The sequence below is a fragment of the Acanthochromis polyacanthus genome, chromosome 2, assembly GCF_021347895.1.
Source record: "Acanthochromis polyacanthus isolate Apoly-LR-REF ecotype Palm Island chromosome 2, KAUST_Apoly_ChrSc, whole genome shotgun sequence".
Taxonomy (NCBI): Eukaryota; Metazoa; Chordata; class Actinopteri; family Pomacentridae; genus Acanthochromis; species Acanthochromis polyacanthus.
The window spans coordinates 41,079,492-41,134,410 of NC_067114.1; the positions used below are offsets into that span (position 1 = coordinate 41,079,492).

The following is a 54,919-nucleotide window of genomic DNA, read 5'->3' on the forward strand; positions in this document are numbered from 1 at the left end:
AAATCAATATTAGTAATTAAATATATATATATATACACATATATTAACACATCTAGAAAAGAATATATAAACAGTAGTGCAAAAAGGAGATAATACTGTTCTTAGTCTAAAAATACTATGCATAAGCATTGCATATTATATATTGTACAGGTGTGGAGGACTGGCTCAGCCGTTTATAAAGAAGTAAAAAAAAAAAACGTTCATTTTTGACAACCTCACTTCGACATGTTTTACACTAAAGTGTTGTTGATAAAGTGACCGGAGCTGTGTGTTTGTTCCGGTGAACCGGGCTCTTACTGTGAGCTCACCGGGACTCTGACGGTTTCATCCGGTCCAGCTTGACGGTGCAGTGAAGATGGCGGCGTACAGTCGCTCTCCGCTGCTGCTGCTGCTCTTCTCCTCCGTGTTTTTCTGTGGCTTCGACTCTGTCCTCGGCCTGAAGGCTGCCAGCGGCCCGGCCGAGCCACCCAACCCGCCCGTCCTCCGGCCCGCCGATCCCCCGGCCAAGGATGCACCTGCCGCCGCTGCCGCCGGGGCCTCGCAGCCTCGAAGGGCGACCGGCTGGAAGCTGTCGGAGGAGGAGGCCTGCCGGGAAGACCTGACCCGCCTCTGTCCCAAGCACACCTGGACCAACAACCTGGCCGTGCTGGAGTGCCTGCAGGACCGCAGAGAGGTGAGCGACCGGGAAGGTTCACACGGGTTCCGGGAGGTGAGGGGATGGGGGTCCGCTGGGTGTGTCGCCCCCGAGGTTCGGAGCCTGACCGGCTGAGAGGCTGGTGCTGATGCGGAGGTGAACCTCCATCAGCCGGTGACACGCTGTTAATGTCGAGCCGCAGAAACCACAGTTTACCGCTGATTTAATCTCTGCCACACTTCTGACAGCAGAAATTATTATCAAATGTCAGAAGAGGACCAAGTTCTGCTCCAAACACAGACGGAAGGTTTATCTGCTGAAGCTTTTAAAGCTTTTAAGAGCAGAATCCCTCCAAACATGAGCTTATAAAGGTCTTCGGCATGGGGCTGCAATATACTGGAAGTGTGACTTAAATGACTCTATTTGGAAAGATTTACTCATTCTGTATTTTTGGGAGTAGTGTCAATAAAATAGTTTTTGGATATGCTGAACAAAAAATAACTTTCTCTATAGTTTGACCCGTCTACAGGTCTTCACAAAGCATTTAATGGCATTGTTTCCTAAAAAAAATTAGCTTAGAAAATGTTTAAATTGACTTTGTAAAGTCTTCTGTATTTGACTGCACAATATTTTTTCCCTGCAATATATAAACCGAAACAAATGCAGGAATTTTAACCAAATGACTTGATTAATGTTATTTGGATGTAAGTAATCATTCTGTAAAGTTTTGAGAGATTTTGATGCAAAGAAAACATAAAATAGTTCTAAAAAATGATGAAAAAACAAACATTTCATATAGTTGAACCAATTTGCAGGTCTTTAAAAACACAGTTTGCTCAAAAAAAAATGAGCATAGAAAGTGTTTAAACAGACTTTTTGAAGTCTTTTGTATGGAACTGCACAATATTGGATAAAACTAACATCACAATAATTTTGTTTTTCTGCAGTATAAACTCAAACAAATTAGAACATTTTACCAAATGACTTGAATAACGCTGTTTTGAAATGAGTCATTTTTCCATAACACTTGAAGTTATTTTTGTTGCATGAAAAATACACAAAAGTAAAAATAGTTTTGAAAAAATAGAACCTTTCATATCGTACAAACTGTCTGCAGGTCTTTGAATGCATTTTAAAGCATAAGTCTCTCATAAAGTGAGTTTAGAAGGTGACGCTATTTGGACGTAATTAATCATTCTGTAATGTTTTGGGAAATTTTGATGCACAGAGAACATAAAATAGTTAACCTTTAACATAGTGTAGCCAATCTGCAGGCCTTTTAAAACATTTAAAAACATAATTGTGTTCTGTTTAAACAGATTTTAATTGTATTTATTTAGGATGTGTGAATAATTCAAAACCAAAAGCCACAAACTTTAGCACTTCACATAAAAGCTGTTGTACAGGAGTGATTTATTATCAGAAATGCAACATAAATGTCAATAAAATGAAGCATCTTGCAAAGAATTGTAATCCTTGAATAAACAGGCCGCATTGTTTGTGCTACAAATACTGAGTTACATTAAAATGCTTCCAATATTTCTACAATATACGGCATTATTAGACAGTAATACTGAATAAAACGGCTCTGGAGCTTTTGAATGTCACTGATCAAAGAAGAACTTGCACCTTCAAGAGCATTTAAATTCCTTCAGTTTAGCTGCGCTCTGAGTTCGGTGACGCGCTCCGACTCGCTAAATCATTTCTCCTTTTCATATTTTATTTATTCAGTTAAGTGTTTAATTAGGTTTTCTGTGAGTTGTATGAACGCTTCTCTCTCCACACTGCCAGGAGTAAACACTCTGCTGAATAATTCAGAGCTGACATTGACTTGAGATGATTTGCCGGTGGAGAGAAAATGAATCTGCAACAGTTTGTTGTCTTTGTTTTCTGCAGCTTAGTGTGAGATTGAAGCTGTTGGTTGAACAACATAAGCTTGAAGTGCAGCTTCTAGCAGGTTAAAAAAGCTAAATGATCGATTGATTAGCCTTTAAATGTTAGATTGAAGAAGTAATGGCTTTAAATTGTTTCGTTTCTTATTCGTTTGTGAGCTAATTCATAATTTTTTGTGTAAAAGTGCGTTTTTGTTTCATCTTTGCACCTTCCAGTGAGCGGATCATTAACCTGGTCAGGTGTGAAGCAGGTGATGTGGTGTCATCCAGCTGTCAGGTGACTCTCAGGCTGAAGTTAAACCAGTTTAGCTTTGTGTCGCAGTGATCAACAACACAAAGAAATAGCTCTCACTCAGGTTCCAGGTTGGCCGCCTACGTGCACAGATTCACACTGGGCTGTCTCACTTTTATTCTTGTCTTTGTGTAAATCACGTTTATTTGTGTGAACCTCCGCTGTAATTCAGCTGCAGCTCAAAGCGTTAGCTGTCAGTAAATCAAAGGTTAGAGTTGTGCCGTTAAAACGTCGGGACCAGAAACAGCTCGGTTTATCAACGCTGTCGCTCCATGTTCTTTATCTGATTGTCCATTTTAAAGGGTTAGGAGGAGGTTCTCTTCTTCTGTTGCTCCTGCAGCAATTTTTTTCCTCTTATGAATCCAGAATCTGAGGTTTTTGCTGCAAAGTTGTCATTCAGAGTCATTTTTCAAGCACAAATGCCATCATTTTTTCTGGTTCCAGTGTCTTAAAGTGGAGTGTTTGTTGCCCCTCTTATGACTGCAAATGGAATGTAATTGTTTAAAGCAAGCAGTTTAAAGGCAACTCTTGCGCTTTTAGAGGCATGTAATGACCATTTTTCACTGTTTTCAAACCATTTGACTGAGAAAATATGTGATGGATGAAATAATAATGAGGGTGTCTATCTGTTGCAGCTGTATTTAGTTGAATTATTCAGGTGTTTTCTCCCCTTTTGTTGTCGCTTTAGACTTTCAGACGCTCATATACAGAAAAAACACATCAGGTTTCTGCCATCCTGAGGTTTTTCCTCGTATAAATCAAAGATCTAGAGTTATATGCTCCACAGTTGTCATTTTTTAAATAGAATTGCCATCATTTTTCTGTTTCCAGTGTCTCAAATGTGAGGTTTTGCTGCTTTCTTTGCCTCTTATTATTGCAAAAGCAGATAACTGTGTAAAACAATCAATTTAAAGATGAATGTTGGGCTTTTAGCTACGTGCAATGACCATTTTTCACTGTTTCCAAACAATTTAACTGAGAAGATATGTGATAGATGAATCAGTAATGCAGATATCTATTAGTTGCGGTTGTGTTTTCTCCTTTTTGTCGTCGTTTTGGAGTTTCAGACTCCTGATTACAGGAAGAACTCATCAGGTTTCTTCCATCATGAGGTTTTTCCTCTTATGAATCAAGGATCTAAAGTTTTATACTCCTCAGATGTCATTCAGTGTCTTTCTTCAAGCACAAATGCCAACATTTTTCTTGTTCCAGTGTCTCAAATGTGAGATTTTTGCTGCTCTTCTTTGCCTTATATGGTTGTAAATGCAGGTAATTTTGTAAAACAAGCAGATGAAAGATTAATGTTGGGCTTTTAGGAACATGTGGTGGCAATTTTTCACTGTTTCCAAACATTTTCACGAAGAAAAAATGAGGTAGATTAATTAATAATGAGAGTATTTATTAGTTGCATCTATATTTTGTTGAATTTGGGAGGTTTTTTTTCCTCTTTTGAATTTTAGACTTGATTACAGAAATCAGATGTGTCAATAGAAACTCTGCTGATCCACTTTAAACTCCAGTTTTCACTCTGCTAACTTCATGAACAGAGTTGAATTACTCATCAATCTGCACCAAATAAGACATTTCCTCTGCAATTCTCAACACCTGAAAGAAAATAACAGCTTGAGTTAGGGAATAGGGAAATTTTATTAACTACTTTTAACATTTATTTGAATTTGCAGTCGGCAGTGGTTCAGTTTAAAAACGTGTTTTTCACGTATTTTGTTGCTTCTTTTCTTAGCCAAATGCCTAAAATAGAAGATAAGGATGTGTCGTTGGTAGCTCAGATTATGTTTGATTTTTAAATCAGACTTTGAGTACCTTAAATTCATTTTTTACTTTTCTACACCAAGGAGGAACAAAATGATCAAAATATCAAACTGTTATTTGATTTGCGATATCTTTTTTTTAAAATTCTATCTTCAATTCAGTATTTTGTAACGCATTTAAAACATGCCTGACTACATGAGATGCCATTAAAATAATTTATACCTTTGTGAAACTCCAGAACAGTGTCACCATTTGCACATTTTGTCTATTGACAAGTTAATTTTTCTACTAATGTTGTACAATATTTTGTTTGCAATCACAGTTTAGGGCTGCACAGTGGGTAGTGGTTAGCACTTTCGCCTTGCAGCAAAAAGATCCCCGGTTCAAATCCCGGGGTGGACCTGGGATCTTTCTGCATGGAGTTTGCATGTTCTCCCTGTGCATGCGTGGGTTTTCTCCGGGTACTCCGGCTTCCTCCCACAGTCCAAAAATATGCTGAGGTTAATTGGTCACTCTAAATTGTCCGTAGGTGTGAATGTGAGTGTGATTGTTTGTCTGTATATGTAGCCCTGTGACAGACTGGTGACCTGTCCAGGGTGTCCCCTGCCTTCACCCAAGTCAGCTGGGATAGACTCCAGCACCCCCGCGACCCTAGTGAGGACAAAGCGGTGTACAGAGAATGGATGAATGGATCACAGTTTATTTTTGTACTTATCATAAAAGCTCAAACTTGGAGTTTTCGCAGTAATATTATGCAATTAATACACATATTATGCAATTAATACACAATAATGTGGTTGTGAGCTGATATAAATGTAAATTAATGCATTTGTTAACAACTATGACTCCTCCTGTAAGTAGAGGCTGATCTATAAATGATAATACAGTTAAACACACTTCTCATAAAATGTCTCCATAACTGTATACTGACCATACAGCTGCATAGAACTACTACTTTAGATTGTGTTTCAGTCCTTCTATTGCATTAATGCTGTGTATTAGTGCTGAATTATTATTATTATTATTATTATTATTATGAAAGTCCTATTAATGTAAACGTTATGAAGGATGCTCACGCCTGTGTCTGAGAGTTTTCCCTGGTGCTTTTGTTCAGCCAACACACTGACTTCATCCTTCCATCTCCACCATGCTGACGTCAAACACACACACACACACACACACACACACACACACACACTTCCTTCCACCTCCGGTCCTGAGCGATGCCCTCTTAACTGAGATAATTACATCGCTTCGACTCTATAACAGCTGTGGCCCTCATGAAGAGGTAAATGGGTCTTATAAATCTGCCTACACACACACACACACACACACACACACACACACACACACACACACACACACACACACACACACACACACACACACACACACACATGTCCCAGTGACAGCTGAGCAGTGTGTGGTTTCAGTTTGGGAGTTTATTTGTGGTGTTCTGATTCCTGAAATCTGACAGCTGAGAGGCACAAACTGACTGTGAGTCTCTTTCCTTCGGCACAAACCTTCCTCAGACGTTTCCAGCTGTGGTTGCTGAGACTGACGGGATGCTGTGCAGCTCAGAGAGCGGTCGCTGCTGTTTCTAACTGAGTTGCTGACATTTCTGTTGTGCTGGTAGTTTGCAGCAGTGAGGGCTGCAGATTATTGACCTAAAACAGGACTTTAAACCCAACGCTGACGATGCTGCTGCTGCTGTAACTCCACCTGTAGGAGACTCTAACATTAAGATAAGCAGTCATAGAAATAGACTGTCCTGACCTTCAAGCAGTTTCTTTTTGAATCCTGTCACATTTTCACTCACTGCCAGCTCCTCTTTCATTTTAATAAGTAACAAGAAATGTACTCAGAGAACACAGTACTGCTCAGTCATTGTTTCATTTCTGATGGATGAAATCTTTTAAAAAAAGTCATGGATCCAGACTATAACTGCATCACACATAATTTTCAGTGTTATGCATGTATACGTTACGTACGGAGACCGAATCGTGTGATCGAAATATAAAGCGGGTCGCGTGAATTGATGCAGGCAGCTGACATGGTGTTCACTTGTCATAGTTACAGTGACGCCGTCCCGCTGTCTCACAATGATATGGAAATCTTTAACAAATCCGTGGATCCAGACTTTAAGCTGCATTACTGCCAAAATCTTATCACTTGGTCCTTGTATCATTTCTGACCTTCACTGAAAATTTCTTCAAAATCCGTTTGTCTGTTTTTGAGTAATGTTGCACACAGACAGACAGGCAGACAGACAAACCAACGCCGATCATCACAAATCTCCACCGTGTTTCTTGGCAGAGTAATATATAATTAAATTGACTCAGGAAGTGAAGAAGACATTAAAAAACAGTGAAATGTCATCGGCAGCTGCAGTGGTTTCTTTTGAGGCACATCAGTGGAGATGTTGAAGATGTTGTTGCACGTTAGCTTAGCTTAGCATAAAGAGCTGCTAGCCGAGGCTAACAGTCCAAAGGGAAAATAATCCTCAGGGCACCCCAACGAGGTTTGAGCAACTTTATTAGTAATTTCTTTTTTTTTTTTTTGACATTTTTTTATTAATGTTGGACACGTTTCACGCCATCCTGGATGAATTTCTCTAATTTTGAACGAAATCTGAGTCAGTGATTTTGACTCATTATGGACACATTTTCATTCATTCTGGGCAAGTTGTGAGTCATTTTTGACACGTTCTGTGATTGTGGACAGTTTAATGTCATTTTCTACAAATTCTGGGTCACTTTCAATAATTTTTGACTAATTTTGGTCACTCTCTCCAGAGCCAGTTATTGTCCCTCCTAACACAACCATGACTGGAAGAAAAGAAAACTCAAACCTGTCTTATGTGCAGTATAAAAAAAAAAAAAATCATAATTAAAGAAACAATCCAAAGTTCTGTTTCTTTGATTACATAGCTTACAGTAATTGGATAAACCTGAAATCAACATGTACGACATTTTTCCAAGAGTCCACAAGTGTTACTAATACTGCAAAAAATATGGTGACTCTGTTTTTCCTTTGATATTTTACTATGCACGTTTTTAATCTGTTTCCATGCTTTGTCTCCCATCTGCTCGGTGGAAACACTACCTGCAGTTCAGCCAGAAAATCTCTGAATTTCTGTCACTTGTCTGTTTATCACAGTTGACTCACTGATGGCTTCATAGTTGAACCAAAGAGTGCAGAATTTTTTTTTTTAACAGAATCTAACTAGTGGAAATAGTTTATTTTTGTTGATTTTTTTCAATGAATTGACGAAATGTCACGATTTTAAGCTTTGATTTGTTGTGGTTGTTTGGTGGAGCTGCAGGCCACGCAGACTCTCACACAAAGAAAAACACATCAGGTTTCTTCCATCATGACGCTTTTCTTCTCATGAATGGAGGATCTAAAGTTTTACAAATGACAACGTTTTTGTAGTTACAGTGTCTCAAATGTGAGGATTTGCTCCTCGTCTTTGCCTCTTATGATTGCAAATGGAATGTAATTGCAAAAAACAAGCTGTTTAAAAGATGAATTTTGGACTTTTAGGAGCTGTAGTGAACATTTTTCACTGTTTCCACAATTAAACTGAGAAAATATGTGATAAATAAATAAATAATAATGAAGCTGTCTGTTGGTTGCAGCTGTACTTGGCAGGTGTTTTCTTCCTTTGTGTCCTTGGTTAAGAGTTTCAGAGTCTCGATTACTTAATATTATAAAGTTTTCTTCCACCCCAAGGTTTTTCTTCTGATGAATCGAGGATCTAAAGTTATATGCTCCACAGTTGTCATTTTTTAAGCACAAATGCCGACATTTTTCTAGTTCCAGTGTCTCAAATGTGGAGAATTGCTGCTCTTCTGCACCTCTTATAATTGTACATAGAGTGTAATTGTGTAAAACAAGCAGTTTAAAGATGAATGTTGGGCTTTTTGAGACATGCAGTGACCTTTTTTCACTGTTTCCGCACAATTTAACAAAAAAATATGTAGTAGAGGAATCAATAATGAAGAAATCCATCAGTTGCAGCTGTATCTGGCAGATGTTTTCTTCCCTTTTGTCCTCATTTTAGAGTTTCACTCTCGATTACAGAGAAATACATCAGATGTGTCAATAGAAAGTCTGCTGATCTACTTTAAACTCCAGCTTTCACTCTAACTTCATTAACAGAGTTGGATTACTCATCAATCTGCACCAAATAAGACGTTTCATCTGGAACATCTGGAAGTAAATAACAGCTTGAGTTACCTAGTAGTGAAACTTTATGAACTGCTTTTTAAAACAAACATCTATTTGAATTTGCGGTGGGTAATGTGCAGTGATTCAGTTTAAAAACTTGTTTTTTACTTATTTTGTTGCTTCTTTTCTCAGTTAAATGTCTAAAGTAAAAGATGAGCACAATGCTAACTTACGCTTTCAATAAATTTTACTAACAGTATGATCTTTAATGCAAACTATCTGGAAATTTGTTGTTAAGCATAGCAAGAAAACTGATGTGTAGGTGACAGTCGGCCACTAAGACACATAAAAGCAATGTTAGTGTTTAAAGTTTAGTTTTAGCTCTGGTTTGGTCTCCTCTAACTCCTGAGGACAACGTTGGACTCTTCCTGCTGCAAACTGAAGTCAGTGGGAGTGAACCAAAAACAGTACATGTGCTGTAAAAACCTAAATTATGCACTAAAAGATGCTTGGAGGCGCTGCAGAGTCAGTGATGGTTCTCTGTGGGATCCCTTTCACATTACACACTGCTATTTTAATGACTTTTACTCATAGATGAAAGGAAAAAATCGCTTCAATGTGCTTTAAATGTGCAGATTACGTCTAAGTCCGTCCCTGACATTTGGTTCTGAGTGTGACATGAGCCTCAGACACAATGAATCCTCTTTCAGCTCTCCGGTTTGATCAGTCTTGTTGATTAATGAGGTTTTGTTCCAGAGGCCTTTGATGTGAACAGAACGGCTCTTCATTAATTAATAAGTCATCGTCGTGCTAATTGGTCATTTTTATCTGGGCGGCCGCTGAGGGTCTGTATCCTCATTACACTCACTCCTCTGTCTGCGAAACGTTTAGTGGAAACGAGGGTTTGAAACCAGAAGAAGGCTTTTTGTCTCGGCTCCCGTGGGCAGAGCCGAGTTATCACGAAGTGCTTTCATGTCTTTTCTCTTTTTATTATTTTTTTTGTGCTGCACAGCGATGTGAAGCTGCGAGAGGAGCTTCTGCTGCTGTTTCCTCTGATAGGCGAGGATGTTGTGGGCGAATCTGTGAAGAGCTTCTGCTGCTTTGTTCCTATTAAACTGCTGCTTTTTGGAGGGAAAGTGCTGCTTTGCTCAGTGCTTTGGTGTCATGTTGGTGTTGTTGTCATAAAAGACCGCTGGGTGTCCGACTGCTTGGTCATTTTGATGCAAACTCGAGGGACGATCCAAGAAGTGCACACAGCTGCACTAAAAGACGGATTTCCATTTACTTGTTTGGTTTTAATATTGTGAGGAATGTTTTTTTTGTGTCTGCTTGTTTTTGTCTTTTATTTTCTGCTAAAGCTGTGGCTCCATGCAGAATACATGTTTCTACACTGTATTCTTTCAATTATTTCCATTCACATCTTACATGTGATACATACTACCAGCAGACAGTTTGGACACACCTTCTGATTCAGTGCTTTTTATTTCTTTGTATTATTTTCTACATTGTAGATTTTACTGAAGATTAACACTGTTTTTGTTTGCAACATAATTTCATATGTATTCTTTTGTAGTTTTGATGTCTTCAGTATTAATCTGCAATGTAGAAAATGATTAATTAAAAGCCATTAAATGAGAAGGTGTGTCCAGACTTTTGACCGATTGTGTAGTCCAGATCAGATCTCTGAGGGAAAATGTCAAGTTTTCCATAATGTTACTCTCATCTACATCAGTCCATTCCTCTGTGGTGTCTGGTTCTACTTTTAACCATCTACTCTTGGTGTTTTTTTTAGTTGCTGCTAATAATATAGTCATTTATTGTCAGTAGTATTTCAATTTTCAAACAATATATCATCTAAATACATGATTTTACATTTGAAAGAAATCTTTACACCAATTATGTTATTCACACTACTGTTCAAAAGTTTGGGGTCACTCAGACAATTTCATGTTTTCCATTAAAACTCACACTTTTATTCATGTGCTAACATAACTGCACAAGGGTTTTCTGATCATCAATGAGCCTTTCAACACCATTAGCTAACACAATGTAGCATTAGAACACAGGAGTGATGGTTGCTGGAAATGTTCCTCTGTACCCCTATGGAGATATTCCATTAAAAATCAGCTAGAAGAGTCATTTACCACATTAACAATGTCTAGACTGTATTTCTGATTCATTTAATGTCATCTTCATTGTAAAAAAAAATGCTTTTCTTTCAAAAACAAGCACATTTCTAAGTGACCCCAAACTTTTAAACAGCAGTATAGATGTTCATGGCCTCGTTCCCAATACGTTCTAATAACCTGAAAACAGCAGCAGATATGAAATTGTTTGGCTTTCATCACTTTTTACTTAAAATACACCAACCTGGCAGCTCTGCACAGACTTTACCATTGAGTTAATTTACTGGTTTGAACTGCCCTGATGACGGCAACACAACCGACTGCTTTGCTGAGTATTTATCAGAAATAAAACATGTTTTCAAAGGTTTGGCTTTACTTAGTCCCCTCTGGGTTTGAATCGGTGCACAGTTCAGCCTACAGGCACCTCTTAAACTCACCGATTAACCGTTTTTATCTTGTTTGTTTATTCAGCAAGCAAAGAAATATAAAAATGAATCGTTTAAAGATGAGCCTGGAACTCCTGCTGTGTTGCTGTCTGTTGTTTGCAGAGACGTAGTTACACCAAAATAAAACACAAACTGGTGTTTTTACTTCTCTGTTGGAAGGATTGAACCAAAAAACTCAGCCCAATATGTTTACTGATGAGCTTCTGAGGTTTTCTGTGTTTGGATTCACTGTTTTCTCTTTTTCTGTGTTTCTGCAGGAAAGTGAAATCGCTCCCGACTGCAACCATGTGAGTATTTCCATTAAAACGCACACAAACAGGCTTTTATTTCTCTATTAGATCATTCAAAGGACGGAGACACAGGAAATGTGAGAGTTTTCAGCATTATTCATCATATCACAATTTAAGTATTTACCAACCAATCATTCAATCAGACTTCATATAGCACTTTTAGAACGAACAAAAATGCAACACAAAGTTTTACAAAAATAAAACAAAATGACAATGAATCAGTGCAAACCACCCCAGCCCATTTAACATAGCTAGACAAATAGCTAAAAAAAATGTAACAAAATATTTATTTTGAATATAGAAATAGATAAAGATAGAAAATACATTTTAAAAAGAAGAAATATAAAAAAACTGAAAAGGAAATGATAAAAATTAAGAATAAACGGTACATTAAATAGACTAAAATAGGTCAATGCATTCAGAAATCAATAAATAAAATTAAATCTAAGAAGAATAATCAATCTAATAAATCGATCTAATCTTCCATGTACCTAAAGTGAGTATGATGCAGGAAAATGGTGTCAGATATTAAATATTTGACATAAAACACCTGTTTCAAAAAAGTCCAAATACTGTTTTCATCTTAAATATCAAAACACTTTTTTGCACCTCAAACTGGATTTAAGCAAGACAATTTACTACGGACCGGTCATCCCACCCATAATGAATAAATAAAGTGTCCTAAACGAATAAATTAGTTTTTATTGCCATGTGTATTTATTTTTTTCTTTAAGCATGGATGCTCTGTTTCTTTTCAAAGAAGCTCTCCAGAGACGTTTGTTTTTATTCATTTCATCAGATAGACGGCTTCATTCAACGGCATGAAAACTGACAAAGCAGGAACCAAGCAAAAACTAAAAAAAAGAGATGCAGACTCTGGAAATAAACTAAAAAAGAATCACATTTTTGTTCTTTTTAGATATGCCGGTACCAGTGGTTATATTCTCCACTATACACATTCACACTTCAATGGTAAATACATTCTGAATATGTTTGGAATCAAGACAATCCCTTTGGTGATTAAATAATTACACTTTCTCAGTAAAATCTTGGCTCACTTTGGCCTAAAATAAAACTTCACAATAATAATATATAGATGGTCGAAAGTACACAAAGAAAACAGGAGGACTTGAACTTCCATCTAAACTTCACTGATAAAACACACTGTGACAAAACAATTGCAAAACTGGATTTACTTTTTTTCCCCTGGAGGATAAACTGGAATTTTGAGGTGAAGAAAATTCTTTGTGGGATCATTTCACTCAAAAGAACATATAAGTTCCTCATCCTAAGCCTGTTTGCACACAAATCAGATCAAAAAAACTTGTTGGGAATGTCCCTGATTATTAATTGTAAGACTTAATTCAGGAGCTTGATTGTTGTGTTTCTTTAACACAGAAAAACGTATGGGGCCTTTGGAGGCATTTAAATCTTGACAGGAATTTAAAATAAAACGCTAACATGAGATGTTAATCTCATGCACAATCTCAGTCCATTCCTCGGTGGTGTCTGGTTCTGCTTTTACCTTTTACTCGTGGTGTTTTTTTAACTTGCTGCTAATAATAATAATAATAATAATATTAATTTCTTGGCAGCACTATTTCAATTTTCGTACAATATATCATCCAAATACATATTTCACATTTAAAAGAAATCTTTACACCAAATATGCATATTATTTACGTTACCGTTGGCCATAGATTTAATACTTGACAGCAAAGTCATGAATCCTTGCAGCTCTGCTTGGATCTTTGGTTCTGTCGTCCCTTCAAATCTCTTTTTTTCTCTTTTTTGTTGTCATTCTTGCGTCTGTTACTAGTTGTTTGATTGACTGCCTTGCAAGAAAACCTTCACTTTTATTTAGTGAGATGGTGATGGCAGCAAGTCAGATACAAATCACACTGCGACTCACTGAGGGGGAGATAGTGGCCTTTTGTCCTCATAACAAAGCAGCAATAAAGGCTGCAGGTTGTAGAAACTGCTGGTTTGACTCTGTTTAAAGTTACACAAATCAACAAATAACTTCTGTATAACTCACTCCTGTGTTCTAATGCTACATTAAAACACAGGAGTGATGGTTGCTGGAACTGTTCCTATGGAGATATTCCATTAAAAATCAGCCGTTTATAGATGGAGTAGTCATTTACCACATTAACAATGTCTAGACTGTATTTCTGAAGTCTTTGGACACATTTAAATCTTGACTGGAATTTAAAGTAAAACACTAACATCAAAGAGTTGACATCCTGTCCTGTTAAACTTTAATAATCTGTTGCTGTCTGCATTTAAGCAGCAGCTTTGAAGAATCCTGACGACCTTCACTAACTTACATTACGAGTTTCTATACATCTATTATATTTCCTCAGCTTTTCTTTTGCTTTACACTTTTCCCTCCTAAATGTAAGCAGCTCAGTTCTCCTGAAGGATCGATAAAGTTTTCTGATTGTGATTCTCCTCCGTCTGACCTCCAGTCGGAGGTTTTTCTCCTCATGAACTCGTCTTTCAGACGATCAACCTTCAGAGCTGAGGGCAGCTGGCAGCAGACAGCTTTATGAAACGCCACCAGGCTAATGGACCACTTGGACCGTCTTTATTACAGCGCTGGAACGCTCCGGCTGCAATTACCGCGTCACACTGACTTGTTTTGTGTCGCTGTGTGGGCGTTCTGACTGTCAGCGGCTGCAGCTGGCAGCAACACAATAAACACACAAACAAAAGACAGAAGAGAGTCTGAAGACAAAGGAGACATTTGGAGACGTAATTAAAGAAATGTGAAATGACTGCTGGTGGTTGTGAGCCGGTCTGCGTGGTAAATATTCTGAAACGTATTGTACTTCCATAAAACTGGATTTATATGGAAAACAAGCTGCTTAGCAACCCAACTATGGTCTGTGTCATACAGTTGTCCTACAAATGCAGCTTGTTTTACATGTAAAAGTAATTATTAGCAACTTAAAACCATTAGCAACATATAATAAGAGGTTAATAGTTATAAGTGGAATTATGTGCAATATACTTCTGTTCTCTAACCAGCAATCTCATCTGTAAATCACAAAATATGTGGATTTTACATCTCAGGGGATCTCCTTTTTTTCATACAAATTGCTCTTTTTACAATGTGCACTTGTTTTTCTAATGTTTATTTGTATTTCTTTTTTATTATGCTGCTCTTACTTTTTTCATTATTTTATTTCATTTTATTTTATTTTTCCTTGAGAAAACCCACACAGAATTCCAGTGTCCCTGTACTATAATGTACCCGTGCAAATGGCAATAGAACTCCATTCTATTCTAATAATAATAATAATAATAAAAGGACTTTCTAAAAAAGTCTACAAAGTGATTTACAGACATGGCAACAAAGGGAGGACACTCAGTAAATTTTTATCAACATATTTAATATGCTTAATAATAAGTTTATGAAGCCTCCTTTTTTATAATGAATAAAAATGTCCTTTAACCCCATTTTTAGTTTAATTACAACCAAGTGCACCACAGGTACACTGAAGGACAGTAAACTACTATCTTTATTTCATCCTGTCAGCCCTATAAGGCTATTTTCTGGGTATTTTCACTACCTTTACATTTAACAAGAATAAAATAGAACAGCCTTTGTTCTCATTGTACACAAAAATTGTGCTACGAAATTGGTGGGAAATTGGTGACATTTGTTCATCAGGCTCCAAGCATTAGCCAACAAAAACATTAGCTGTTGTTTTAAATGTGGTTCTATATTTTTATGAAGATGCGTAATCTTTCCTCTTGCATTTAATACAATTTTAAACCGTTAATCAGTTCTGTTAGTTTTCTAAGAATAAATAAAAATTATTCTTGCACAGACTTTTTTTTGCCTTATTAAGAGTTTTCAGCTTCCGTCACAAAATCAGCTGCACAGAAATACTACAAATTTAAGTCAGAAGATTAAATAATAACTTTTATTAATCTTTTCTTTCTGGTGTGGTTTTATTTAACCATACATATTGGTCATTTTTATTTATCAGAGGATAAAGGAAAGAAATAACTGGGAAATAACTGGATTTCTGTTAAACAAGGTAATAGTGACTCACGTTGTGACTAATTACCCCACAAAGGCTGATTATGAATCCAGAAAATGTCCGGGCAGAAAAACAGCAAAAAGGATAAAAAAGAAGAGTCGAAATTGAATCAGGAGAATCTGTATAATAAGTAAAGCTGCAGAAGTTTAGGAATCGGTGATTTCCATTTCATCATTTCATTCAGTTTGTCGCTCAGGTTTCGTTTTAAAATATTTAACTTCTCTCAGCACTGATGTGATTTTGCTTCAGGCCACATTTTCAGCAGCGTTTGATAGGAAAAATATTTTAGTGGTTATAAATTCTGCCTCATTGGGCATAAAAAGTGTCAGTCATCATTGTCAGAGTGTAAAAGTGTGAAAATAAGTGTAAGAAAAAGGAAATAGAACTCATTCTTATACATGCAGGCACTGTTTTATGAAATTACGAGGGCTGGACCCGAATATCCCGAATATCCTAATATTCGTTTGCTACGGCACTATCCCGATATTAATTTTGGTATCCGAATATTCGCCCAACCCCCCCCACCCCCACCCCCCACCCCCCGGTCGGACGTTACCGGGCAGAAAGAATATGCAGCGTTACTGTCTTCCCTCTGCCTTCGGCCCACATCGGCTCATCTCGTCGTGTGATCACATAAACATATACACATATGTCTATGTGATCACCCCCTCCTCCCCCCAGACGAAAATATTCGGAGCTCGTCTCTTCCCTGCGCCTTCGGCCCATTTCGGCTCATCCCGCCGTGTTCTTCGGCTCATTTCGGCTCCTCCATTCGTGTTTGTAAACACCACCCGAATGGCCGGGTGGCTGCCGACTCTGACGTCACGCTTCACTTCGTTGCATAAACACAAGACAAGATGATGAAGACCTCCGCTGCCCCCCCCCGTGCATATGTGTTACATTTTAATGTTTTCTTTCCTTCCTCAGCTTCTCTGGAACTACAAACTGAACCTGACCACTGATCCGAAGTTTGAATCTGTGGCCACGGAGGTCTGCAAGAGCACCATCGCCGAGGTCAGTTCGCCTCCGTATAAAACACTGAACTAATGCAGCTTTAAAGCTAGAGAGGAGCACTTTTATACTAGTTTATTAGTAAATGTTAGAACATGTTAGAATTAAGCCAAACTATCTATTTATTTTACATTAATTAGCATCTACTGAGAAGAAAAAGTGCAGCGATAAAGATAAATTCCGCTACTGCAGCTAAAAAATAACAGTGGAAAACCAAGAAATGTTTCTGAAGCTGCAGATGAAACAGAAAATTGTGGTTCTGAGGAAGGATTGCAGTCTAAATATTAAAGTCACATACATGTAGAAAGTTTTTATGTAGTTATTGTCACTGCCAGTTAAAATTGTTGAAAAAGTTTAGAATGGCTCTGCTGATTCCTCATAGATCAACCTACCCTCAAAAGATTCACTCTGATTGGATTTCTTCCCAACTTGTCCCAAAAAAAGAGTAGTTCTGATTACATTTCTTCTCCATTCCTCCCACCCTAACATTTTCATCTTGTTTTAATTCGTTGACTAAAGTGTCTGTCACATTTCATCACACTCTTCGTCTTCATGTTGGACTTTTTAGTTTTTAAGTTTTCGTCCGTGAAAAAGGTTCATTGTCAAATATTTTTTGTCTTCGTCAACAAAATTAACACTGTTTTTTATGAGAGAAAACTCTGATATGAGTGAAAGTGGCTGTGCAGGCCACTAATTGTTTGTTGTTTGGTTTAATGCTCCTTTTAAACTGATTGTTTGTTGTAAAGTGGTGTAAGTGGATTACATCAGTTTGTTCTTCTTTCTGTTTCCTTTCATTCCGAAGTTTGGAAGCTTTTGTTTTTGTAGTGAATTGAATTGCTTTTTTCTTTTGTCAGTGAATGAAATAAAGTAACAAAACTTCCACACTGCAGCTTCAAGAAAGAAATATGTTTTTATCTGGATTAGATTTGATTAAATTCAATGTTATTGTCATTGCACAGACTGCAGTAAGACAACAAAATACAATTCAGCATCTAACCAGAAGTGTAAAAGATTCCAAAAGTCTGCCTGCACAGAGGTTTCCTGTGATCTGATTGGACCCCTGATGTGTCGCATGTTGCTCACCTGCAGATTAAGGAGTGTAATGAGGAGGAGAGGGGGCGGGGCTACCTGGTGTCCTGCCTGGTGGATCACCGTGGCAACATCAGCGAGTACCAGTGCAACCAGTACATCACCAAGATGACCAGCATCATCTTCAGTGACTTCCGGCTGATCTGCGGCTTCATGGACAAATGCAGAGACGACATCAACACGCTGCACTGCGGCAGCATCAACGTCGGACACAAGGTGGACGTTTGTTGACTAAAACAACAAAAATACTGCATGTTTATGAAGTAAAATTAAAGCTATTTTCATTTAATTAAACAATAATGACATAAAATTAGTTATAAAATGTTGAAGCAAGGTGCACTTGATCACTTCTATAGGTATTTTTCTGCACCAAACTGCCTTTTAGTGACTCAAAAATGGACGTTAAATGAGAGTTGAAAAGCTGGAAGATTGACTTTCAGAAACACAAGCGTTTTTACTCACTGCAATATGAAGTCCTGCACCTCCATGCAAACAACACAACCATGACAACAAGGAGACAGAACTCAGTAATATCCTTGGTGTAGTATGGCACAGAATACCATAAATTATGCATTGTAGTACTATAACACAATAAAAATGTTATCTGAACATACTGTAGATATTCTACTATTAATATGTTTACAAGGTCTACAAACAAGACGTTTTTTACCACGACTCTGGACGTAAAGACGTTTCACCAAGCTGAATGTATCTTCCAACCACTTGCTGCTCTGTTTACCATTTTTGAGCCATGCTGCATTTATATTAAGAATCAGATTAGTCTCATTTTCATCTCAGTTTCTCTAATCTGCTTCTATATCTGTTTGCTACACAGCCTGCAGTTCAGCTGAAAACTTTCTGAATGTTTAACAGAATCTGGTGCATATTTTTTGGCAAATTGTTCAATAAAACATGTAGAATTAAGTGATATTGGTGATTTTAAGTTTAGATTTTGGTCAATTTTTCTGACAGAGTAGTGAAATTTCTTAAAAAAGAGAGACGTTGTTTTTTTCCTTAAGCTTTTAGGCGACCGAGAATCTACACAAATGTAACTTCAATGGGACACATCATTAGTAGTTCCATCCCACTGGCAGGTTAGTAGATGATCAGTAAGGTGAATGAGACGTGTTTTTGTTTTTACTTTAGTTGTCATTAAATCAACAGCCTTCCAAAGCTGGAGTCACAGCACATGATGAAGCTCAAACTTGATGAAAATGTTGCAGCTGACGATTGTTTTCATTTTCAATTTGTCTTTCCATTATTTTGTCGATTTGTTGGAAAATTGTTCGGCCTACAAAATGTCAGGTAGTGTTTGTTTTTTTCCCACTGTGCAGTTTCGACATTATTTCTGGATCCTCAATGTTTTCTGTCAGTGTGTTTCTTTCTTTTAAATCCAATGTTTTATTTGTAAAGAAAAAATCTTGAGAAGCTGTTTTGATGAACCTTTGTCTCTTGTTGCCGTGACAATCAGCCTTCAGCAGCTTTAACTGGTTTGAATGACGCCGCTCTCTCTGCAGCAGAATCCCTGATGCCTCGTGGTTTTAATCTCTTTCCAGGACGTCCACTCTCAGGGCGAAGTGATCGCCTGTCTGGAGAAGGCGTTGGTCAGGGAGGCGGAGCAGCAGGAAGGAGTTCGTCCAATCAGAGAGGAGTGTCAGAAAGCGATCCTGAGGGTCGCCGAGCTGTCGTCGGACGACTTCCACCTCGACAGACATCTTTACTTCTCCTGCAGAGACGATCGCGAGAGATTCTGTCAGAACGTAAGGAGACTGATGATGCTGTGTGCAGGATGTCACACTTTGACCAACTGATAATTATCTCACATCAGGTGGAAATCATAAATGTAATGAAATGCAGTTTGACATCTAACCAGGAGTGTAAAAGGCAGCAAATGCAAGATTTAAAAAATGTACAGAGATATACAAGTGAATGAGACTTCAAATATATATCGTAGCAATGAAATACAAATGGTTTATTATAGATATAATGCACCGAATGTTGAGATGCCATGCACATATTGACAGATTTATATGAATGAATATAGACATAATATACAGATTATTGGGATGCTACAAATATGCTGTACAGGTGCAATGAACATGCTATGCTAATAGATGTAATATAAGGACATATATGAACATTATAGTCATAATATGCAGATTACGGACGCATTACACAAGAAGATAACAGCTTAAAGTTGATCTGAACATTGTATACAGATTTAAGTGCTGTAGACATATTATGCAGATGTGTGAGAGACATACATGAGTGTAACCAGGAGGAGTGATGGATTCAGTGTGGATGGACAGATGTGTAGTGATGTGTAGGGGCAGAGTTCAGCAGGGATGTTCAGGAGCCTCTTGGTTTTAATTCAGATTTGTCAACAGATTAGGATGCAGGTGTGTGAGAACGGACTATTTTAATATATTTCTTCAAAAATATTTCGTGCAAACCTCTAATTGTTGAAAACTGCAGAAACTGCACGCTCTACAGTTCTGTGTTTATTATATAGAGACAGATTTTTCATGAAACTCTGAAGTAGTTCAGAATATTCCACATTGACACCAACTCATTTGCTGCTTTATCGATGAGTTGATTCTCAACAATACTTCATTCTTAGATGTTCTCAGGATTTTGAGATACTGAAATGGAAACAAAAGTTAATTAATTCTAATTATATTTAGCTTGTTTTTAAATGCAGTGAACATCAGCTGAAATGTTTTTTTAGTGTTTTTGTTACTGTGAACGATTAGAATTCAGTAACTTGCTCCTTTCAAAGACAGCAACAATTATGATGAAATATATGTAAATGTTTGTGTTTTAGATTAAAATAAATCCACAGATAGGATTACAATTAGTGATATTTATTTTCCATTAACAGTAATTTTCCTGCAACTACAGCTCCAAACACACAGTTTGAGTTCTGTTAAACCTTAACACAAACTGTTACAGTTGAAGGTGTGACAACTAGTTAGCAAAAATAAAAGTGAAAATGAAGAGCTGACGGAAAAATCATCCAACTTCTGCAAAGCCAAATATTTAGTCATCTAGAAACTTGAGTTATGCTGTCACTATGTTGCACTACGGGCGGTGTACACAGGTTGATTTTACTTTATTTGATCTAAACTATATTTTGAAAATGTATAGTTACTAAGAAGAAGATGGGAGAGAAATGTGTTTTCAGTTCCTCTATGTCCTGGATATATAGAGAAACTGACAATAAAAATCTTCTATTTTATTCTGAAAGAAGAAAAGAGTCAAGAAACCCTAAAGGCAGATAGTCGCCAGGATTAGTGTGAATTATTTCTAACGACAAAAAGAGACGAAAACAACTCTCCATTGAATAAACATGTAAAAACACAAACCCTCTTATTCTTCTTTTCCTCAGACTCAGGCAGGAGAAGGAAAAGTCTACAAGTGTCTGTTCAACCACAAGTTTGAAGAGGCCATGTCAGAAAAGGTACCAGCTCCTGACCCTCAGACAGGAGGATTCTTCCTCACTAACTTGGTCTCTAAGGTTTCCTTCTTTTTCCCTCCACAGTGCCGTGACGCTTTGACCACCCGACAGAAGCTGATCTCTCAGGACTACAGAGTCAGTTACTCTCTGGCTAAAGCCTGTAAACTGGACCTGAGGAAGCAGCGCTGCAGCCTCGACACCAACCTGCCTCGAGCCCGCGAGGCCCGACTGTCCTACCTGCTGCTGTGTCTGGAGGCCGCCGTGCACCGCGGTGAGAAGTCGTCAGATGCAACACATTACCTGCGTTTTACAAATCGCTCTGACTCATATTGCCCACACCCAACTAAAACTGTGACCTGCACTAAACCTGTTGTTGCTGCACAGTTTACTGAAGCCTTTATTTATGTAGACCAGGATGGACGAACTCAACTGTTTTGCTACGACTGCATGAGTCTCACGATATAAAATCTGATTTTAAGTAGGGGTTTAACATGTTAATTTCGATCACTAATTAATTACAGAAAAAATAACTTGTTAAAAAAAAACACATTTAATCACACCTTTCTCAGTTCCCTAATTTCTGGCACATCAGTAACACTGATGAACACTCCAGCCCAGTAGGTGGCGGTAGTGAACCTCAAATCTTTGCCAGCTGTGAAGAAGATGTACAGGACGAACTGAGTGACGTCAGCGCACAAGAAAGTTTGATGATGGAAGATGAAACTGAGTTGAAATTTTCGGGCAGAAAGTTTTAAAAAACTTCCCGATGCAGCTTGGGTAAAAATGTGGTTGTGTACAAATTGTGCAACAGAGAGTTTTCTGTTCACCTCAGTGTAAAACATGTTGCTGTTAGCATCAGAGCTAACGTCAGCTACGACTGTCCTGGTAATGGCGGTGTAGCCATCCCATAATAAACCACTTTATAAAACAGTGAAAGTGATTGAGTTTACATAAAGACTGAAAATGTTGAATATAATCACTATAATTTCACTTTGAGTTTGCAGTAATCTGTGAATTTAGTAGAAAGATGAAAATGCAGATAAATAGAAATGAAACAAACATTTTTGTTGTTTAAGTTCACCTTTATGTCTATTCATTGATTCAGTTATCAACCAAAATTTATTTGAATGGAAAAACTTTGCTTATTGTGTCAAATATTGCTATTTGACAAAATGGGATTAATCGTGATTAATTAGTTACAAAGCCTAATTAATTATATTTTTTTAATCGCGTACCACCACTAATTTTAAGCTTTCAGTTGCATCTCACAGACTTCATCAGCTGATAGAGTTCACTTTCATGACTCTCATTTGTTGCAGCCTGCAAAAAAACGTCTTCATGCTTCCAAACGGAAATCTGACAAAGTTATCAGCAGTGAACAAATATTAAAGGTTTTAGTAGCAAAAAGGCTGGTGGAGACCAAAGCAGAGCTAAAAGTAGAGTAACTATTGAGCTCAACATTAACTTGGTGGACGTAAACACAACTCTATATGAATGCTGATGTTGAAAAGATTTTTTTAGGTACATGTGAGCAGATATTTTTATTTTCAGACTGCACTTTGTCAGCATAAACCCTGCATTGAAGATTTGTTTACATTCTGAATCAATGGCATGATTAGAAATAAGAGTGAAAATTGCAGCTTTTATCTTTAACAGTTCCTGAGATAATGTTGTTCAAAATGTACAAGTAAGACCACAAAATGCAATTGAGCATCAAATTTATAAGAACATTCTTAAAAAACAAAAACAGTACAAGTCACGTCATAATCAGCCTCCTTTGTGTCGTCCTGGCGTATTTCTGTCAGTAATATCTGGATCTTGTGTCCTGCAGGTCGTCCGGTCAGTGGTGAGTGTCAGGGGGAGATGCTGGACTATCGGCGGATGCTGATGGAGGATTTCTCTCTCAGTCCGGAGATCGTGCTTCACTGCCGGACAGAGATCGAGGCTCACTGCTCTGGACTTCACCGCAAAGGACGAACGCTGCACTGCCTGATGAGGATCGGCCGCGGCGACCGAAGCACCGCCGTTGACAGCGTCTGCCAGAGCGCCGTAAGAAATAGAGCCGCCGCCGTGATGCTTAGACATTACATCACAGCAGAGGCCTCCTTAGACGGATTCATCATCCACATCAAGCTGTTTCATTTAGCTTTGTGGGGTCTGACAAAGCTTCAGCCAGTTATGTAGTTTCTTATCTTGCCAGGTCTGCTGATATTTAACATGAAATTAGTTCCTGCTTTGATTTAACTTGAGAAATAGTCGGTGTTGTTCCTGGTCCGCTTTTAATTTGTCACACCAGCATCTAAATCCAGTCAGAACCGTCCGTTCCGTGGTCCAGCTGTCACTAGTCAGACTGATGGATGCTTTCTGCTGTGAAATCTTGATGTGAAAACTTCAAGTTGTCTTTTGATTATGAAGTTTAAATTCAGATTGTACACCAGCTGTGCGAAATCCTCCACAAGCATAATTTAAAACTTCAGCAGCTGTGATTCCTTCCTGCTGTTTTTTCCATGTTTGTGTAAAATACAGATTTTTAGTCTGTAGATGCTGGTGCACATCTGGATCTGCTGCTTTCAAGCAAAAATACACTTTTTTAAAAATCTATATATTTAGCAAGAAAATGAATGCTGGAACATCAGAAAGCATATATTTAACATACACTACTGTTCAACAGTTTGGGGTTACTCAGACAATTTCATGTTTTCCATGAAAACTCACACTTTTATTCATGTACTAACATAACAGCACAAGGATTTTCTAATCCTCAATGAGCCTATATGAGAGAATCCTCTTCACTTTTCATATTCAAGCAATCCATAAAGACATCTTTTTAAGGGCCTACAACTCATCATGCTCTTTTCTTTATGCTCCTTTCTCCACTTCACTGCATGTCAGTGAGGGTTGATAGGTTGTTTATGAATAAATTAAATATAGAAAAACAAATAAAATCCCTTTTTTTTGGTTGTTTTTAATATTTTCCCAAACGTTTTTCTGGCTGCAGCTGCAGACTCTGATCCAGTCGGCCGACCCCGGAGCCGACTATCGGATCGATCGAGCGCTCAACGAGGCCTGTGAGTCCGTCATCCAGACCGCCTGCAAACACATCCGCAACGGAGACCCAATGTGAGCAGATTACACACAAACATGCAGAATTTTTTTAACTGTAATCCAGTGATTTTTTTAACCTTTATTACCGTAAATAATTAGCCGTGTTCTTCTTTAATAATCACTGGATGTTCCCCTGGTGTTTGTGTGTCGGTGCAGGATCCTGTCGTGCCTCATGGAGCATCTGTACACTGAGAAGATGGTGGAGGATTGTGAACACCGACTGCTGGAGCTGCAGTATTTCATATCCAGAGACTGGAAGTGAGTCAGTAACACAATAAATCTGAGCCATCCTGAGGATTATAATACGAAGCGTGTTTGACATATCCAGACTTTATTTGTGTGAGTCGACTCGACAAAAACTAAAACCTCAGTCAGAGTTATCAGGTATCACGAAGGTGTTTGAACTCTGTGCACGTTCACATAAAATGATGCATCGTGTGATTATAATGCTGCACAAAATGAAACAGTCGTACGCACCTTCATTAGTCAAGAGGTTGTTTTAATGGAGAACAATGAGGAATATGAACAATTTATGACAATAAAAAGCTGTGACTGGAAATTATGTAAGACAGGAATGCTGGTAGAAAACTGGTAAACGCGTGTTAATATATACATTTTACTGATCAGTGCAGATTTTTATTGATAGCTGCACAATAAAACTGTTCAACCTTCAACTTCATATATTTAAACGTGATGCTTTCCCAAAGTGCATTTAGGTCTGACACCATCCCATAATGAAGGAGATCACTTTAATTTGTGGCCAAATCAAAGTGAAACTAATGTTGCTGATTGAATATTTTCTGTAATATAAACCAGTGTTCTAATCTCTGGTCTGTCAGCTGCAGTGCCATCAGAGTAAATGAAGGACATATAGGTTTCCATGGCAACGTGATGCATACAGTGTGCGATACTGTAACTACACGGCTTCATTCGGTGTTTTTAGTAACAAACTGATCAACAGGTTTACAGATAAAACGTTTTCTATTATCTGAGAATCTGTGTTGTTCATAAATGATTACCAGGAAATGTCTTGTTTAAAGGGAGATGCTTCTTCCAGCTGGTTTAAATCAAAACTCTGAACAGAACCTCAGCATCAGTTCTAGTCAGGTTTAAACAGAGCCACCTTCACAATACAGAAAACTCTGACTTTAGGTTCAACATGCCTCTCTAACCCACTAATCTGGCTTCGAAGTTCAGCCCTCGGCAGTGGAAACTCTTCTGCTCTTCGTTTTTCAGCTGCTTTAAACAGCTAGTTTGGTTTAATTTGTCATATTTACAGGCACAAGCTTAAACATTATTGGCATCACAAGATCAACACAAGTAGCTTGTGACACTGAAAGTTCATTCTTTACGTTAGAAATGGCCGCTTGAATGAATAACTACAACTCAAGGTCCATATCTGTATGAAAATATCTGACTCAGGAGCTCAGTCTTGTGTGTTTGCAGATAATTATTTCACCTGCTCACCTTAGTGTGAAGTTTTCCTCCCAGTTTGAGTTAAGAGTTTGATCAGATGAAAGTCAATCAACCAACCAGTACCTACAGCTGTACTAATATTCAAATATAGTTCTAATTAAATACACATATTTTACTCATGATCTGTGATTGAAGCAGAGAAAACAAAAGAAGCTCATCAGTTCACACTTCTCAGAATTGTGGCTTTTTTCCCTCGGACAGAAAGAACAGAACCAAAGTGAACTCATCTCAGTTTTCAGGTCAGATGATTCTAGAAGTGGTGAAGAATCAGGAAACGGAACACCAGGATGGATGAGTTCAGGAAGTCTGTTCTGTGCTTTAATACGTCTGATCTTTGTCTCTTTCTGTCCCAGACTGGACCCGATCCTCTTTAAGAAATGTCAAGGCGACGCTGCTCGACTCTGCCACACTCACGGCTGGAATGAAACCAGTGAGCTGATGCCGCCGGGCGCCGTTTTCTCCTGCCTGTATCGCCACGCCTACCGCACCGAGGAGCAGGGACGACGGGTACGATGGTGGCACAAACACACTCACGTTTAAATAATGTAGAAGATTTAATGTGTTGATGTTTGTTGGAGGATTTCTCTGTCTGGTTCTCTAAACACAGAATCTACAACTCTGATGTTTTTAAATCTAACAGGTGAAGCCAGACAAGCAGGTAAGCGGTCCGAAGTTCACCTAAATCAATCAGTTAATCAATCAAGTAGTATTGATCCCGGCGAGGGGTTTAATGATGGCGGTTACAGCAGTGATTCTGGATGAATTGTGGTTTTAATCTGTTGTCATCTGATTGGCTGAGGTGAGAATGATAAACACAGCACCTGAAATCATATCTGTGCAATAATAATGTTAGTAATAACTTTATTTGTAAAGTACAAAGTGCTTTACAGCAGCGGTCTACAACCTTTTTAAACCACGGACCGGTCGGTGTCCATCCATTCATTCTCTATACACCACTTTATCCTCACTAGGGTCATGGGGGGGGCTGGAGCCTATCTCAGCTGACTCGGGCGAAGGCAGGGGACACCCTGGACAGGTCACCAGTCTGTCACAGGGCTACATATACAGACACACAATCACACTCACATTCACACCTACGGGCAATTTAGAGTAATCAATTAACCTCAGCATATTTTTGGACTGTGGGAGGAAGCCGGAGTGCCCGGTCGGTGTGCACATAACAAATAATAATCTTTTTATTCAAAAAGTGTCCTGAGCAAATAAAATAAAATTGCTAAATATGTATTTACTTTGTGCTGCACAGTGGTTGGTGAGCACACTGTGGCCTTGCAGCTACGATGTAGGCAAACTGTTAGAACAGGTTGCAATAATTCACATCCAGTCCAGAGAATAAATTTAATTTAACCAGTAAAGTTTGCTTTAGAAAAATACGAGACAAAGGATGATTATGTCTTCTTTTTTATCTCTGGTAATATATCAACCAGCTAGTATTATGTACTGTAAGACTGAGCTGCAGTATTTTTGAGAAACGGTCAGATTCTAATCATAAGCAGAGCTAAAACAGAATAAAATAAACAATTTCTGGACATGATTTCAGTCGTTAGTTTGAGCCTTTGGACAAAAGCATCTGCTGAATAAACACATTTAACCATAATGATGAAGTCTGCTCTGTCCTGATATCCATGTAATCACTGTCTCTCCATTAAAAATACCAAGTGGGAAGCTGCCCTCGTCCATGATTTTGGTAATTACTCCCGTCAGCGAGGAGGCTCTTGACTGCTTGATTTGATGTGATTGTATCCTCAGTAATCTGCTGTGTTTCAGACCTTCACACTGAGTATAATTCTGGAAGTTGGGACTTTTTCGCTGCTAATGAAACAACCAAAGCAAAGATAATGCGCAACCTGCTTGACAAAGGACAAATTATTGTTTCATTAATGCTAATTTGGGGTCAGAACCTGGTCATTATTGCAACACTTTAGGGGCTTGCTAGCACATGATGTCCATGAGGGTCCAGTCAGTGTTATCAGTCAGTATTAGCTGGTTATGAGCACATATTATGGTGGAGATGAAACTGCAGTAAAGAGGTTTTTCTGTGTTTGTGTTTGCAGTTATCTCGGGACTGTAAGGTGGAGGTCCAGAGGATTCTCCACCAGAGGGCGCTGGACGTGAAGTTGGACCCGGAGCTGCAGAGACGCTGCATGACCGACCTCGGAAAGTGGTGCAGCGAGAAGACCGATGCTGGACAGGTGAGGCTGCTGGTGATGATATCTGTTGGTTTAGTTAACCCTCTGAACCCCAAAACCCCCAGCGACAGGTTTGAAACACATTTTATCTTTTGGAAAAGTGCTAAAATTACAGCATTTATGGGTGTCAGAAAGAATGTCATCAAAACCACTTTATTCTACATATCTCATAAAAATTTACCAAAAATACAGTGCACTCCTCACTGCAAACAGTAAGCTATGAGTAACTCTGCTCCAACCCACAGTCAGATGACAAAAAATCAGAGACCATTTGGCTGAACTGCAGGCTGGAGTGGAGTGAAAATAAATTTGCAAGATTGAGGGGAAAAGTCAACATTTTTGATTAATAAAATAAACACGGCATGGCTCAAAAACGGTAAACAGAGGAACGAGTTGCTGGACGATACATTCAGCATGGTGAAACATTTCTAGAGTTGATTTGCAGAGTAGCATGAAAAAGTCCTCCTTTGTAGAGGATCTAAAAGTGTAAATGGTAAAATATTTGTAGCATGTGGAGCCACACTAATAATAATGTTCATGAGTGGTTGAAAATATTTTTGCTAAATAAATAAATTCAACTGTTTTTGTCTTTAGTTTTGCTATAATGACATTTTACCTGCTCAGAAACCCTTTCTGCCTTTAGTTCTACTTCTATGGATGTTTCGTTCCTTAGAGGTGGAGGATTATTTATTACATACAACAGTGAGTAAAACAATGGAGCATGTAACACCCAGAGACATCTTGAGGTTCACAACAATATATTGATTTGATTTAGGAACCAACAGTAGCTCTTACAATTTACTTTGACGTATGTGAAGTTTCTAAGTTGCTGATAGTTTTGAGACTTGCATTGGTTTATTGAAAATCTTAGTTATGGTTCTCAAGCAACTAGTTTTATGTGGAAACGAGTCATAGAAGCCAAAGGCGCCACAGAAAAGAGACAATCAGAACTTCTTGTGCAAAATTATATTTGTAATAAAACAGAAACAACTTCCAGAACCTTCATGCTGTGTCTTTGCTGCTGTGTTTGATTCCAGGAGTTGGAGTGTCTGCAGGATCATCTGGAGGATCTGGTGTCGGCCTGCAGGGACGTGGTGGGAAACCTGACAGAGCTGGAGTCAGAGGTCACCAAAACTAAACAGAAAAACTGAAAAAGACCAGTTATCTCACTGGAAATATCACAGGAAAACCAGCAGGAGAAGCTGAGGTTTTAAAGTGATTCTTGTTTCTGTGTCGTTGTTTAGGACATCCAGATTGACGCTCTGCTCATCAGAGCCTGTGAACCCGTCATCCAGGCCCACTGCCATGTGAGCAAACACTTTTCCATAATGTACAGAGGCTGAACAAACACTTCAACACTTTATTTACCTTCAGGGACAAAACAGTAAATCCTGAATCCACACAGACTGACAGCTGCGGCTCATTCATGCTTACCAGAATGTAGAAACTATCATTTATCTTCTGATGCTTCGTAATTGCATAAATATTTGAATAACAGCATGTTTGAATGAAATCTGCAGTGACTGCTCTGGATAATTGAACATTAATTTAACATTTAATTCTCCAACATGTCAACAATTGAGTTTTCTATCATATAGATTTTGTGAAGGTCAGTGAAGCAGCACTGATTTGGGTTCTTGCTCATATTTTATTTACTTATGGAGCATGTAAATATTGATTTATTATTATGCTTATGTGTCTGCAGGATGTAGCCGATAACCAGATTGATACCGGTGATCTGATGGAGTGTTTGGTTCAGAATAAACACCAGAAGGAGATGAACGACAAGTGTGGAGTCGGTGTTACGCATTTCCAGCTGGTCAGTTATCAGGAAAACATCTGTTTCTCTCTTTGCCTTCCTATGAGTAAATTTCCCCCTAAGGTTGGCTTTTACACCTTAAAAAGTTAATGTTACCTATTTTGAGAGATACCAAGTCCATCCATCCATCCATCCATCCATCCATCCATCCATCCATCCATCGTCTTCCACTTATCTGGGCCGGGTTGCTCCAGACGTCTCTCCCTCCAGCAACACTTTCCAGCTCTTCCTTGGGGATCCCAAGGCATTCCCAGACCAGACAAGATACATAATCCCTCTGGGTCTGCTCCAGGATCTCCTCCCAGGTGGATGTGTTCGGAAAACCTCCAAAGGAAGCCTCCCCGTAGGCATCTGAATCAGATGTTCAAACCACCTCAACTGGCTCCTGAAGACATGAAGGAGCAGCAGCTCTACTCCGAGCTCCCTCCGGATGTCTGAGCTTCTCACCCTATCTCTAAGGCTGAGCACAGCCACCCTACGGTGGAAGCTCATTTCAGCTGCTTGTATCCGCGACCTTTTTCTTTCGGTCACTACCCAGAGCTCATGACCACAGGTGAGGGTTGGAACGTAGACGAACTGGTAAATTCTTTTTCACCATGACAGTTTGATACAACGCCCACATTACTGCCGACGCCGCACTAATCTGCCCGACCATCTCACACTCCATTTTCCCATCCCTCATGATCCAAATCCCGAAATACTTGAACTCCTTCGCTTGGGGAAGCAACCCCCCCCCCCCCCCCCAACCCAGAGGGATTTTGGCAGAGAACATGGCCTCGAACTTGGAGGTGCTGATCTGCATCTCCTTCTGCTTCACACTCAGCTGCAAACCGCTCCAGTGCATGCTGAAGGTCACGGTCTGAGAAAGGCAACAGAACCACATCATCTGCAAAAAGCAGACATGTGATCTTGAGGCCCCCAAAACGGACACCCTCCTCACCAAGGCTGTGCTTTGAGATCCTGTCCATGAACACCGCGAACAGGATCGGAGACAAGGAGCAGCCCTCCCAGAGTCCAACAGCCACCGGAAACGAGTCTGACTTTGTGCTGAGTATGTGGACACAGCTCTCACTTTGGTTGTACAGGGACCAAATGGTTTGTATCAGCGACCCCGGTGCCCCATACTCCCGCAGTGTCTCCCACTTGGTCCTTTCAGGGATGCGGTCGTAGGACTTCTCCAGATTCCACAAAACACACGTGGACTGACAGATCGAACTCCCATGACCCTCTCAGCAGCTCCGCAAGAGTAAAGAGCTGGTTCACTGTACCACAAGTGGGAGGGAGTCCGCATTGCTGCTCCTGAATCTGAGGTTCGACAATCGGTCGGAGCCTCCCTTCCAGCACCCCAGAGTAAACTTTCCCAGGGAGGCTGAGAAGTGTCATATCCCTGTAGTTGGAGCACACTCTCTGGTTCCCGTTTTTGAAAATGGGAACCACCACCCCGGTCTGCCACTCACAGATACTGTACCCGACGCCCACACAACGTTGTAGAGACATGTCAACCATGACAGTCCAACAATGTCCAGAGCCTTCAGCATCTCTTCCACACTTGGCGCCTTGTCACTGAGGAGCTTCTTAACTACCTTGGCAACCTCCACCACAGGTATGGACAAAGATTCCCCTGAGTTGTTAGGCTCTGCCTGCCCCGCAGAGGACGTGTTTAACAGGTTCAGGAGTTCCTCAGTGTTCTTTCCACTGCCCAACAATGTCCCCTGTATGGGTCAACAATACTCCCCCCGACTGTACACAGCCATAGAAGTACCTATTAGATCGCACATATAAAGATGTTTATAGTGAATTCTTGTTATGTATATTTTTGCAGCTGTGTTGGACAACCAGTGAAAAAATAAGTGTATGTAGAATTCAGTTCAGTCTGCAGGATGTACTGTGGATGGTGATGAATGAGATTCTACATTTAATACTCGCAGAAAGGAGTTGATGAATCATTTAAATGTTCATTTCTGTCTCTGTCCTCACCTTTCAGATTCAAATGAAGGATTTCAGGTTCTCCTACAAGTTCAAGATGGCCTGCAAGGAGGATGTTCTGCGTTTGTGTCCAAACATCAAGAAAAAGTGAGTTTAAATTCCAGGAAAACATCCAGAAAATCATAATTTTAATGTGAATGTGTCCAGTTGATTTAAACTGTCTCACTTCATTCTCATGTCTCCGTTTCACTGCAGGGTCGACGTCGTCATCTGTCTCAGCACCACGGTGAGGAACGATACGCTGCAGGAGGCCCGAGAACAGCGAGTTTCTCTCAAGTGTCGCAAACAGCTGCGAGTGGAGGAGCTGGAGATGGTAACAAAAACTAACACACACAAATACACACAAGTGACAAGAAACCTCCATAAAACAAGAAGCACCAATTCATTCTGACTACATCGTAATACATAATATGTCTCAAATGACTTCCCTGGTGAATCTTGTGGCCTCTTCGACACCATGAAACTTTGCTGCTACAGTTTTGTTAATAGAAAAACCAATATAATGTTTTTGTTTCCTCTCATCTCAGTCGGAGGATATTCGACTTGAACCGGAGCTTTATGATCCCTGTAAGTCTGACATCAGTCGTCTGTGTCCGAACGTGGCCTTTGGAAACGCTCAGGTAGGATTATGTGATATTATGTAAAGAGATTATGTTACGTAGAATCAAAAATTTAAGACTAATCCTTCTTTTCCTCCCTCCTTGTTCAGATGATCGAGTGTCTGAAGGAGCAGAAGAAGCAGCTCAGTCAGCGTTGCCACCAGAGGATCTTCAGACTGCAGGAAGTGGAGATGAGCGACCCGGAGCTGGACTACCAGCTGATGAGAGTCTGCAAGCAGATGATCAAGGTGACCGAGAGATGATAATCTGGACTTCACTGGATCGAAAAGCGCTGAATATTATCAGGGATACTGTTGTATCTCAAGTGAAAGTATTCATTTCAGATGGATGGATGGATAGCAGTATTTTCCTGGTTATTTTAACTGACTTAGATATAGAAAATGAATCTTGGAGGGCATGAGACGATGACTGAATCTGTTCTTGAAGGTCTTTCTCTCATTCCTAATTTTGATGGGGAATAATAGATAATGTTGCATCTTTTCAAGTTTAACCGACTGAGACAAATTGATGGAAAATCAATAGTTACAGAATCCAAAAACCAAAATTATTGAGAAACTCTGACTTTACCGGCATTATATTTTATAATTTTACCATGGTTTTAAGTAAAATATAAATCTGTAAAGTGAGTTTTCAGATGTCAGCAGCTGTTATGAACCAAGACGAGACTTGAAGTGATTTGACTGTTTATTCAATTTTCTCCTGCAGCGGTTCTGTACTGACGCAGACGCCAGAAACGTCCTTCAATGTCTGAAGCAGAACAAGAACAGCGAACTGATGGATCCAAAGTGTAAACAGATGATCACCAAGAGACAAATCACACAGAACACAGGTACACAAAGACAAAGAAACAAATACAGCTCAGTGTAAAGTCTGCAGCGTCCTTCATCCTCCTCTTCCTCCTCCAGACTACAGATTGAATCCGGTGCTGAGGAAAGCTTGTCGAGCCGACATCCCAAAGTTCTGTCAGTCTGTCCTGAACAAAGCGAGTGAGGACAGCGAGCTGGAGGGTCAAGTCATCGCCTGCCTCAAGCTGAAATACGCCGACCAGGTGAGACCACAACATACAGCAGGCTTCAAATTGTACAAAACTATCCAGTAAAGTTATTTTGGTTTACAATAATACATGTACTTATGTCTTTTAAGGCTGCTGGTCGGGAACTATGTAACACCCTGTTTATTATGGTTGTGTTAATTGTGTGTTTTCTGTCTGGGCTTTGGTTCAGAGGTTATCTCCAGACTGTGAGGACCAGATCAGAGTGATTCTGCAGGAGTCGGCACTCGACTACAGACTGGACCCTCAGCTGCAGATGCACTGCTCAGATGAGGTACAAATATTTCAGATTGTCTCACATTAATCTGCAGTTACAGAGTTCTGGACACACAAGGTTCACTGCTGCATGTGGAGAGTGAAGTCTGGCCTGTGTGGTCAGATTCCAGGAAAGCTTCTGTAGAACAAACTGCTAAAAACCTTAATTCTGCTGCTGCAGAAATGCTGCAGACCTTCGTGGCAGCGGTATTCCTGCTTGTCCGGGTTTGGGTTGCAGAGGCAGCAGACAAAACAGGTCATTCTAGACGTCCCTCCTCCTGGCAACACTTTCCAGCTGTTCCTGGGGGATCCTGAGGCGTTCCCAGGCCAGATGAGATACATAACACCTCTGGGTCCACCCCAGGGTCTCCTCCCAGGCAGACATGCTTGGAGGCATTTGTGCCAAATGCCCAAATCCCTCAACTGGCTCCTTTCGACACAAAGGAGCAGCGGCTCAACTCCAAGCTCCCTCTAGATGTTTGAGCTTCTCACCCTATCGCTAAGGCTGAGCCCAGCCACCCTCTGGAGGCAGCTCACTTCAGCTTCTTGTACCCACGATATAATTTTTTTGGTCATTTCCCAGAACTCATAGTTGAGGGTTGGAATGTAGATGGACTGACAAATCGAGAGCTTTGCCTTGCGACTCAGTTCCCTCTTTACCACGACGGTCCAGTATAACGCCCGCATTACTGCTGACGCCACACCAAGCAGCCGGTCCATCTCAGGCTCCATTTTCCCATCACTTGTGAATAAAATTCCGAGATACTTAAACTCCTCCGCATGGGAAAGCAACTCTTCTCCAAACCTGGAGGGAACACTCCACCAGTTGCTAGCAGAGAACCATGGCCTCAGACTGGGAGGTGCTGATACACATCCCTGCTGCTTCACACTCGGCTGCAAACCGCTCCAGTGTGTGTTGAAGGTCATGGTCTGATGAAGCCAACAGAATCACATCATCTGCAAAAAACAGAGATCTGAGGTCGTCAAACCAGACACCCTCCTCACCCCGGCTACATCTATGACCGCCACAAACAAGATCGGTGTTACGATCCAACCTCTAGGGGGTGCCTGGATGTAACAAAAATAACCAGAATGTTTTTGGTTTAGGTGAAGGGATTTATTGCTTAGTGGCAAAGGAACATAAAAGTGACAACAATGAACACAAGACTGGTGAGTGTTGCTAAATCAAAGAACAGAATATAACAAAACGAAGGCTAACGGAGTTCCCAAACCTATCTAAACCCAAAACAAAACAACTGAACTCAAAACTACAACAGCAACACCCACCACCAGTAACAAAAACTAATACTAAGTGTGCAAAACGAGCTAAACAAAACTGGTGCCTCACACTCACACATTTGACCACACAGGTCACAAACACACATTGATCACACGGGTAACAAAGACTCAAAACTCGAATGGCTTCTTCACTAAACCCACACTGTCTGTAGCACTCACCATGAGTATCTACAGACCAAAGTGGTCTGCGGTACCCACCAACCCAACCACATGTACCTAAAGACCAGAACTCATCAAAATGCAAACCAATGATCACTCACAGAGGCACCAGGGTGGATGGAGTCTACGTTGAACAGCTGATCGGAGCCCCTCTTTCAGCACCTTAGAGTAAACATTACCAGGGAGGGTGACAAGAGTAATACCAATGTAGCTGGCACATACTCTCCGGTCCCCCTTTTTGAAAATGGGAACCACCACACCGGTCTGCCACTCTGCAGGCACTACCCGCTGTCCACACAGTACTGTAGAGACATGTCAGCCAAGACAGTCCAATGTCCAGAGCTTTCAGCATCTCGGGATGAATCTCATCTATACCTGTCACTTTGCCACCAAGGAGCTTCTTAACTACCTCGTCAACCTCTGCCATAGATGGGGATGAAGATTATCCTGAGTCTTCAGGCTCTGCCTCCCCCACAGAGGACATGTTTACCAGTTTCAGGAACTCCTCGAAGTGCTAATTCCATCGCTCGACAGTGTTCCCAACAGTTCCCCCTCTGAACTGTACACAGCCTGAGCAAAACCCTGCCTTCCCGAGGTGTCAGACTGTTTGCCAGAACTTCCACGAGACAATGGAAAGTCTTTGTCTATAATCTCTCCAAACTCCTCCCACAGTTTTAGCTGTTTGGGTCTTAATCAGAATCAATTTTATTGTCATTGCGCACTTTCGTATACAACAAAATTACATTTGAGCCACCCTGCCAATGGCAGCTCAGGCTGCTGTGCTGTGCAGCACGCCACCTGTGTGCAGCGCGTCACCTTAATTGCAGAGTTTAAGCTTCTGCAACTGCTGCAGCTGCAGTCTTTTTGGCAGACTGATCGCCATCTGCTACTTCAGGAGAACCCCAGCGTTAGCTTGTTCTGACAAGCGTCCCCCTCAGCCTGACAACTTCTTTCACTGTCCTATAATAAAGCAAAGCTAAGGGTTCAAATCGGGCAGATCGTTCCTCCCAATCACCTGTTGGCATCCTTCTGTCTCGGAAGACAATAGAGAAGTGCGCCGGAAGTAGTCAGTCAGGTGGGATGGTGGCAGCGCCTGCTGTGACTGAGCAGGCCGATGCGGGAGCGACAGATCCTGTTGCAGTTGCTGCGGATGTATCCTCCGTCAGGCTCTCCCGATGCTGCTGCTAATGCTGCCCTTTGTCGTCTGCCTCTCTTTTCCTCCCACTGGTCATTCCTTCTCTTCTTACTCAGCTGCACGCTGCTCTTGACTTTGAGCCTCCAGGCATCGCGGTCTGCAGCTGAGGATTAAAGGTCGACGGGGTTGATGTTGCCGGATTTGATATCCCTTTTGCATACATCTTTGAATCTGAGGAGTGGTCTGCCAGTTGGTCTGCTGCCGGCAGTAAGCTCGCCATACAGGATGTCTTTGGGAATTCGGCCATCCTGCATGCGTACGACGTGCCCGAGCCAGTGTAAACGCCTTTGGGAGAGAAGGGCAAACATGCTTGGGAGATTTGCTTTGGCGAGCACATCTCTGCTTGGTACGCGGTCCTGCCATGTAATCCCCAAGATCTTTCTTAAATTGCGCAGGTGGAAGGCGTTTAGTCTGCGCTCTTGACACATGTACAGGGTCCATGTCTCACTACTATAGAGGAGAATACTAAGAACACAAGCCTGATACACCCTCATCTTGGTGTTGATGGTCAGTATGTCATTTCTCCACACCCTCTTTGTCAGGCGGGCCATAGCTGTTGCTGCTTTACCGATGCGGGTATTGAGCTCAGCGTCCAGTGAGAGATTGTTGGATATGATGGAGCCAAGGTAGGTGAAGTCTTCTACCACCTCCAGAGTGTGATCGCCAATGGATATGCAGGGGTTGCTGCTTGCATCTTAGCCCATGATGTTGGTTTTCTTGAGGCTTATTGTCAGTCCAAACTCATTGCATGCATGAGCAAGGCGATCGATGTGTCGCTGAAGGGCTTCCTCAGAATGGGCAGCTAGCGCGGCATCATCTGCAAACAACATCTCCCTTAGGAGGACCATGCGGACTTTGGTCTTGGCGCGCAGGCGGGCTAGATTGAAAAGGCTCCCATCACTCCTGGTGCGGATGTAGACACCGTCTTCTTGTCTTGTCTCTTGCAAGGCCGCAATGTCAATGTTGAGTCTCTTTAGCTCGCGGTTCATGATGGCTGTCTTTCTCGCGTCATCAACTCGATGTGGGTCGTTGGAAAGGCCGGGACACATGGTCCTAACATTCCATGTTGCCAGTCTCAGCGCTGGCAGCTTGGTTTTAGCAGGTGCACAGTTTATGATCTGCTCTTCGGAGTTTGTCCTAGCCCCAAGCACCCGATGAAGCAAGCAGACCGTGACGGGTCAGCATCGGCTGCCCGGCTTGAGGCGGGCGATGGCTGACTAGTCGGGACTTTGATGATCCCTCCCACCGTCGGAGACAACCCGTAGCATCCAAACTTACACCAATACGCTCTAGACTTATAACTCGTAACTGCTGTCTCCCGTGTTGTTTCTGTCGCTGGAGCAGCGGCACTGAAGTGACCTCTCCAGGGCGCAAGCCTGGGCAAAGTGTATGGAGATCTTGGTCTGCCCAGTCCTCAAGACCCCCCTCTCGGCCTCGCTGATGTGTTCCAAAGGAAAGCAGAGCAGTACGTTTGGCACCAGGTTGGCTGCAGGAGTTGCCGGAGTCAGTTAGCTCTGCACGCTGATCCGCCTTCGGGGCTCCACTCCTGATTTGGTAGGTTTACCCCCTTACACTTGGCCGTTGGATCGTTGATCTCATCTGCCCCCTAGCCATTGACTACTTATAGCAGTTCCTCCGCCTAGCTTAGTGATGCAGTGTGTAGCGATATTGCCTTATTAAACGGTAATTTAATAAGTATGCACTCGTTGATTGTAGTTTTATTAATCGGGGCACCACCCGGAGTTTAATCTACCGGGAAATTATTAATCAATCTTAATAAAAATATTATTAATGGATTGAAAATTTTGATTAGTTAGTCAGTCTAATATCTGAATGTCGAGAATCCTCGAAAAACATTGACCCCAGTCAACACATATAAACGCAAAAGAGACTGTAATTGTGGTTTAAATGAAAGATATTTATTGACTAAAACTAATAACAAAACAGTGATTAATACAGTAATAAGTATAATAGGTGTGTGTGTGTGTGTGTGGGTGTAGGTGATTATAGATGTGTGTGTGTGTGTGTGTGTGTGTGTGTGTGTGTGTGTGTGTGTGTGTGTGTGTGTGTGTGTGTGTGTGTGTGTGTGTGTGTGTGAGTGTGTGTGTTAATTATTCAGATTTGCATTTCTAACTAGGATTATGGACTGAGTAATCAGACCGCTGACGGTATGACGAGATGATTAATAATTTGGAAAATGAACGACTGATAAGTGACTAAACGGAGCTATTAAAAGAGGACTTTGGAAGCTATTTAAGGAAGATTTCAAGCTATTTTGAGACGTCAACCCAATAATTCAGATCACACCCATGCGTTTGCTGGCTTACTTTGTCGAAGAATGGGTCGCTCAGAGGTTCCGGCTGGGACTGCGTTGCGTCTTGAACGGACCGACTCTACGGGTCGGCAGATTCTCCGGCCGTGAAGTCTGTCGCTATGGCAACGTCTTGGTGTCCTGCCTGCTGATGCTTTTGAGCGCCTCTGGTTCGGTTCGGGCCAGCTGGGTGGATCTCAGCAGATGGTGGAGAGAACGCAGGAATCGTTCGTCTTTCTCTGGGGTTGACTTGACCGAAAAATAGCTTGATAAACAAAACAAAACCGCAGGCTCTTGTCTATCTCTGCCGGTAATTTTGGCTGTAGAGTAGATAGGTAAAGAAGCCTCTAAAAAAACTGTCGGAGCCGTGAAACGGAATCGAAATAATTCTTGATTAAAAATAATTGTCGTCAAACAAAAATTGACTTGATTTGTTTAAGTAGTGAGCGAAGATATCTATTCTTTGATTAAAAGGAAAAATTGATTAAGAGTCGTGGTTAACAGAGGACCGCTCGGTCACCAGGATGAGCTTAGAATAAAGAGAACAAAAGAAAAGTGAAGGCGCCAAAGGAAAAAAACAGAAGAATCGCTCGGACGTAGGTTCTAGTTAAACGAGTTAGTAAGAAGAATAATGAGCAACGTAAAATGGCTGGTTTTAAAGATTTTCTCTGAGAAGGGGCGGAGGGCTGTCGGCTGAGGCGCGCCTCCCACTTTGGCTCAGAGAGGAGAGACGAAACCGGATCAAATAATGATTAAAAATATTAAAACGCGCAAAAAGAACGATCTGTTTACTCCTCCATGGTCCTTACAATATAATTTAAACAATCAAAGATAAAATAAACTGATTATACAAGCTTGTCTAAGAATATGTGAGTTCTAGTTTCTATTTTATATGTTCGTGTGCATTCTAATGGTTATTATATGTATCACAGGGAAGACATGGTAACATACGTTCATACAAGGCAGAATAAAACAGTTTTCACTTCTTTGAAACCTGGATAAAGCAAAGTTTTTATAGTTAATACCGTGAGAACCTCGATAATGTCATGGCCTTCCGACGTCAATAGGGGGCAATGTTGAGCTGTGGAAGCAAAATATACTGTTCATGAGCAACACAATAGGTTTGATAACTTTCGATCTAAACCAGCTAGAAAAACGGGAGTTGGTTCAAAATGCATGTTGACATCTCACTATATCTTTTGTAAACACATAATAACAAAAATACATTTCTGAATATGAGTTTTAGAAGTTCTGTGGCTGAGCAAAGGAGAAAGTCTCTGCTAGCCTTTCAGAGGTGAGAAGCAGGTCATTAGAATATTTATGATCCTGCTTATCTGATGGCAGACCGGGAGAGCAGCAGAGGTCCAGCTGCGAGGACATTTAGTTCATCAAAGCACTTTCCAGAGTTGCAAACAACAGTTCCTTAAGAAGGTGTGAAAGTTCTGTCGGTGTGGACCACAAACATTTAAAGCTGCTGTCCAGAGTTTGAATCGCAGCGTCTCCCAGAACACTGGTGGTCCCACCCTCCCTCCCTCTGATTTTGCCCCTTTATTTGTGCACGCGCGCAGTACATGAGAGAAGTGCCCGGAGTGCTGCAGCATCTCGCCTGTTTTGCTGTTTTCCCCTCTTCTACATTTAGTACATTTAGTAAATAATAAAGGAATTACGTTAGAATGCTGTATTGAGTCTAACTTGTCCTAATACCAAAATAACATGAATCTGCTAGGACGAACGAGTAAAGTTTCAATATGTGATTACACTCGTGTATCCCTCTCAATGACGTTGTTTATCAAACTTAGTGCATTTACGCATGTATATGTGTTACATTGTTTATTTATTTCTATCTAGGGTTCAGAATTGCATGACTCCTCTGATGAAGAGTATGTCCCAGACGCCCCAACATCTTCCTCCAGAGGTCGGGCATCTAAACGAAGCCGTCAGGCGGGCTATGGAGGCCGTGGTCGGGGAGCGAGGCGAGCACCCCGACCACGGCATCTAAACGAAGCCGTCAGGCGGGCTATGGAGGGCCGTGGTCGGGGAGCGAGGCGAGCACCCCGACCACGGCATCTAAACGAAGCCGTCAGGCGGGCTATGGAGGCCGTGGTCGGGGAGCGACGCGAGCACCCCGAGCCAAAAAACGTCCTGCAGTCTCTTGGCCTGACAAGCCGTGGGATTGGTAACTTTTCTGGAAGTTGCTGATCCCTGATGCTCTCTCCTCCACAAGCAAAACAAATGTGCGCGCGGTTGCGTAGTGCGTAGCTCGCCCACCTCTGCATGGGCTTGCTTGCTGTGCGCGTAACCGTTGATTGACAGCATGACAAAGCTGAAGCTCGAACTTGATTGGTCGGCAGCAACTGGCGCTTTTTGGAATAACATGGGGGTCTATGAGAGGAAGGCGGAGCTCAGGAATAAATTCTCATATCGCGTTATACTAACTTTATATTATAGTATCGAACTAGACTAACACATTTAAGCTTTGTTAAAAAATGATACATAGATTGAAAACAAACGGAAACTCCGGACAGCAGCTTTAAATGGTAATTAAACTTAAAGGTGTTAGCAGTTCTCTGCAAAAAGGGTCTGTATGTGAAGTTAAAAATACATGAAAGCATACATGTCCCAATTCAATACAGAAATAGTGATAGCCTGCAAAAAGGAGTCTCTTAAGCAATGTCAGAGGTCGTCATAAACATGAATCAGGGGTGTCCTGGTGAATGGTACAGATGTCTCTGAATCGCATCTGGGATGATACAGGGCTCTCTTTGGTCATAAAAAAAGCACTTTGGGCTCTTAGTCTTGTTTGTTTAAGCTTTCTGAGAGGAGAGAGTTTGTTGTTATCTGAGGAGGGGACTTCCTGTGGAATGTTCTGGTCACTTAAACCTGGATCTCACTACAAGTGTAAACACCACCCCCTCACGTGGTTTAGCCCGCCAGCTGAAGCGGTGTACCGGGGTGTGACGCTTGGAGTCAACACGTGAGAGATTAGGAGATGGATAGGGACCAGTGGCGCTCGCCTGCCCTACCAGGTAGGGCCCAGCATGCCGAACTGCCAAAGGTACTACCCCTACCCAGAGCCCCCTACACTCCCAATCACCTCTTTCCAGATTTCTTCATCATTGCCCATGTGAGTGTTAAAAGTCGCCTGGGAGAACCATGGAGTTCCAATATGGCACCCCTTCCAGAACACCACTCAGAGACTCCAAATAGACTGAATACTATGAACGTATGTTTGGTGCATAGGCACAAACAGCAGATTTTCCCCTCTGTGACACGCAGCAGCAGAGAGACGACCTTCTCCCTTCTCGTTCTCTCAGGAGAACTCCAGCAAGAGGGTGCTCAGCTGGAGACTCATGACCAGAGCCCAGAACTCAGTCCAACTGAGAATTTGTGGCTAGACTTGACTCAGTCTTCAAATTTTCCAAGTCTGAATTAAATCAGCATCTATGGGACGTGCTGGAAAAACCACAGGACAGGACGTACACCGAAGCAGGCAGATGGTTCTAATGTCGATTCTTCTTACTTAAAGGTAAAGAAAACATAACCAGACAGGCTGTCATAGCAGAGAACAAAACCTCATCAACTCTCCAGCCTTATTCTTTAGGAAACCCATCAGTTGTAACTCACTACTATTCAGTCTGTTAAAATGTTTAAAGCTGCCAAATATCTCCCACCTCACAGATTAGAAAATAGTTTATCCATGTACAGTTTGAACAGCCTGTTTCTAGGATTAACAGAAAACGACATGGTAAAGATTCTACAGAACAGTTCTGCCGTCAGAATGTGGTTTTATCACATCTGTTGGCAGCAGTTAAATCAACAGTGTGCTCGTGTCCTGTCGTATAGACACCTTCATGAGCTGCACAACTGACACAACAAATGCTGTTCTTGGATCTGTGACTGTCTGCATCAAATATCCTCAGTTTTTATTTCCCTTGCTGTTGTTCATTTCTCCTGCAGATCTCCAGATTGTGTGCTGAGGAGGCGGCGGCTCAGGAGCAGACCGGTCAGGTGGAGGAGTGTCTGAAAGTCAACCTGCTGAAAATCAAACAGGAGAGCTGTAAAAAGGTAGCCTAGCCAGCTAGACCCATGTTTCTGAAGGCACAAGGGTCTAGGCACGCTCGACAGGGAGGGAGGCGGGCTAAAAGGTTGTCTATCAAATCACTCTGCAGCAATTGGGTAGGTATACAACCAATCAGCGCAACGAATAGGCTCCTAGAGCGCCGGAAATCAGAGGATGCGGCAGTTTGGTGAAGCCTTATTTATACAGTCAATGGGTGAAGCTCAAGTATATTACAGACATGTTAACAGAAAGATTATTCAGAGTCGGTGCTAATGGAGCTCAATGACTGTTGTCGTTTTTGTTGTTGACCCTGACAGAGAATTAAATTTGTTGCCGTGGGTTGTCTAGCGTGGCTAGGCTAGTAAAAAGGTACATTTATGTCACTGTGTCCTGGTTGTTAGAATATTTTAAAGGCCAAAAATATTACTGAATAAGATTTCATCTTCATACACTGAAAATTTGTAGACAAAATGTGATTGAAAAAATGGGATTTGAGCTTCAGTAGGTGCTTAAACTGAGCCATCTTCTTGTAAATAATCCACATCAGTAGTTTAAGATGAGGTTGTTGCATCTGTTAATTGTGACTTTTAACAAACAGAAAACAGTTGAACCCTTTAACTGTGGTTCTGTAATGTTTACATGAAAAGCCAGAAATACTTTGAGCTGAAAACAGCAGCTGCAGAAAGCAAGAGTCAAATGAAAGCTCAGTAAAACGTAGAATGTGATATGAAACTGAGCTGTTTGTTTGTTGTTGTTTGCAGGAAGTCCTGAACATGCTGAAGGAGAGTAAGGCGGACATCTTTGTGGACCCGGTCCTCCACACAGCCTGCGCTCTGGACATCAAACACCACTGTGCCGCCATCCCGCCTGGCAAAGGACGCCGTGAGTGTTTTTGAGTCTAACTCCAGTGAACTCACTAACCTCTAACTGCACACTTAGTTTGTTCACAGATTGGAGTTTGGAAGCCTTTCAGTGATGTTCTTCAGTGTCTTTGTTGGTCCTTCTCGCCCTGCAGAGATGTCGTGTCTGATGGAGGCGTTACAGGACAAGAGAGTTCGTCTGCAGCCTGAGTGTAAGAAAAGACTTCAAGACCGAATCGACATGTGGAGCTACGCTGCGAAGGTAAACGGCAAAAGATGTTCTCACCTGTAGTGCCTCTAAAAAATATTCTTTCCCTTACAAAAACTGCTAATGGAGTTTGAGCTAAGAGTTTGTGGCTGGATGTAAAAAGAGCTCACAATCCCTGTGTAAGAATTTAAGTGGTTTTGCAAATAAGAATGAAGGAAAACTGCAGCGTCCAGATTTACCTTTTGTTGGAAATGCGCTCTGCTAAATACTGACTTCATTAGGATGAAAACTTAAGCAATCATTGTATTTGTTAATAACTGAAATTACTTTGTAGAATTCTGTTTTCACTTTGAGGTGAATTCTTGTTAAAAAAAGTCCAAACAAATTGACTGTGATTCAGTGTTGAAAGGCAGTAAAAGAGGAAATATTCTAAGGGATGAATACATTTCATGGACACGCTATAAACTTCATTTTTTATTCTACGAACAGAGTCGTACTTCCATCAAACATCCAGTGTCGGGTAACACCAGAATCCCTCACGTCTAAAGACACCCCTCTGGACATGTACACACATGGACAAAATTGTTGGTACCCCTCAGTTAATGAAAGAAAAACCCACAATGGTCACAGAAATATTCTGAATCCGACAAAAGTAATGGTAAATAAAAATTCTAGGAAAATTTACTGATGAAAATCAGACGTTGCTTTTGAACTGTGGTTTAACAGAATTATTTTAAAAAACAAACTCATGAAACAGGCCTGAACAAAAATGACGGTACCCCTAGAAACGACTGAAAATAATGTGACCATGTTCAATCAAGGTGTGTCCTCTAATTAGCACCACACGTGTCTACAAACTTGTAGTCAGTCAGTCGGCCTGTTTACAGGGTGAAAAGTAGTCACTGTGCTTTAACAAGACGCAATATGACTTCTCTTTGGGAGTGAATGGCATGACTCCACCTGAAAACAGAACAAAAATAAAACACTAAATATAAAATCTTGATCTGTTTCTGTACATTCTGTGAATATTTGAAGTTATTTCGACACGAATTGCCAAAATTATTGGTCTGCGAAATGATGTAAAAATTTTTTGGGACACCCTGTGGAATAAAACGCTCAGGTTGTAAAAGCAGTGCAACATCTTCTGTTATCTTCTTGTAAAATGACTCATACATGCATGAAAGTCGTTGGTATTCATGACTTTTCAGACGAACTGATCGATATCGTGATGCACATAGCGGTTTTGTTTACATCTTTGCCGGAGTTCTGGCTTATGGCGAAAATCAACTTACACTGATCTGTAGTAACGGAGCTATGACAGAAGTCGAGGACCCCTTGTACATCCTATTGGATAAACCGCTGCCTTTACATGAATGTTAACCCCTCTGTGTGTCCTGTAGGTGGCGCCGGCGGAGGGCTTCTCGGACCTGGCCGTCCAGGTGATGACGTCGCCCTCCAAGAACTACATCCTGTTCATGATCGCACTGAGCGTGTGCGTGCTCTTCCTGGTGGGGCTGCTGTGCGGTCGCATCACCAAGCGAGTGACCAGAGAGCTGAAGGATCGGTAGAAGAGCCGAGAGCTCTCTTCAGAAAGGACTGACTCCTTCCCCACCTTCCTCCTCCTCCTCCTCCTCCTCCTCCTCTTCCTCCTCCTGCAGATCTGTAACCAGCCAGCCTGCACAGTGCCAACACATCTGGATCTCTCCTCTGTTCAACAGCAAATCCTCTCCGTTTGAGCGTCTCTAAACTCACTGAGGTGCCGATCGTCCCATTTCCCCCCCAACAAATCTGCTTTCGCTGAGGATGTTTGAGGTCGGATGTGAGGTCGTGTTTTCCGTTTCTAAATAAGCGCTGTTCTTGATGTGACTGAGGGCTGCTGCTTCTGAGGTTCGGATTGCTTTCCACTCGTTCAGCCCTGATGCTTTTTTTGTGATATTTGACTGAGACTGGAGCATGTAGAGCAACGAAAAGTGACAGCAGCTGCCTGAATCGCACACGGAAATCTTGAGGCAAACTTTTCTTTGGTTGAACTCTGAGATGTTCCTGTTGCTTTGAGACGTTTTCTCATCCATCGTGAAGCTCCATTCTCTCCACAGGTACGACCAGTTCAGACCCACTTCGCTTGTTACTGACTGAAAATGAAGGTCAGGCTGGTCTCCGTTAACAGGGATGTTGTGTGTGCATTTCTTTGTTGTTGTCGTCGTTTTTTTTTTTTTAAACATTCAAATGCTAATTTCATTGCACTTTTTTTTAAACTTTTCTGCCTTATTTATTGATTAATAACTGATTCTGATGAAGTTCTAATTTGTTTTGAGCCTGCTTGTATCAACCCGTCACCCCTCTGCGTTTACTGAACCACAACCTGCAACATAACACACAACAACCTCATGTTAGAACAGGTTTCATGCATAGGAAGTCCTTTTTTTGTTTAAATGTCTGATAAATTATCGATCAATAACATGATAGAAAACACTTTTAAACCTGAACTGAGCTGCTGATCTGTTGAAATGTTTCCCGTCAGGCCTCGTTTCGTTGCTGGTCTTCGGTGTTTACACTTCCTTTAAAATGATATATATATACGCTCAAAATGACTTGCATGCAGTGGCCTTTTTTGGTGGAAAACAACTAATTAAACAATTACACATTTTCCACAGAGTTTAATTCAACCAGACACACACCTGATCTCCCTGCTTCTTTTATTTCTGGTCATCCTCTCAGAAAACTGTGTGGAGAACACACACAGGAAGCACGCACAATCATCTTTGTGGTTTAAAATTCTTTTTCAAAAGGCAGATTTTCAGATCCATGCTGTAAAAAAATGATCTACTTTGTGATTCAAACCGTAGTTTTAAAACTCTGCTGTCAGGCACTGACCTTATTTTGAATTATAGTGATCAATACCAGCAGCAGCTGAGAATTCTCATCACTTCAAATTTACTCGACCATGAAAAGCACATTTCTTTTTGCTGCCAGCAGGTGGAGCTGTTGATGCATGAAAAACGTCAGACATGAATGATAACGGTCTGAAATTAGCACATACAAGCCAGAAAACGTTTTACACAGGGCCGGTAAAACCAATAATATTAATATTAAGTGACGAACACACTGAGATACAGAGTACTAGTGAGTGTTACAGGTGTTATTAGTTGATTTTTGTAACTTTAAACAGAGCCAGATCAGCAGTTTCTCCAACCTGCAGCTTTTATGCTATACTAAGTGAGTCACAGTGTGATTTGTATTTGATTTGTTGGCATCACAACCTCTGCATTAAATAAAAGTGGAGGTTTTCTTGCAAGGCAGTCGATGAAACAACTAGAAACAGATGCAAGAATTACAACACAAACTAAGAGATTTAAAGGGATGACAGAACAGCCAAAGATGCAAGTAGAGCTGCAAGGATTCATCACTTTGTCGTCAAGTGTTAAATCTAATGTCATTTTCTGATTCGAACTTGTAGAAATTAAGTGTTTCTTTCTTCCTCTATGAGAGAAAACTGAAAATCTTTGGGTTGTTCACAAATTAAAACATTAAAGAGAATTTATTTTGCACTGATTGAGACTTTTCACAGTTTTTCTGACATTATAAAGACCAAACAACAAATTAAAATAATTAAAATAATAAATGAATTAATCTACAATGAAAATCAACATTACTTGCAGCCCAAGACCCAAGATGACAGTGATGCTAAATAACTGTAGCTGTAAAAGTAGACGGAAAATGACTAGAAGATGTTAAACAACCATAGACACAAAATGCCAAAAAGGAGATGCAAAACATCAACAAAGATATGCAAAACTATTACAAACGAAAACAAAATGAAATGGGGATAAAGAAACACAAAACAGCTAGAAATTATCCGAAACTACAAATACCTAAAAGGTGAAAGAGAATTACAACTAAGACATGTATAATAGCTACACAGTGATGCAAAATTGCTAAAAAGAAATGCTAAACAACCATAGAGATGCAAAATACGTGAAAGAAGATGTAGAAGAACTACAGAGACAACAAAGCTACAAAGAAACGCTTGAAATCCAAAAAGGATGTGAAAAACAACTACAAACTGATGCAAAATAAGTAAAAACAAAAGCTAAACAACCAGAAACGTGACATTTAAAAAAAAAAACACATAAAAAGACCACAAAGAAACACAAAACATCTGAAAGTGGATGCAAAACAGACACAAACCCTCAAGATAACTAAAAAGACATGTAAAACAACTAGAAAGAGACACATAACAGCTACAAAATGAAGCAAAATTTGTTAAATCAACTGTCAAACAACTTCAGAGATGCTAGATAACTGAGATGAAATGTAAAGTGACTACTGAGAGACAGAAAACAGCCACAAAGTGATGCAACATTACTAAAACCTGACGTTAAACAATCACAGAGACACTAAATAACTAAAAGGAAATGTAAAAAGTGGTGCAAAAGGACAAAGTCATCTGGTGTTTCATGCTGGAGGTGTTGCTGTGTTTACATGTCTGCATCCTGGAACCTGTTGCTTCACAACAAAGCCCAAAAATAAAAGTTTGTCATCTCGCATCTGGACAGAACTCCTGCTACAACTATCATTTTTGGCATTTCTGTTTTCATACAAATGAAACAAACAAGATTTAACATGTTATTAATTCAAAACCACGACCCTTTGCTCAGTATTTCCACACATTTAAACCATAAACGTATTATTGCTTTGCAGAAAGATGTAACTAAAACAAGATGAACAATTTATAACATTTTGTTTTTTTCCCCAAATAACTAATATTTAATCTTGCACTTTAATTAACGGACATCACATCTGCAGAGCCTCATTTATTAATTTCAATATTTCTCAACGGTAACCTGAAGTTATTTTAACAAATGTTTTGCTGCTGTGAGTGATAAAAGAGCAAACAGGAGAATAACGGGCAGCAGATATACGTTTTCTGCTCGACTTGAAAAACACTAACCACATTCTAAGAGGAAAAAGGAAAACATCCTGGAAAAGCAGTCGGATAGAAACCAACATCTCGCTGCTTTGAGCTTTTCTAAATTATCTTTTTGTTTCTGTCAGATGTTGAATGAAAGATATGGAAACATCTATCATAACGAGTTTTGTACGCAAGTCTCTACGTGTAGAAACTTTATCGGTGTGCAGTTTTGTTCTTTTTAGAATATGCCATGTAATATGAAGATGTAACAGATTTATCATTGTGAAATTTGATTTTGCTGTACAGATAAAATTTGTCAATTTATTAAAAATGTCTGCAGATTTTCATATCTTCGCCTCAGGCTGAGTCCATTTTAATACTAAATATAAAATTTTGAGCTGGTATGGTGACTTTAAACTCCTTTTGGGAGTTGTTCCCATTTATTGCTTTTTAAATCCATCATCTGGGATCAGTGGCGCCCCTGTGATCTGATTGGCCACCCTGTGTGCCCCCCCCAAAAAAAATTTTCGCTTGAAATTTACATTACCGATACTCCGATTTCCAACGCTCCTGAATGCAACTTCGTTGTCCGACTGCACCTGAATGCACCAATGACGTTAGTTTGATCTTTTGATTGTATTTCATTTGGATTTGAAGAAGTTTTGAAGACGTTTCCTGATGCTGGAGGAGAAGACGAGCAGCTTTGTACCTTTGCGGTAAGAAGACTGTGGCCATTTCTCAGTACATAACTGTCTGTACCTGGTTCTGACGTACTCATGAAACCTCATCATCAAGACTGCATCGGACCGGACTAGTGAGTATAGATATGAATCAGTAGATAGATATATATCTGTGGCTGCAGCTCCCAGTGGACAGGAGGGTTTTATTAGAGGAAGTCAGACACAGTCACACAGAGAAACAATAGAGCTCACACTGAAACAGAGCTACAGCTCTGTGTCTTGGAATGGATTTATTTTCAAAGCTACAGGTGTGATATAATATGTGTAATAATCCGTGCCAGAGCAGACCTCATTAGCACTTCCGCTAGGTTGGCTAACTTCCAGTCACTCCATGGATGCTGTTGTCGGTAATGTCATAGATATGAAGAGTAGATATGACATGCCCCACTGAGCGGCGTACCTACGGAGACACTAAGCTAGTGGGGGCAAAGTTTCAGTGTTTTCCATTGATGTCAATGGCACGAAAAATAAAACAAGAAGAATGCCGGCTCATTGTGCGGCATACAGTTTGCACACTACGTGGTACGATCAAGACAAGGAAACTTGGAATAACTTTCCACAGGTAAGAATAGTTTTGGGCTCGTTTTTCATGATTAAATCTTGTTGAGAGTCTATGACAGCTAACTAGTTAGCCACTAGCAAAACACTAACACTGGCTAACAGCTGGACAACCAAATATCAGACGACTATAGGAGTGTTTCACTGACGTCACACATCCGGGTCAGTAAGTAGCTCAACGCCATGTTGAGTGGCAAACTTTGTTGAGTCCATGGCTGTGTCCGAAATGGCATACTAACGTACTACTCATACTAAGTGTGACGTCAAAATAAGTATCTAGTGGGTTCACATTAGATAGTATGAAAAGATTGATTACGCAAGAAATACCCGGATGTATACTGTTTCCGGAAAATATTTAAGTATGCGCGGTGACCACACTAGTCATACTCAACCGCCCCATAATGCTTTGCGAGCTATCCACCGAAATGGAAGCCTCCGCGGGATCTGTGGCCGGACCGGGGCGATATAAATGTAAGTACCCAGTGTTTTTATTTTATTTTTTGTGGTTAAGTAGTCATCCTAATCACCCCACAGATTTGAGAAATAGGCGTTTTCTGACCAGCTTTTTAAATTTGTCAGACGCCTCACAACGTGCTACTGAATGCTAGCAGCTAGTTGCAACAGCTCGCTTTGCATACAGAACAAGTGCCACATTAATTATGCGACTGTTTGCTCGTCCTGATCTCACGAAGTTCCCTCAACTGTTGTCCTCATAAAAGCTGTTAATATTATGGTCAGTCGCCGAGCACATTTGCCGGACAGGATCTGCAAAGAACTCTTAAATATTATTATGTGGGTGGCTTTACCACTCGAGCGAACTGTTATGATGATCAAATAGAAGCAATTTCTTATACCACCTAACAATGCAACTAATGCTTATAATGTTGGACACGACTGTTATTTTTCTCAGGGACAGATGAGGACACAGATCGCCTCATTAAGTGGCGCGCTAAAAACGAGGACATGTTTACAGGGCGTCGTAACGCAGCCCAAAAAGGTTTTGAGTAAGTACTAAACTCGTGTCATACATTGTGTGCATGTGATTTTTTCCCACTCTGTTGTAAAATAATTCACAGATCATTGAGATAAGGCTTTTGGACAGTGTAAGGTCACAATCTTCTCTTCAGAGATAGTTGACTTCACTCATTAATAAATGCAAAGAATTTATTGTAACAAAGTCTGTTTTCCTATTTCAGTCCTGTCATGTGTAGAATGTTCATCAAGGACCACAACCTTGAGGGAAAGTTGGAGGCAGGGTGGGGTAAAAAAAAAAGAAAAGGGAAAACTTTTAACAAAAATGCAAGGTTAGTTAAACACACTTGGCCATAGTCATTCAGTTATCCACAGTATATCCTCTATGATCATTAACAAATAACCTCTGTGCTGTGTGGTAGGAACTGAAGGCACTGAGGACAGGGGTCAGCACAGAAGGAGGAGAGACAACTGCTGCCTCGTGGAAATGGTATCAGGTCATGGATGAGGTGATGGGGCAAAGGCCCAGTATAGCCCCACCAGTCCTCATCACCTCAGCCATGGCAGAACCTGTGGCAGCAGCTGTCTCTCCTCTGGAAGGCGACAGAAGGAAGAGATGGAGAGAGGCTGACATGTGGGAGTTTTTGAGTGACATGGAGGAGAGAGAGGAGGAAAGAGAAAGGAGAGGGAGGAGGAACAAGAGAGGAGAGCAGAGCAGAGAGAGAACAGAAGACGAGCAGAAGAGAGAGAAGAGAAGAGAAAGAGAGAGAGTGGAGAGAATGGATGGAGAGTCAGGCTGGGGAGGAGAGGAGAGAGAGAGAGGCGAGAGAGATGAAAAGCAGAGCAAGGGAGGAACGTTTGTTGAGCATTTTAGAATCGTTTTTAAAGAAATAATGTGTTGTTCATTTCTAGTTCGTTTTTGTAGTTCATGTTCTTTTGGTTCTGTTTATTAAAAAAATGTTTATCAAATCTTCTGTTTGGTTAATTTTTGAATATTATATACAGCATCTCAATGTAGGTATAGTTTCCAATTATGAGTTTACAGTTGCGATTACACATGAGCCAAAAAGAAAAATGTAGAAATAAGCAAACTATTTACAAAGAATGTGAGAAATTTAGAATGTGAGAAAACTATTTACATGTGTTGAACAGAGTTGCGTTTAACTATATTAACAATAATCATGTTCTTGCAGTTCATAGGCGGGGTGTTGTGGGGCAGACACTGCAGCGGCAAGACGGTTTCTGAGACCATCACCAGATTGCTGGACTGGCACAGGAACCTCAAAGTCCACTCCATCATCATTATCTTCCTCCACAACCTCTGGCTCTAAAATGTCTCCATTTCTCATGCAGAGGTTGTGGAGGAAAACGCAGGCAACGATGACCTACGGCACGAAGTCCACCTTCACCTCCAGGGCCTTCAGAAAGATGAATCGCCACCTGGTCTTCAGGACACCAAAAGCCCTTCCTGAGGTCACCTCCCTCAAAGTAAAGAGACAGCAGGGGAACATGGGGGTTTACTCTGCTGTATGGACCTCTCACACCAACCTGTAATATAGAAAACATGCCATCAAAAATGAGTTGTTTTTAATGATTTATTGAACTATTTATTGGTATTTGTGTATTTTTAAAAACTATTTATTGGTATTTGTGTATTTTTAAAAACTATTTATTGGTATTTGTGTGTTTTTTAAAACTATTTATTGGTATTTTTGTATGTTTTTAACTACTTGTTTTGAATGATAATATTTAAAGTATTTATTACATCTATATGAAATTATTCTTAAATTATTAAACTTTGCTATAAAATTAAAAAGTGGTTATGTGGCATAGCTATGGCATCATAGATAATATGAATTGTGAATGAGAAAACTTAACAAAAATGGACTTACCTCAACAGGGAAACCAAACTGTAAGTACAAATTAATCAAATGCCAGAGGCGACGGATGGCTTGTCTTCTGTCTGTGGGCAGTCAACTTTTCAGTTTGTTTTGTTGTGGAAATTATTTTGTTGAAATTGTATTTAATATTAATTATTATCAAGCGTAAAATCGACCTGAAGCCGGCATTCAGCTAAGAGTCAAGCCGAGATATTTGATAGCCTGGTGTACTTCTGGTTTTTGTTGTCGGCGGTTTGAAATGCATTATGGGAAACTTAGTAGTATACTACAGTGTGAACGGTTGGCATTCTAGTCATACTTATAGTAAGTAGTATACAGTATATACTCATTGAGTATGTAGTACGTTAATATGCCATTTCGGACACGGCCTCAGTTTCTCCTGCAGTGTTCTCCTCTAGAACGGCATTGTTTTCAGTGACTTCATTGAATTTTCTCTCTCCATTTTCTCCTTTTTTTGGCTCTCTCTATGACTCGTTGATAATCTTGCTTGCTACTTACTCCTACACTCTGCGCTGAACGTCACTCGCTTGGCGGTTTTAATTAAAGGCAAGTGGATGAACAAACCGCTCGCTCTCTGCTGCCACCCCATGGCCGGTGGTGTGTAAAGCGATCAGAGGGAGAGCAGGGCGCGGTCAGCCTGCGCCTAGAGTCCCTATATTATCAGAGTAGCGACAACTGGGGATTTGAAGCCATTTTGTTTCCATTCACTCAATATGGGAGGTGCACATTCACGAAAAGTAGCTATTTGTGTATTGTTTACTGATTTCAATACATGTTTTGGACAAAATATTTTACTGGCTTGTTTTGTATGGATGTCCAAGGTTGGATTATGGTCGTTTTTTGTGGAATATTTTCATCTGTGACTAGTTATGAGGATTCAAAGGTGAGTTGTGCTGTTTACGTTATTTGTTGGACAAATGTATTTATATTACCCGCTGTGGTAATCACATCTGAAAGTGGTTTATAACGGCGGATTCATGAGAATCTAAGCTTTCCATGGGTGTATAGTGTTTCTATCATCGAGTTTGCAGCTTCGGTCAATTTAGCAAAATACGTTTGCACATCTCAAGACGGCCCGAATACGGAAGTTTAACGGGTTACGGTATGCAACAGTCACCAGTAACACATCTCCATGCATGAAAATGGTCAAAGTCAAAATAACCACAACTACCTAAAATCACATCAAACTTTTCTGTCATTCACCCATACATCATAACATGAAAGTACATACATGGGACTAACCTGGCACAAAAATCATGATGAAGTCGGTTTCCATCCCACTCTCCGGACTTTATTTTCCCAGTTTCCTTCTTTCAGGATCACTGGGAAACCTAAACATATGGAATCCCTTCTCTGACCGATTTGTGCACCCAAAGGCACAACAGCCCGTCATTTTTCAGGGAATTTAGGAAGCGTTGGAAGACCTGGAATTACTCTCTACGGTGTAAACAACGTTAACAGGAAAACCCGGCGTTCATGAATAGGAAACAAAATGGCGCCCATAGATCATGTGACCAAAATTTTTTGGACCCGTCATGTCGATACTCTGATAATATAGGGACTCTACCTACGCCCTGCTGTCTCCTATCTCTTGTATTGAAGAGGAACACTATTAGTAATTGTAGACAATGTCGGACGTTTCTAATCTGACTTTTTATTACAAATTATACATTTTAGTAACTCTCCAAAGGCTCTATTATCCATTTTGCTTGTTAAAAACATAGGATATACACGTAAATGTAATTTTAAAAACGTTTTATTAAAGGAAGGGCTGTGACTCTACATGATATGAGACAGAGGGGGCGGCGCCCTAGCGCCCTCTATTGACCAGCCGCCCCTGCTGAGAGCTACCATGCGCCGCCATCTAAACTGTCAAACTGTACGGAATGACCGGCCAACCCGGAAGTGGCAAAAACTCCACCTCCGACAGGTTCTGGCTCCACAAAGCTCCATAGATCCCGAACTCTACACAGCAACAACCAGGAAAGAC

At 40.6% G+C, this 54,919-nt stretch overlaps 1 protein-coding gene across 2 annotated transcripts; it reads left to right on the forward strand.

Annotated features, from left to right (window-relative positions):
- Positions 1–319: 319 nt before the first annotated feature.
- LOC110971645 (Golgi apparatus protein 1-like) lies at positions 320–49,107 on the forward strand. 2 transcript variants are annotated; one of them, XM_051939333.1, is made up of 27 exons: positions 320–673; positions 11,591–11,620; positions 16,606–16,692; positions 17,779–17,994; positions 19,335–19,538; positions 21,167–21,238; positions 21,320–21,506; positions 23,067–23,284; positions 24,234–24,355; positions 24,497–24,598; positions 26,170–26,323; positions 26,457–26,474; positions 27,889–28,026; positions 29,061–29,147; positions 29,268–29,330; positions 29,729–29,842; positions 31,827–31,915; positions 32,024–32,141; positions 32,356–32,448; positions 32,538–32,675; positions 33,154–33,277; positions 33,354–33,496; positions 33,672–33,773; positions 42,676–42,783; positions 43,540–43,660; positions 43,794–43,900; positions 45,247–49,107. In XM_051939333.1, exons 1-27 carry the CDS (start codon positions 356–358, stop codon positions 45,412–45,414), a joined length of 3,441 nt encoding a protein of 1,146 aa, XP_051795293.1. In that variant the 5' UTR covers positions 320–355; the 3' UTR covers positions 45,415–49,107. The 2 variants fall into 2 exon arrangements, with proteins under 2 accessions (XP_051795293.1, XP_051795295.1); XM_051939335.1 differs by lacking the exon at positions 26,457–26,474.
- The last annotated feature ends 5,812 nt before the right edge of the window (positions 49,108–54,919 follow it).

Coding starts and splice junctions, on each gene's coding strand:
- LOC110971645 (XM_051939333.1), top strand. CDS start 356: ATGGCGGCGTACAGTCGCTCTCCGCTGCTGCTGCTGCTCTTCTCCTCC. Junction 24,356..24,496: donor ATCCGCAACGGAGACCCAAT/GTGAGCAGATTA, acceptor GTGTCGGTGCAG/GATCCTGTCGTGCCTCATGG. Junction 42,784..43,539: donor AACAGGAGAGCTGTAAAAAG/GTAGCCTAGCCA, acceptor TGTTGTTTGCAG/GAAGTCCTGAACATGCTGAA.